At 42.5% G+C, this 72,089-nt stretch overlaps 1 protein-coding gene across 5 annotated transcripts; it reads right to left on the reverse strand.

Annotated features, from left to right (window-relative positions):
- Positions 1 to 2,168: 2,168 nt before the first annotated feature.
- On the reverse strand, positions 2,169 to 38,504 carry HTR1E (5-hydroxytryptamine receptor 1E). Of its 5 annotated transcripts, XM_069011196.1 has the most exons (6): positions 36,846 to 37,091; positions 28,806 to 28,855; positions 20,660 to 20,785; positions 20,487 to 20,564; positions 19,103 to 20,364; positions 2,169 to 6,629 (listed from the first exon to the last, which is right to left on the reverse strand). In XM_069011196.1, the coding sequence occupies exon 6, from the start codon at positions 6,465 to 6,467 to the stop codon at positions 5,373 to 5,375; it is 1,095 nt and encodes a 364-aa protein (XP_068867297.1). In that variant the 5' UTR covers positions 6,468 to 6,629; positions 19,103 to 20,364; positions 20,487 to 20,564; positions 20,660 to 20,785; positions 28,806 to 28,855; positions 36,846 to 37,091; the 3' UTR covers positions 2,169 to 5,372. The 5 variants fall into 5 exon arrangements, with proteins under 5 accessions (XP_068867297.1, XP_068867298.1, XP_068867299.1 ...); XM_069011197.1 differs by lacking the exons at positions 28,806 to 28,855; positions 36,846 to 37,091 and adding an exon at positions 37,559 to 38,504; XM_069011198.1 differs by lacking the exon at positions 28,806 to 28,855 and having other exon boundaries at positions 20,707 to 20,785.
- Positions 38,505 to 72,089: the final 33,585 nt, after the last annotated feature.

The following is a 72,089-nucleotide window of genomic DNA, read 5'->3' on the forward strand; positions in this document are numbered from 1 at the left end:
TCTTCTACTTACAGCAGCAACATAAAAAATTTATCTTTAAGCACTGATTCATAGAGGCATAGAAATTAGCTGAGTAGGAAGGAGTAATTTAATCATATAACATCATCTACAGGTGATCACATGCACGGGATTAATGAAGAAGTAAAGATCCCCCTTTAAAAGGAAGGGAGCAATGTTTGCAAAGGTACATTGAATAAAATAGAGAATGCTGAAGAATAATGTTACAGCTGATGAACCTGGAATTTATCCAAAGTCAGATAATTTTTAAAAAAAATTATTCTTTTTGGCCCCAAGTGAAAAACAGATGGCAATTAGAAAGGGTGACTATATATTGCATGAGACTCTTATGAAATACTACATGACCAATAAAAAATACCACAATATTTACTGTGTCTTCTTAAGCAATAAAACAATTTAAGATAATTCTTCATAGAAATCATCTGGGTGTGTAAAGGATGAACATAAACCAGCTTGTCTCACTGATATTTGCAATGGTTAAACAACACCCAGGCACAAGGACCATCTCTGCACTTAAGATGGAAGCTTGTATTTCCCCTCAACATTGTCATGCTCTTTACTTTTTGATAACTGGGATTCAAAACAGAGGGGTGGAAATAGAGACCTTAGAAAAGATTCCTTTATTCTTGTAATGTCTTGAATAAACCAAATTTTTTAGAGTTGTTTTTTCTTGTTTGGTTGGGGTTTTTTGTTGTTGTTTTTGTGTGGGGGTGTTTTTTTTTTGTTTGTTTGTTTGTTTGTTTTGTTTCTTCCTAGCACATGCAAAGGACAAAGAAATGAGAAGTGATAACTATAGACAGCTCAGGTGCATGGCAGTGAAGTCTGAGTAGTGACAGTCTTTTACATAAAGTTGGTGAGGCAGGGGCTTTGTTTTAAACGTTTTGGGAAGTTCAATCCTATCATCTATCTCCATTCAGGAAGATCAACAAAATTAATCTCATGCTGTGAACAGCTCGGTACATCATTGTGGTGAGGAACCCAGAACTTTAAAGGCCTGTGCATGAACCAAACCCAAGTGGCTCAGAACACAAGCAACTCTTAATGTGTTTTTGCTGTGTCTATGTAAGCTGTGCACTAGAGAGAGCTAGCTCACCTCAGAGGAGGATGTGACCTACACGGGAAAGGTGGAGAAAAAAAGACAGACAATACCCAGAGAATAATTCCTCCATTGCCCATGTTGACTGCTTTTCTTTCAGGAGTCTTACCGCATCACAAGTGGTTTTGAGAAGGAAAAACCCCATCAGCTGCAAGGAACAGGAGAGATGTGGAAAGTTCATGGAAGTGGTGAAGACAAAGCTTGCAGAGAAGAGAGTTGTGGTTGGCACAGGCGGAAGAGCGGGAGCTGAGTGAAACATGGGTAATCTGTGCAGGGACAAGTCCCAAAAAGTGAAGATACAGGTCCATAAAACAATAATTTGAGGGTCACTTTTAATGTGGAAGAAAGGGAACAAAAGGATAGGGTACAGAAAAAAGGCAACAAGTTAAAAAAGTAGGTAAATTAGCATTTGAAGAGCACGTCTTTTGGGGAGGGCAGCTTATTGATGGGTGCAAACTTTAGGGTGTATGAACTCACTTCAAAGCACTGGCTGCTTACACAGAGCAAAAATCCAGGATGTGGCCTGGATACTAGTAAGACAGAGTAAAATCTGACAGACTTGAACAGCCACAATCATGGGAATTCTGATCACCGCTGAGACACGGGGGGAGAACAGGGGCTTGCTCTAGTAGGACCACAATAAATGTAGGGTTTAGAGAGAGTCAGAAACCCAAAGGCAGGACAGGGAGTTGGGGCTGTAAAACAAGACAACTTTTCAAGGGCACCATTAAAGAAAATAAGGCTTTGAGGATGCAGAATGGTTTAGAAAGGTTAAGGAAGATGAATGTAGTCTGTAGGTCTTGAATGCATCGCTAAGAGCTTGTTGGGAAGACCTTGTATTGCAGACCATGGTGTGAGTGGGCCCAGTCCAGGACAGGTGTGAATGGGGAGTTGCCATGGACAGGTCAAGAAATGTCTCCAAACCCATGGTAAAAGCAGCAAAAACTTCACATAGAAAAAAAAAAAAAAGAAGTTGTCAAACAGTGGTGTCAGACTAGCAAAAGTTTTTATTTTCATAAGAAGACCAGTAATTTCTGATCAAGCTGAATTAAGTAGCCAATCCTTTATATTGTTTCTGACTTTGATTCTGAACATGGGGAAAACATATATCTTCATCAGTCTAGTGGCATTTGTTGGAAAACATTCTCTGTGTTTAGCTAATGACTTAATTAGAAAATCAGTAGTCAGCTGGCAGTGAATGGTGAGTCTTTATTTAACAGGGAAGCACGGAAATTAGCCATCCATCTGTTTTTTCCTGTTAATTACCTCTAGATATTAAAATTGAATACAGCCTTCAACCTGATTGGTAGTTTGAGTGGTAATAGTGGAGTTCACACACTGAAAGGAAGCCATTAGTAGAAATAAAGATGATGTGGCTCCTGTGTTTCACAGTTTTCGTACATGTTTCTGAAGCACTGCTACCTGCCTATGACAGCTGCTGTGGAGGTCACATTCAGCATTTCCAGCCCTTCAGCCACACTTACAGCTTTAAATGAGCATTAGTCTTGACAACAGAGTTAAATGAGCTGTTGTTTTTCCACAAGAAACATGACTGCACATGGCTTTTCAGAGCAGTGTTGAGCTTTGAGGTTTGTTGTTTGTAGGGGGCTTGGACTAGTTGGCCTCCAGAGATCCCTTCCAAACTAAATTACTCTCTGTACCATGTGCCCTTAGGAGCAGTAGTCAGAGATGGAAGCGTCTCTCATTTTGTTGGTTTTCCCCTCTGAAACACCTTTCACCAGCACTGTCACTCCCACCCATTCTCTTCTCATAGCAAAGACCCTGTGCAGCCCACCCCACAGCTGAGCCACAGCCCTACAGACAGCCCCAAAGAACCTGGCTGGGGTGCAGCTTCTGCCTCAGCTGAGTTCCTTGGGGTGGCTCAGACTGCCTGCTAGGGTAGTCTTGCACACTTACTCTTCCCTTTCTGATCATCACTGCAGCTGGGCACTCTGTGCACCCAAAGGATGCCAAAACCTACTCTCTTCTAGCCATAACTGCTTGGGTGTCCTGTCTTCCCTCCACAGAGTCAACATGTTTCAGGAAATTATGCCCACTCTTTATTCTTTAATAATAATTTCTATTGAGCTTGCTGAAAGAAAAAAAAAATACTGCTCTGCAGCACTTCTTATGAATACCACATTTTTATTTTAATTTCCAGGTTTATTTTTTTCTTAATAGTATATGTACTACGGGGAGCTGCTTTGGAAGTTTTATAGATAGACAGCATCAGGACACACTTCCCTGGTTTCAAACAACAGTTTCCACCTCCAACACGCTGCAAAGAGGAAAAACCATAATGGATGTCTTTGCTTCCCCACTAAAAGAAATTTTCAGTGGCTGAGATTAATTTTCCCCTCCTTTTAGGTATTAATGTTAGCTAGTAGGGAACCCAAAGGCATCTGGAGGAGGCAGCTGCAACAGTAGCTTCAGAAGGACAGCTGGAGATAAACATCCCAAACTCAGGCAGGGAGCCCTGAAAGAAGAATCCCACTGTATGTGGGTAAGCAGCTGATGCCTTAAGAGAACCTAAGGCATCACAGCAGGTCATGCTTTTGTCGCCTTCAGACTTGGTTTACGCTCAGCTTGTGGCACTGCATCTTTCCAACCAAATGCTTTCTCTCACCAGTAAGGATGTCATTTCTCAGTTCCATTTGCAGTTTATTACTCACAGATTACTTACACTTCCTTGACTCTTGATAAGAAAGATTATTGTCATCTTGTAAATTTTCAAAACATTTTTAAGAGATGGCTTCTAGTGCTGTTATAGCACTTTTGCTACCTCTAATGTTTGTTTTCATGGATTTGGAGCTGCCATACTGTAGTTTTCATTGTTACTGCATGTCAGGTTGACGTATGTGATACTTCCTCTATTGTGTATTGGTGTAATTCAAAAAGAATTTGTCCAGAAAAATGGACAGGGAAGAAAATTAGGGTGCAAGGCGAGTAATAAATATTTAAATGGTGCTCAGGAATTGCTAATGGACAATATCAAATTCTCAGCTTTGATTTTGCCTCTTCCCAGACTGACTTCCACAATATTTGAATCAGGACATTTTAACTTCCATAAGCACAAAAGACAGGATACAAAGGACTCTTTGTCTCTCAGGACAGATGAATTAAGTCTGTGAAAGACTACCAGAGCAAGAAATCCTACCAGACCATCTGACCATAGGTTAAGTGGGCAAGATTGCCATTGCAAATTGTGAGATGAAGACAAGGCATATGTGCAGACTGCTATTTAAAATATTTTCCTGGTTTTTTTTTCTGATGTTCAGAAATAATTTGGGTTTTAGCTGATGTTTTTGAATTTCTGTATATTGCTGGCCTGCTGAGAAGATATACAATTGTCTAAGTTGGTGGGGGTAAGATCCATAGATCTTTGGGGTTATGCACCACAAGATCCAGGTGAAGCATGGCACAGGTGAATAATACCACCTTGGAACTGACTAAGGCATGAGGCCTGAAGAAATAGGGTTAGTGGAATTGAAAGTGTGACCACTCAGATGTGCAGTTAGTTTCACAAGTATGACTCTTGCTAGCTGCGTCCTCTCAACTGCCAAACAAATTGCACGGGTGTCTGCCCAACACCTTGAATGCTAATCTGGAATATTACACAAAAAGAGCCACTTAAATAATTCCTTTGGGGTATGAAATGGGATAATTTCTAGATGCAATGAACTGAACTTTGCTTTCTGTTCTGGGAGTGTATTCCTGAAAAAAGAAATAGTTTATTCTGCCTCAGCCCCAGGTGGAAATGGTGGTAATTTTCCTCCTAAATGGCTGTTACAGCTTTTTCAGAATGCCACAGTAAAGAGGTGCTGTTTAACTGTCATGACCATGAAGTGTTTATTAATTTTTGAAGGTGTATTTATGGGGTTCAGTTTATACAGTGCATGATAATTTAGATGTATGATTCTTAAATGGAAGAAGTATAAAAGTGAATATCGTTATTTGCTTTTGAATCATTGATTACACAAAATGTCTTAGACAGGAGTACCTAATACTAATAATATTTTTGTTGTTGTTTCAGTTCTAAAAAATCTTTTCCTTTATAGAATAAATTTATTTCAAACCCTTTACCATGAATAACACTAGAGATTAAAAAAACGGCATAATGAATTACAGGCTGAAGAACAGTCAAGCAAATAGGCAAACACAAAAATCCCCTTCATCAAGGGAAATGGTGGCAGAGTCAAGTAATTTTGCTCATTTTTAAGGCCAGGAGTCATGTCAGTGCCATCATCTCTCAGTACTTTTAAGTATGTTCTCGACACCTGATGAGCTTTCTAAAGGCCAGCTTGAAATCCTCGTTAAAGCTCGTGTACAGCAAAGGGTTGATGAGTGAGTTGACATACCCAAGCCAGGTCAAGAAGTCTGCTACTTCTGGAGAGACAGTGCAAATGTGGAGGCCCACAAGCAGTTCCTTGATGAAAAAGGGCAACCAAGACAAAATGAAAGCACCCAGAATCAGCCCCAAAATGCGAGCAGCCTTTCGTTCTCGTGTTGTGGAGATCTGCTGCCGGTCGCCAGCCAGGTCCAAGTCATTCTCAAAAGGAGGGATCCTCACGGATGCGTTGATTTTATCAAACTCTGTGGTTGGGTCAGATGTGGAGAAGTCCGAGACGCAGAACGTCTGCGTGAGCTTGCAGCTGGCAAAAGAGTTCTGGCTGTCAGTGCTCCTGTTGCTGAGGTGGCGGCTCGAACCCCGCTTTTGGTAAAGGCTCTTTGCAGCATGGTAAATTCTGTAGTACAGGATCAGGATCAAAGTCAAGGGGATGTAAAATGCCCCAAATGTGGAATAAATCGTGTAGATGACATGGTCATGCTGAATGCGACACTCACTGGGAATATTAATGCTATGGTGATTTCTCCAAAACAAGGGGGGCATTGATATGAAAATGGAGATAGTCCACACGGTCACTATCATCAGCCCAGCCCTTTTTGCCGTTCTTTTCCTGGCGTATTCGATAGCGTCTGTGATGGCCCAGTACCTGTCCAGTGCAATGACACACAGATGAAGGATTGAACACGTGCAACAGGTCATGTCGACGCTAAGCCAGATCTCGCAGATGAAGTACCCCAAAGTCCATTTATCTATCATTATGTAAGTGATGCTCAAGGGCATGACGAGAACAGCAACAAGGAGATCTGTCACAGCCAGTGAACATATGAGATAATTTGCCGGCTGGTGGAGCTTCTTGGTTGTGGAGATTGCTGCAATTACAGCAGAATTCAGCAGCATAGTCAAGGTTGTGATTGTGGCCAAGGTCAGGGTAACGAGCATCTTTTCAGTTACTGTTTTTGGCTTTGCAGCCACACTGGCTTCAGTGGTGCAATTTGTGAAATTCATTTTCCCCTCCAGGATGCAAGAAGTTGGTAATGAAGAGTTCCAAGTTCAGAAGTTATCCATTTGAAAGAGATGCTCTCGGTGCAGTATTTTTTTTTTTTTTAATAATTCCATATTCAACAGAGCAGCAAAAAGCTTCCAGGTTTCATCCTGTTCATTGTTTTCCTAGAAGATAAAAACACATCAGTTAGTCAATCTAGGATAATCCCACCTTTTGGTAAAAAGTTTTCCATTTCTAATATTATTATCTCAGATAAAATGTTGGTCTGTTTTCCCTTCTCTTCTGCCTTTTCTCTCCCCCTTTCTCTGCATTCATTGTTCATTTTTTTCTTCTCTAAAGGACAATTTGGGCCAGATTCCTGCTGATGTGAAATGGTTATTCCTTCTTTGGTTTTGGAGATTTTGCTTAAAATCGGAGGCTGGACTAAGGGACCTCCAGAAGTCCCTTTGCACAAACATGCCTATGATCTTTGTGATACTGATACCTTTTCCTGATAGTCCTTTTTCTGCTTGTTAAAATACACCCCAGCAGATGAAGAGCCGAAGGAATTTGCCTTTTCATTTTAATTGCTACATGAATGGCATCAATTACTTCTATATATCACCTTTGGAAAAAAAGCAGCAGAGCAGCCTATCTTGGCAAAGGCATGCCAGCATTTCATAGCTTTCTATTCTGCTTTTTCATATCCATGTCTGTATTAATATATTGGAAACTGTACTCAAAAATTACTTGGGTTACCTTTATCATGCAGGTTTCCAACAATGTTTAAAAGCTTTATGGCAAATGCTTGGTTTTACACAGCACATCAGTGTTGGTAGGAGCTTATATAGTTTTGTCTAATTATTCCTGACATTTCACATATCCCACTGTGAGTGTCTTTAGAGGAGACAGACAAAAAGCTTCTGCTACTGCTTTGAGATTTCTATCTAATTGTGCTCCCTGTCAGGGAGTCCAGTGTGATGCAAGGTACAAACAATAGTTAAAAAAAAAAGTTTAATTTTGTTTCAGAAGTTTGTATGTCTTTTCCATATATCCCAAACACTAACTGAAGCCAGTTAACAGTCCATGAGATGCAGCTTGGGATAACTTCTGGGACCTTGCTTACTCATTTGTAATTTATCACGGTGTAAAGGATGTGGAAAACTGAAAGTCTGAATCCTTTTCCATCAAAATAAACAGGAAGCTGGCTTCCCCTGACTTCATTTATCAAAGAGTAAAGAGGCTTCTAGGTTAGTTGTACAGGCTTCCTCAGCAAGCAGGGGAATAAGATAGTGGCTGCTGGAAATACACTTCTTCCTTTTCGAGACAAGCCTTTAAGGAAGATGGTATGAATCATATCCTGGAAATGCTGATCTTTCTCTCTTTTGACTACAAGTGGCTCCTCCACAGTTGCATTTAGAATACATGCCTGATTTTTATATGGCTAAATTTGAGAGGTAAAACCCATTCTCACTGACACCAGTGGGACTTGGATTAGGCTCTGAGTTTGCACATGCAAGCTAATGAGGAATTAAGAAATTGAATGAGGAATTATGAATTTAAATCTAGTTGGCTGCTTAGCTCTGTGTATATATGCTCTTCTTCAAAAATTGGAGTGCCATCTTCAGAATGAGCTGAATGAGGGAAAATTAAAAATAGAAACTTTAGAAAAAACCTTCTATTTGTGGATAGGAACTAGGAAAGCAGATCCATACTGCCATAGTCTCTGGGCTAGCAAAATGTGAGTTTTAAATTCTGCCCAAGCAACTACAGAACCGCCTTCCCCCTAAAGCATACTCTACTCTTAAGAAACTACTTTAAACAGCTTTAAACTGTGAACAGCCTAGGAGGAAATATTAGGCCTGATTATTGAAAATTGACTGGAGAAGTCAGATGAAAATCCATCCATCAGTCTTCATGTCATTACTACCTCTGGGGGCTCGGCCAGGGCTCACATCCACCCTCCTGCGGTGCCTGTTCCTCAACCACTCTCTCACTGTCCATGCTTGTCCAACTGTCCTCACTCTACTTTTGTATTAGAAGACACAGATAGAGAGTACTTTGGGCCAGGAAAGAAATAATGTTTTAAACTGGGAAGTGATTTACAAGGAGATGCCAGTGATTGGCCTTGCTTATTAATACAGGGCAGGATTTAAATGCTACTTATCATTAATCTTTAAAAATGCAGGTGTGTTTGTGGCTGTAACATGAGTGTTAACAAGGAGAGTTTTACTATCTCTAGGCAATAATAGCTGGTTTCCAGCATCTCTATCACTTGCATACAATTGCTATATATAGTATTGCTATCACTATAGTAATTGATTGTGGTTTTCTAAGTGACATCTTGGAAGGGACATTAGTAACAGTTATTTAAAGTGCTCTCACTAAAAGCACTGCTGTGTTTATGTTTTGCAGCTGTAGTGCTTTAGGCTGTCAGTCATTTGCTACAGAGAGAATTTTACACACACAGACTAATTTCCCACATTTGGTGCAAGAAACTCAACTGGCTTCCTCCAAATGGGAATCAATCATGTTTCATATTAGCTGATTATTGGTAATGGCTTTGAGTGCTGTTTAGGAGGAAGAAAGGGGAAAGAGTTTGATTAATTGTTCCTTAAAAGGAACTGGACAATTTTAAGCTGTAAGGTGGCAATGTCCATGTCTGCTCTTGCCAAAAAAATATCTCCCCCTTCTCAGCAGAGGACCACAGTGTAGCAGAATACTCTGAATTTCTGCTGGACAGACTGACTCCCACTCCTTGGCCACTGAACTTTGCACCACTTCATAACAAATGGAACAACATCACTTGGAGCAAACAAGTGGAACTGGCATTGCACATGTGTATGTTTAAGGCAGCTTAGTTCCTTTACATCCATGGTTTTACATTTCCTCTAAGCAATTATGGCACTGTACAACTGCTACATCTTTGTGCCCTTGACAGCAATAAATCAGTTTGACTCTGTTAAACTCTGAATTGGTCTGAGTGTTTTTCACTTTCAATATTTCCATGACTTGAGCTGTGAAGGGCAAGAATCCATACCATGATTTGTGAGACAGTTTATGGAAAATATGACTTAGTACATTTATGATAATGGTAATATTTCAAACCATGAAAAGATGCTAAACTTTCAGTGCTCTTCCTCTTCCTTCAAAGAGGTTTTCTCTTCCAAGTTTATGTACAAAGCACTGAAATTCAGGCCTTTCACTCGCAACTTTCTAGATCATCCTGCTTTTGTAAAGTCAACAAATCTTGGACTTCATGGCTCCTTGGTAATCAAATAATAGAGCTGATTTTAACCAAGGATTATAGGTTTCTAAATACTAAGTATTGTGCTCTGTCATGCTGGTATTGCTTTGGGTTTCTGAGGATGTCAGTGCTGCAGAGGTCACGTTATGGATTTATATAGGCACTGATGCTGCTTGTAACATGTCGTATTTGGAAAAGCAGCATCCAAAAGCTGAGAAAGTGGAGATGGTCATAATCACACCAACCTGTGGCAAGATTGTCAGCAAAACAAAATCTTCTTGTCACCAGGCAGCTCCTATTCACACCCACAGCATGAGATTTAGATGCAGTTGTATTGTAGGCAAAATGAATGTAAACTATCAGAAGGTGCATCAGGGTTGCCTTACAGAAGCATAAATTGGGGTAGGACAATAAAGGAAATCACTATTTTTGTGTGAAACTCAAAATTTTACAAAACCTGTCTGAGGAATTCCTAGCTGCATTATGGGACCATAGATTTAGGGATGTGACCTTTTCCTACACAGACTGAATGAGGCCAGGAATGAAATTACTAGGAAATTTGCACAAATTGACCTATAAAATTGACCTTCAAGGTACAATTTACCCTGGGCACACCACTGAACCAAGCAGCATGATGGAAAGACAGGTTGGAAGGACTCAGCAGTAAGCAAGGTGTGCAGAGGCCTAGCTGTGTGTTTGCATCTGTGGGCATCTGACTAATGTTCATACATGTAGTGACCCTGTCATAAATAACCAATGCACAGTACGTTGTAATCAAGGATATAATGGCCAGCAGTCTGTTTTTGTGTAATGTAGGTTTCTAGGGATACAGGGATTTCTCTGCTCCAGCTTGGTCCTGGCCAGAAGATGGGCTGGGTGAACAGCCCTTCGGAAACTGCTGGGCACAACAGGAGAACATGCTGGACACGACAGGTGCCAGTGCAGGTGCCTGGCACAAGTCACAGGTGAAGCCCCAGGGGATGGCTGGGTTTTGCAGGTGGAGTTACATGAGACGTGGTTGAAATTCACAGGAGAGTGGAGGGGAGCACTGGGGACTTTTTGGGAGCACAGCCTTGTAAAACCCACAGTACCTCAGTATCTCCAACAGTAACTGCATTTAAAGCTGAGCTTGCCTACATCAATTCTATCAGAAACTAGATTTCACTAGTTGTTGCAAAACTGGGACCAGTGGGGAGGAGGTAATTTGGCTAGAGTTTTCCTTTTGGGAGGAGGCTGAGATGGAGAAAGGGAGTGTCAAGTCTGGTGAAAAGAAGGATGAGAAGTGGAAGAAGAGATAACAAGGGAAAAAGCGAGTATGCATTGCTCATCCACAGCCAAATCAGGGCAATAACCCAACTTGTTCAGACCAAAGCACATGAGTCAAACCTGACACCATTGTTGGGAGGCTGGGAGGACTGGGTTATTCCCCGCCAGCATGGGACCCAGGGGACAGAGGGATGCAGCACTCTGGTGCTGCTGTGTCAATGCCTACACCAGGCCTGATGGCTTTGGAAGCCATCACCTCCTCAGGGCAATGAGGTGAGTCCAGGTCCTCTTGTCCTGTTCCAAGAGCAAAACCAAGTGTTGGTGCAGGCCAGTTGTGGGTGTGTGCAGGAAACCTCACAGCTCTGCTTATTTTCCAATGAAAACTAAATTCTGTCTAGGAGGTTGCTAAAATGGCAAGCTGAGAAGCAGTGCTATGTCACTGCTATCACAGTTGTCACTGTATATTGTGATGTTAATCTCTGTCTCTTTCACTGAATGCCAGGGTGACCACGTTTTAACTCCCTCAGCATTAGAAAGGAGATCTCTGCTTTCTGCTTTCATATCAGGAAGACTTCACCTTCCTTCCCAGTGAACCTTGCCAGCCTGGAGGATTTCCTTCCCAAGTTAGAAGCCTGGGAGAAAACTGATGGGAGAGGGGAGGTGCTGCCTCCCAAAAAGCCCTGGTGACATCTGATCTGGAGTAAATGAGAGACCACAAGCCAGCAGTTTTGCAGGTTTTTTTTTAAATAAATCCCTCCAGCATTACACTATAGAGGTAAGCTTTTCTGGTGCAGATCTCGGCACATGCAAATGAGAAACAATAATTAGTGATGATCTTCAAACCATGCTCCCTCCCACAAGCAGTGGTATAATTATCATTCACAGATGATTACTCATTTTTATCTACTTTCAATATGAAAGTTAGTAAATCTTAGGCAGTGAAAGCTTGCAAGATGCTGCTGAGCTGCAATCTGATACAAACTAATGCACATTTAATCCTGGTTTTTGCAGACATAAATAAAATTCTCTGGGGGAGTTAAAACACAGATTTCTCATAAAAAACTAGAGTAGCACCCTACTCTAGTTGTAATATTTTGTAATAAGTAATCCTCTAAATTTATAGTAATTTGCTTTAAAGAACCTATCAAATGAAAAAATAACTTTAAAACTCATCTTCACATCCCTTTAGACCCTTAGCACCGTACATGGAAAGAGTCTCTTTTGTTTTACACTACACAAAATACCTACGTAAACTTCAGCTCATTCCTGGTAGCTCCTTTCACTTTACCCTTTTCGTGCTCTACCTTATAACCTGAGATGTTTAATGGATGGACACCAGAGGCTCTAATTTCCCATACCACGGAGCCAAGCGACACAGGTAGCTGGATCTTGCAAAATATTTTGGGGTAGAGTTTATAGTAATCAGCTGTGCAACCCGACACTGTCAAAACATGTAAGTGCTGCCTTTCCCGCCAAGTTGTGGCAGAAAGACGTTCTCCCTGTACCTGTTCTTCCTCCAGAGATGATTTATGGAGATAGAAACCTCCTTTCATGATAAATCTATGCCTGACAGAACAGAAAATAAAATGATGTTTGGAATTGTCTCCAGCTGTTTTGCAGACTACATTTGTGTAAGTGCTGAAATGAGCTAGCTTGGGTACAGAAATATCATGTTATATTAGCACGGAGTGCTGAATGGGTTAATTCACCCAGCCAAGAAACTGTAAATTCTCAGTCATGGAGTTCCTGATTCCCACAGCTAGACAGCCTTGTTACTGAGTTAATCTGATCAAAGTTAGCTGAAGTGCTCTCCCCTGGTATGTGGATGACATCTATATTAACAAAGGCAGCAAGCTTGTTTGATTGCCCCAGAGCAGCATTTAACTGCTCCAGAGCTGTGCTTGTCAGCTGATCTTGTCTCAGTGCAAAGGTGCTCTTGATATCCCTGGTGATACCTTAATTTAGTAGATAGCCAGACCCGGAAGACATGTAACCTACACACTTAACCTCTCATCTGAGAAGAAAAATAAAATCTGTATCTGTTACTGAGCCTTGCAACCTTCATGCTTAGCAGTCAACTCTCACAGAGACATTATTCTCTGATTCATTTTTTTAGAAAACTTGTGGTTAATACTGTCTTTCTTGAACTTCATATTTTTCACTAAAGAAGACTTTTCCTCTGTGTTTTAGGTTCTACCTCACTTTGTACATGCATCTTTACAAGATGTTCTGTTACTGAAATTCCCTCTCCTCCCTTTTAAGTAAATTTTTAAAGCTTTTAATTTTTATTTTTGGCCTATTTTGTTTTATAAAGCTGACCATGGCACTGATCCCTGCTATGGATGTTTTCATGCTACAGCAAAACATAAAACTTCAAAGACCTGGTGACAGACCCAAATCACTTGCTTTGGAACAGGCAGTTATCCCAAGGGAAGACATTTGCCCCCGGTTTTGTGCTGCTGCCAGTACTCACTGCTGCTTTTGGCTTGGCTGTTTTGCTCTCTGCTTCCCTTTTGTTCTACTGAATGGTTCAGCAAGGCACACACACACAAGCACAAAAGAAAAGAGCGTCAACACTAAGTATTGGTGAGTCGTGGGGCCCTTCATAATCCCTCCTCCTACTGCTCAACCTCCCATTCAGAATATTTATTCATTGACTGTATGACTAAGACCTGCAATCAGATGAAATACAGGTGGGAGGGCAGCTTGGATAATGAGATACCCTATCAGACATGGGCGGCTAAACTGTGCGAGATCGGAGATCTCGCCCTGTAACTCGTAGCAGGAGAGGACAGAGGAGTGTGCCATTACCAGCACTTACAGCCCTCCTTAGAAGAACATTTGGGATGGTGCTTCACTGATGAGTGGCTCAGGGACAGATGAAGCTGGTTAGTAAGGTTTAACTGTAAAGTGAAGGCACACAATGTATGAATGGTCCTGAGCGGGTGAGTCCATCCCCCAAATCTGCAATTCTTCCTGCAGCCACGACTCAGTCTGCCAGGCAGCAACCAAGATGAAGATCCATCCATAACAAATCCCAGGAACATTTTGCCAAAGCAAGGTAACCTACAGTCACATTCACCTTAAAAAACCCCAAACAAAACAAGAGTAATTCCAACTGTAGAGACCATGCTGTCACGGCACTGAAGACTGGTGCTGAAGTGATCCCCCATTTCTAAGCTGGGAATAGCAGAGACAGCATCTTGGTGTTTGAGGGAAATACAGAATCACATAAAAAGGTGTGGGAGGACTCAGAAAGAGAGAAGTTCACTCTATTTCTCCTGAAAAAAATCTTGCTTGAAAAATTGGAACCAGGGACAAAATATTTCAGTGTCCCCTCGGCCACTAACAGTGTAATCCCTTTAAGTAAGAAATCTTTGTTTCCCCTTTCGAATAGGCTGATGAAAAGAAAATCCAATATTCAGAACGCATTTTGATTAATGTTTACAATTAAAAAAAAAAAATCTTGGCTTCCCCAGGTTGCAATTATGTGGAGAATGGAAGAACTATCCATAGACCTCCAGGAATGGTAACTTTTAAAATAGTAGGAGCTATTAGGAGAATTTTAAGTTTAGCATCCTTTGAACTAATAATGTTCTGCTTGTTTTGTAACTAGAAACAAAACTGCTTTGTTTTGAGTCTCCCCTCATGGTCTTTTGGAACAGAAACCATGCAGAGCTTGTGAAGTTGTTGTAAACCAAGACTATTTTGCTGGAGCGATATTCCATGTGGGAAAACTATTTTTTAAAAAGGATCCTTCATTAGAAAGAAATATGTTTCATTTGCAAACTATTAAAGAACTTCACTGGAACATCTTAAAAAGTCCTCTGAAGAACAAGAGGACTACATCCAATATAACTAGAAAGAGTTGCTGTGGTAACAGGTTTTCTTACCTGCTGACAATCCTTATTTTTACTTCTTTGAGTTGAAGATCCCAACACAGTCTGCAAGTCTAATACTTCACATACTGTACACAGCCTGGTGGGAGGCACAGTCCAATTCCTCATTTACTAACACCTCCAGAGAGGGAAATGCAGTTTGTGAATGGGAGACCATGTAAAGACAATGCGATTGACTTGCTCTGCAGCTCCTGCTGCCTAAATGCTGAGTTGGTTCTAGAAGTTCAGCAGCACTGTAAGGTGCCCATGAACGGGGTTTATTATCTCTAGGCACATGCCTGAAATCCTATTTAATCTTCATTGTTTTATGGCTTAAAGCCTACCTTTAAGAAGGTAGAGGCCTTGTCAAGCCCCTAAAGGGGGGGAATGATGCCTTAGGTTTTAACTTTTGTAGTTTTGAAATCCTGTTCTGCCTAGTGTGTAACTCTGAAGTTTCTTGTAGCCTGTTAACTTCTGCTCTCTCATGCTAGGTAGACATAACAAAGCCTCTCCAGGCTTTGTCTCCAAGGACACCCAGACTGTCCTAGGCCCAAAAAGTATAAACCAAAAGCCTTTGAGAGGGGGGCAAGCTGAGGGGAATTACATCATTAAACTGAAGCTTTAATTGGAGAATTAGCCCTGATATGCAAATGAACCAAACCTATAAAAGTGTGAAGAACTTGTGACCTGTTGTCCATCTTGGGGTCCATCTTGGCAGCAGCCTCTGGCTCCCCAGGGGGTACCTTTGAAGGCCTTTCAAATAAATACCTACCTTTATTCCCTACTCCTGTCTAGTCTCTGTTTTTAGGTGGACTCTCAAGGCATCACCTAAATATGATTCTAAGAGTACAACTTTGTAAGGAAGACTTGCTCCCTATGGTGAACAGCTACTACCCAGACACCTTTCCTGTGTCACCTGTGGCTTTAAAGACCTGTACTGTTATGAGTTGGGCCCTCAATCTTCTTTTTCCTAACTGAAGAGCCTGAGCACTCATTCCTCATATTGATGAACTGTACTGTTGTTCCTCATACAGAGGGGAAAGCCTCTGCATGTACTTTATACAGGGGTTACATTATTAAAGATGCTTAGGTCACTTAAGTCCCTGAAACCCTGGTCTATAAAATCCCTAACTCTCATATAAAGATAGTGAAACATTAGCTCCCTGGGTGCATAAATCCTTTCTGAACATGGGTATTAGGCTCCTAAATTAATTAGCTGCTTTAGGGTTTCTTTCTGAGGAGTGTTCTCAGGCTTGGAGCCCTGCCATGTAGCACAGTATGAGTGGCAGAGTCAGGAAGCTACTGGCAGGAACTGAGTATGCTATGGTCCATTGTAGTTCTGATGCTTTGCACTTAAGTCACTAACTAGAAAGGGAAGCATCTGCTTTTCAAGGTCTCCCAAATGCATTGAGAGAAAAACTTTAAGAAAAATCTGTACTGAATTCTCACCTGCGAATGCATTTTCCATCTCAATTTCTCATCTTGCTGCTTAGAGACATGTCAAAGACACACAAATATTTACTGATGAATATAGTTTATTCAGCTCTGGGGAAATGGTGCTATTTGCATTTATATGGAGACTATCACTTTATACAAGCTAAATGTCACTGTACAAGCATTGTTTTTCTAGTCAATATTTGTTTCTTGCTGCTACTCTGTGTCAGGAGACTGATGTCAATGGAGTTTATTTAATCTCCACATGACTTGGTTCTGTACACAACTGCTCTACAATTCATAAAGGCCTCAAAAGAACAAATCCGACAGACTAAAACTTAGTAATTCTTGAATCTTGATCTGAGATCCTTTGAAATCAATGGAAATGTTTCCACTGTGAGCAAAAAGATTTCAGATTAAGCCTTAGTGAATATATACCCTATTTCTCGCTAATAAAATAAAGCAGATGACTCACACAATGGCTCTAGACTTGCTTTTAAAGGAAGATTTTTGTGTGACTGAACAAATAGTTTTATTGTAGCAGAAGGTGCTGTGGCTCCTTAATCATGTAGAAAAATGTCTTGTTGGTGAGAAGCACTGGGCTGATGGCATGAGCCTGCTGCCTGGGACTGTGAGCGTGGGATTTCCATCTGGGCAGTGTGCTTGCTGCAAGCACAGGAGAAATGAATTACTGACATGTGTTGTACAGCAACCTAAAGGTCAGGACTCCTTTTTAGTATGAGAAAACATTTCTTGTACAAGCCGTAGGTGCAAATCCTGCTGAGGCAGAGGCATTCAGATACTAGACTGGCTGAGCTCTGACTCCATGGTGGCCTGATGCACTCTCAGTTTGCCAGTTGGAAGAGGGTCCAAAGTTGCTGCAGTACATTTAAGGCAATGCAAGCTTGTATTTGAACTTAACTCATGTTACCATTGCATTCTTAAGGCAAATGCTCCAGGGGTTGGGTCCTGAGTCGCAATTTTAACAAAAATCCCCAGCTAAATGTGGTCAATAGCTCCTGAAAAATGCCATGAAAAAGAGTTTGTGCTTTTGTTTCCAGAAATTTGCTGTTGGTAATAGAAGCCATGAGCTGAGCTGACACCAAATACAAATAATTTTTTTTTGTTACCCAAATAAAATAGCCACTGTCATGATACTGCAGTTACATTATTATTCAGGGCCTTAGCAATACCTACGTCTAGCTCTAACTTTCATATGAAGACATAATTTTTCCCTGAAACCCTTACAATACACGCAACCAAGCTAAAATGTTCACTTTTTCCACTGCCTGGGATAACTAACCCACGTGTCTGCTTTTGGAGACTTTTAGTTTGACTAAACTCACATAACTGGCAGTGTAACTACTTGTCTGGAGCATCATGTAAATACAGAATAAGCAAAAAAACATTATGAAAACAATTCAATGTCAGCTATTTCAGACATGTCATTATATGAATTAGTGATAATTTGCCATCAAAAACCATTAAGCACAATAAAATTGACCCACAGATACAACACACATACAGAGTAATTACAAAATTTCAGTCACTACTAAGACTGAGTTGTCCTTTAGCAGGTGCAGTAAAATATGATGAATCAAGCTCTGTTGAAAATAGTATACATTAAAATAGTAGGCATTGGTGTGCGTGATGCAGAAAGAAAAAGGGTTTTTTTGTAGCCCTTGTTTTTCAGCCACAAACTGCATATACCAAATTTATACTTTCCCCTTATGTAGTAAATTGATTATACTGAATACAGAAGACTGTGGCTCATGCTCATAACATTCTTTGATGACTAGCATGTCACAGCCTTTTTAACGAGAAAAATGCTTATGTGACCATTTTTCCTACCCTTGGTTGGATTTTGCTGCAGCAGTTAATACTCATAACAATTAAGAGATATTAATATCATGCTAACAAGGAAAGGGTGCTGGGAAAAAAGAATTAACCAGAATTCCCCCACACGGCTCCCCCAGGTGCTTCTCTCAGTGGTAGAAGACTGATTTTAAGGGCGTAATACATTTCACACCTACTGTGTGAATTTCAAATATATTTTTCTCACTAAGGACAATAATAATTTATGGATTAAACCAAAGTACTTTAATCAGCAGCACAAGCAAAGCCTTGATTTACTGTACCTCATAAATGAAGAGGAAGATGAGGGGATAGAAGACGTTTGTCTCTTTTGCTTTACCAGAGATCTGCTTCAGGAAGCTTGGGTAGATACAGGCTTGGGTAGAACTTATTGTGGGATCAAAGGTGAATATAGCACAGTGTTTTAAAATTCATCAGTTCTATAACATTAAAACAGCATACATTCTCTAAGTCATACAGGAACTAAAAATCTGTGCATTGTGTACGTTTTGTACATACACAATTACTGTGAAATTGTACAAACCAGTATGTTATTACTCAAATACTTAATGAAAAGTCCATGAACCTGAAGATCCTCATGAGTTTGAAAATTTGAATTCTAATCATGAATGCCACAGCTGTGCTGACTCATCTGCCCCCGGTAACAAAAGGAAAGGAGCTGACATTGCAAGACCTCTGTTCACCCCAGAAAGGGCTGGAACAACACTTACATGACATTTGAGGCTTCCTCATCCCACGTAAGAAGAATAGCTGTCTCACTTCCTAGATTCTGTCAGCTTTGCAGCTGATACCCAGCCCAGCATTACATGCAGTGAGAGAAGCTGGGCAGCATCCACACAGACAACATTAATCCTTTCTGAACAGGCTGCCAGGCCCACCACCCCTCCTGCTTTGTTAAACGTGGACATAGCTCACGAGGCAACACTGTTCTCTGTCTCTAAAGCAAGCATATACTAACCTGTGTGACATTAACTGGACAGAGTTAGATTCTGAACAGGATGCTCCTGAAGACCCTACCAGACTGAAAAAAAATTTCTTCTCTCAAAACTTGTGCAAGGTAAATATTCTTCCTTCACATAGTGGAGTCTCTAGGACATTGTACCAATGAAGCAGAGCAGATTTTGGGTTAAGAAAAAAGAGCTGTTGTAATTCTGTGTCACCGCTATCTGCGTTTATTTCTGGGCTTATATGGCATCCTGTGGGCCGGGGGACACCAGTGAGTCACTGCTCTCTAGCTAACTATTATTACAGGGCATAGGCAGCAGGATAGGCTGCTGGGGTAGTACATACTATTCCTCACAAACCACAAAAGAGACAGAACTCTGGCTAAATTCCTGGTGAGATGCACCAACCTTCTGTGCAACCTGAGAAACCCCAAAGCTCATGCCCCAGAATAGGTTAATCTAGGGGTGGGCAAAGGCTGGATCTTCCCTCATGAGAGCCCACTCTTTGTGGGGATGACCAGGCCACAGGTCCCTTGTGGGTCTCCCAACAGTGGTGAGGGCTCTGATTCACTTGGGACCATAATGGAAAATGAGAAGCAGCCAAATGCTCTGGAAGCATTGCACTGCCCATTGATGCAGAGGTGCTGGTGACACAGAGGCTCTTCAGCTGGCACAGCATTTCTCAGAGCACCCGATGGTTGCAAAAGGGAGGCTGAAACCTGGACATCTGCAGGCTGTTACAGCAAATTAAATATGATGGAACATAGTAGACAGTTTTATATGCTCTATTAACTGTATTAGACCTCCATATTGGAATAATTTATTGCTGGATTCTACACAGCACAGATGAAGTTCCAAACATCCTCTGATTTTGGTACTTTGCAGAGGCCTTGGTGTCAAAGATATATCCAGTAAGGGCCAGTAGGAGCTGGAAGTTTATTCTGGAGGCTGTCCCAACAATGTCAAAGGAGCAGCTGTAGCCCTTACTACTAGTTGTCTTTTGTCATGCTGACACAGTTGGCACTCTTGGTAGGAAATGCCATTCCAAAAGAGTACTGAAGTTCTGTGGAGACTGTCCAGCAAGCTGTGTTCCTCTCAATGACCATGTGTGAAGTACTCCATTGTTTCAAACCTGTTTGACTTGCTTCTCGCCCAGCGATCTGCTGGAGCAGCGCTGGTTGTAGAGAAGATAACCTCCTGCATACTCATGCTGGTGGAGTAGCTGTCTGCTTCATCTGTTGCTGGAGGGTGGCAAACACACTGCAGGGCTGAGTGCCTGCAGGAGGAAAGCGAGGCAATTCAGAAGTTATTTGTTGGTGTCCCTCTGTAGTGGTTGCAAACAGGAATGCTTGTGCTGCTCCTCATGCTCCTCTGCACAGAGAAGGTGCAGGCACTCACCTTTAATGGGTGATTACTCTTGGATGAGTTTGCTAATGGCTCCAGTTATGTCACTCATGAAACTCATCTTCATGATTTCTGAAAGACCCCATTAACACTGCATTAGAACCCTGATGGCTTTCATTCACTGAATTATTTAATTACTTAAATTTTTTAAACATATATCAGAATACCTTCTAAGTCAAATGTGACCTTATGGTCTTCTTTGAGAGGAGCTGACCTTGAGCATGCTTCAGGGGGCTGTTGCAGTCTTGCTTCTGTCTTCACACATGCTCTCACTACAGCACTCAGCCTTGTACCTTCACAAAAAAGTGGTTTTGAGGGAAGCAGCATGTTAAGTGGTTTTCTTTTTTGTGATTTACCCAAGTGCCTGTTTGCTCCCACATGCTGTGAGTGGATAATAGCAGTTCTCAATCAAAGTTAAAATTACCAACGCTCTTGTCTGTGGAAAATTTAGTGCAGGAAAGAAAAAAAGGTTAATGATACTGCTATACTACCAGTCTTACTATGGTTTGTCTTATCTTCATCCCTGCATCTTTGTGAGCATTATTATATTGACAGGTTATTCCAGTTAATTTCTCTGCTGAAACCAGTGTAAGGCAACTATCTGATATTTTGCTAAGATGGTGAAACTAGTAGAAAAAAAGCCACGTAAACAGAAACAGAAAAACAATGGTTTTTTCAGACACTATGTACATCATCCAGTAAACACTCACAACTCAACAGTGTGCTGACAGAACAGTGATTAGCACAGAGAATTACTCCATCCTCCTCTTGAATATATGCTTACAGCAGTAAATTTTGCCTATGTATTTCCTTATAGCTGGAAGCTGTTGAAATTATTTGGCACAGGATGTTGGAGTAGCTTGGAAAAAAAATAGCAACAACAGCAGCCACTCTCACTTCAAGTTACTGACACTTCACTGTCCATCTGCAGTTCCATCATACAGAGGCAATGTACCATTATTTCTCTTTTTCTAATTGAGTTCACCCAAGGTTCTTCTGTGGCACAAGTTATGACTACCTTTTAATTGTAATCTTCTACAACCTTTTGCCAGTGTAAAAGGGCAGAGAGTTGATCTTTTCACTTATATATTGTCAGTCTTCTACTGAACACATTTAATTTATAGGAACTGGAAAATGGGACAGCATTAGGGTTTCATATATTCATGTACAAAAGTCACTTTTAGTTGAGATAGATGAACTCTGATGGATTACACAGTGTCAAATTATATGCTTCAAATTACATGGTGTCATGATGGAGTGGTTTGACCGAGTCATACTAGGCTCCTTATCTGAAAAGGTATCTGAAACCACTCTTGGGTACTTAATCAAAGCCAGTCTGGTTTGTAGGGGTCATCTGCATGCATGGACCACTGCCTAAATCACTGTCTGTATGGTGAGAGTATCTCGAATGACTGTTTGCTAGGTAGTCTGGGATCAAGCCACCCTCTTGCGTGCCTGGTCTCTGACACACTGAAGGCTCCAGCAGATGGATGAAGTTATCTTTCGGATGCCTCATGCCCAGCCAGAGCCACACTGAATACTGCATGTTCCCTGTGGTGCTTTAGAGAATAATTAGAAAATTTCAAAATTTACCCTTAACATATAGTTGTGTTCAAAGACTGTCCTCCCCTGCATCTTGGATGTCTTCAGTGTGCCCTTGTGTACTCTCCCCTCTGCTACATGGAAGCTTTCCTGTCATGTTGGCTCCGGTTCTGAGATGCAGACGTGCTCCTGATATCACTCCATGCCCTTCTTTCACAAGTCTAACACAAAACTCTTGGCAGATAGTGGAAAGATTTCAATTTTCACACTAATTTTGGAATAATCACTCCCAAATCTCCCAATCCCACTTTTCCCAAGACTCCGTGTTTGCTGGAGTCTTTCTGCAACACAAGCCTAAATTCAGAACGCCTTCAGCACAAACCTAACATGAAATGTGACAGTACTTCCAGAGGCAGTGGCTGGATCTGTTGCCATGCTGAAGATGAGACATGTATTTAGTTCCTAGCGAATCACCCTCCACGATTTCCTGCATAGAACCAGCACAGATGAAGGCTCAGGGGCAAGTAGGCAAGGTCCTGCCCTAAGCCCTGGGTCTTTCCCAGAGACCTTGCAGTTCTGAGTGTGTTTGCCTTAGGAGGCAAAAAGGGAGCTGACTTAATGCATGTGATCAGGCACCCGTAAGACACTTTTTGCCTTAATTATATTTACATAGGAATAACAACAAATACAAGGAAAACTGTTCTTATCAGCACAGCTTGACATTCCCAGTGCATTAACACATGAAATGATCTGATGACAGAGTAAACAAGACATAAATTACTTTTTAAAAGTTTTTACAACGAATTCTAAGATGTTTCCATCTCAAAGGTGACCTGTAATTGTTAATGATTTGCAAAAACAACCCCATCAATGAAAATGAGGGTTTCAATAGAATAATTATAAATGTTTCAAATAATCAAGTTAAAGTATTCAGCACAACTGGATTCAAATATGTCTTTTCATTTTCATCTAAGTCCCTATGACAACTGGACTGCCTCCATACTATAGCAGCCAGGTGCAAACATCTCTGCAGGAGCCCTCTGCTTTTCCAGAGGCAGAACCACTTCCCTGCTGAACCCAAAGGTTTCTGAGAGCCCTTAAAGAACACCCAACTTTGTAACCCTTCTGGAGGCCCCATGGGCTGAAGCTGGATGTTGTCCAGCTGTGGCAGTCATAGAATCACAGAATGGTTTAGGTGGAAAAGCCCTTTAAGCTCATCCATTTCAACCATCAACCCAGAACTGCCAAGTCCAACACTCAACCATGTCCCTAAGTGCCACATCTACATGGCTTTTAAGCACTTCAAGGGACAGCAATTCCACAATTTCCCTGGGCAGCCTATTCCAATGCTTGACAACGCTTTCAGGGAAGAAATTGTTCCCAGTATCCAATCTGAACCTCCCTTGATGAAATGTAAGGCATTTACCTCTTGTTCTCTAGCTTATTACTTGGGAGAAAAGACCAACATTCCCCTCCTTTCAGGCAATTGTAGAGAGTGATAAGGTCTCCCCTGAGCCTCCTTTTCTCCAGGCTAAACACTCCCAGCTCCCTCAAGTGCTCTTCATAAGACCCTTTTGCTCCAGACCCTTCACTGGTTTCATCATGCCCTCACTACTCTTTGTGTCACAACAGTGATTTAATTTTGTCCCACCACCTCCCAAGATGTCACTTGGGCAAGGAGCTGGCAATCTGCCCTGCAAATCTGAACAGCAAATCCAGGTAGGCAGAAATGGGCCACATCAGGGTACAGCACTCTGTGAGACAGCTACTGTGGCCAGGTGTGCTGACAGCAGCTCACACCAGTCCCACTGTGTTCTGGATTAAGACTTCAACATCTTGATGGGATATTATGTATTTTTTATTGCCAGCTTCATCTTCTATACCACCAAAGCCGGTATTTAATTTAGAACAGCTTTATTCAGAGATGTTTAACCACAGAGTTTCTCAATCTGGAGGTGTGGGAAAAGAGATCATTTAAAATTTCTTTAATTTTTTTTCTGGTTATTTTCAGCAATCCTCTATTCAAAATAACTTGGAGCTATGCATAAAGGCTGATTATAAAACCTATCTAGGGGATTGAGTCACACAGCTGTGCATTTAAATCTCCTTAAGCATGTTTCAAGAGTCTCAAACACATGATGCTAAATTGGAGATGGGATTTTTGGATTATAGATGGTGAAATGGTAGAGGGAACACGAGGGTTAGAAACTAAGTGTGACTTCTGCATAGGGCTGTGAGGTTTCATCAGGAATGCTGGCTTGGAGGAAGGATGTCCTTGGCCTGAGGAAACCAAACGGTACAAACTGCACCAGGCTCTGCCAAACTCCCCAAGATGCGTGCACTAGGGCAGCAACACCACTCTTAAAAAAGTGTATTTTGCACCTGAGGAATTCAGAGTTTGATAATTTAATACCTTTGGAAGAAGCTGCGGATGGCATGCTCTGTTTGGAAGAACTGCTGTGACCTGCAGGAACAGAGTTGAGACCCAGAGCTGACAGAGTTTCCTGATTAAGCTGAAACCAACACAGTAGCGCTGCCTTTTCACCCTGAGACCCAGACTCATAGCTTTGCCAGATTATTTTGACATATTTCCTCCACCCTGAGGATTTAAACATTACTTTCGACAATACCTTTTAGCTTGGAAACATTGTTGATTTTCTCTGCAGACTCTTGCCAGAAAAAAAACAGGGAGAAAAAAAAAAAAAAAAAAGAGTTCATTTCCAGACACTTGAGAGTATTGGAATTGTTAAGGTGCTGAAGTCAATGCAAGGCATCAGCTGATAAGTGGGAGGCTTAAATGTTAAAAATCTCGAGGTAGCAAGACAATGATTTGAAAAGGCCTTCTTTCTTCCGATTACTACTGAGAAAGGATGATATTACAGTGAACCTTGTTAAAATGGAATATTCCCAACAGAGAATAATTGATGTTAGTGCTACTGTCAAACTGAAGATCTGAAAGGCACTAATTACATTTTCTACTAGGAATAACTTTCTATTTTGTCACTGCTTCGGTACCTGAGCAGTCCCATTAATCTCAAACATCTGAATCCCAGATCCTCTGCCTAATTTCTGCTGGGAATTGAGGGAAATTGCAAAACCAGCACTACCTAAGCTACAGTGGCTGAATTTGATGCCCTTAAATCAGAAAAACATGTAAAAATTTTCTGGACAGTCTTTAATAATTCATTTTAAGGAACATGCAGCTAGAAGAAAGCAAGCATCCGTGAAGCAAGCTGTCTAATGGTGGTTGCTGGTTTAGCTATTCACTGCTGGGACAGGAAACAAGGGATCCTATCCCCACACTCCTGTGTGGGGCTGTGAGAACATGCACTGGGCTAAAAATGGGAGCTCAGAGGCTCTGCTTGTTAGCGGGAAATTTGTCTCCCCTCCTGTCTCACTGTCATTAGCTCATGACAGGGGCAACATGCTTTCCCTCCAGCTTCCATATGCCTTCTGTACAGGTTTCTGTTTGGTCCTGGCTCCTAGACTAAAGGAAAGCATTTGACTGCCTCACTTGAGTCTCTTAGCCTGTTAAGTCCAAGAGAGGTGGTATGCTCAGGCCGTTGGAGAGATCACATCAAGAGAAACATCTCCTTGTGCTTCAAGAGAAAGCATTGGCTAGAAATGAAGGGCATTAGCACATCATCTACACAACTACAGCAGCTCTGAACTGTTCCAGCAATATTCCCTTACTCAATGTTTACTCTGTTCCTGAGTGCTTCTTTGTGGTATCGTGCATATTCCCTGACTAGGTTGCAAAGAAAGAGAGAGAAACTGGATGAGCAGTTTTCAGACAACATGCTAGTTGTGTCTCCTCTTACCATGGCTGGGCTGTCAGGACTGGTTCTCTCCCCCTGGGGGGATGAGTGGTGCTGCTGCTTGCCTGCAAACAGTGACCAGGCATCATTGAACTAGGGGAAACTGAAAAACAACCAAAACGTTTAAGGAGTACTGGGGTGGTTGAAAGTCTCACCAAACTCAGAATTCGCGGAAAGCTGAAGAAAATCAGAACGGAGTTCCCTGCTGTCTATCTGAATGTCCTGGAAAAACGATGCATTGCAAAACCTCAAGAACAGAAGAACCAGAGGGTCCAGCTGAAGTTCACCAGCAGGATTTATCCTTCAACCAAAGCCAGGCCCTTTCCTTTGTGTAGTCCCAGAAGCAGTATACACAACAGCAATACTTTCTAGTAATTGGAGTAACAGCCATTAAAAAAAAAAAAAAAAGCTGATGTTAAATATATCTCACTTCTGGGGACCTTAACAGAGTTTGCAGGTACCATTAAGAGAACAGACCTCACATCTGATCCTCTATCAAACCATATGTCATGGTTTTCTCCTTAGCTAGGTTATGTTGGGAACACAAAATTCACAAGTTTTCCTTGAGTCATATGAAGCATTTTTCTTTGCCTGGATGATATTGATTTAGAAAAAGGGTCTACAGGTGAAGGTGTAGAGATCTCTACACAATCAGAGACATTCTGGTTCTTTCCAAAGGTGCTGGCTACATCCACGTGTGAATTCAGTGCAAAGGATAATGCAACCAGGGATAAACGCTGGCACAAAAACTGGAGGGTAACTGGAAGTAGGCAATGCATCAACACATCTGCCCAAATTGATGATGAAGGATCGAAAGTGTCCTGGAAAATGGCTTCAAGGGAAATTGATGCCTAAATAAGCTGACAAAAATCAGCAATTTGGGGCACTATTTTTTAGCACATCTGACAGGTTTGTAATAGAAATTGAATACAAATTTTGAGGTACTGACGGTATTAGGTAAAGAGACACCATTTTTGAGACCTATTAATAGTCAGTTATCCAGGGACATTTCTGAAGGCAATGGTGATTGCACAAGAGGCACTCACCACCTAGATCTCCCCAATGACTACCTAGATCTCTGTGCATTCACACTTCAGTGCAGGAATGCAAGGAACCATCAAGGAATTTTTGGTAATTCAACTCCATGATTTTAGGCATGGCTAGATTGCCAGCACGTAGCAATTATCAGTAGACATAACCTGTTGATGATTTTCTTGTCATCATCTGGCTGGTAATTGCTGCCCAAGGTCTACTTTTACATGCATTGTACACTTCAAGCTCCTTTCAGCCCTGTAACATCCTTTTATTCCTCCCCTCTCCCCCACCTCACTTTCTAGCTGCCGAAAACCAGTCTAGCATAAGTGAAAATTCAGACTGGTTGATTTTCAGAATGATTTCCATGATCACGCAGAATCACTCAGCCTTGTACTGCACACAGTTTGAACTACACATGCAGGATTTCATGCCTCATGGAACAGCTTAAAAGTACACTATCTAAAATGGCCCAAAATTAGATCAGTGTTGGTACTGCTGTACTGGATAGTGAAATTGTTTAAACATTGTTACATTAAAAGTATCATTAAGATATTTGTTGTTGAATTAAATTTTTAATGCCTAAAATACCGAAACAAACAAACAAACAAAAAACCCCATGCTTTCCTGCTGAATACAAGATTTTAAAAAACATTATTTTATAAGACAGTTCCAGAGAAAAAACATTTTTCTGAAAATAAACCATGGTATCATCAGTATCATGAATTAAATGCATAGAGAAGAGAGCTATTACATGCATCCAAAATATAATTTCTGAAAGAAAGATATCTTTTCCCCTCTACCTCTTGAATAATGCCCATTGTGTGCCTGGTTAGAAAGCAATAGCTTGGTTATGAAATAATGGAAATTTTATCCATGAAAATGCCGCTCACACATTAAAATCATCACACAGCTCACACAGTGCTGTCTGCAAGCTCCTGGGCTATAAATCTATCAGTAAATAAGGACTATTTTACTGTGGCTCTTAACTTTAGGTGAATTTCTTATTAAATGGCTGACTAGAATGTGCTATATGTGAAAAAGAGAAGATCAAATTAAGCTGTGCTGTAAAAGTTAAACCACAAGAGAAGACAAATGCTGGCCTCTGCATTTTAAATTTTCCATTCTAAGTTCAAGCTCCAAAGTCTGTGTGGTAACAGCTCTACTGCTTGCTTCTGGCAGTGGTGCATCTGGAGGTCCCAGGGCACAGCTGCACAGCAGGGAGAGCCATGAGCATTTTAAGGAACATGCCTGTTATGTATTAGGGAATGTTCCTGTATCGGGCTGATCAGTGACACAGGAGCTGGTCACACCTGGAGCACTCGTGAAGCATGGGAGATGGATGCAACTCAATGCCATTCACTTATGGGAAACTGCTTTAGTTAAGGCTGCAGACTCTCAGGGTTCTCCCCATCATTTGACTCTGGCTGCTCTGGAACCACCCTTTCAATCCCTTTTTCTTTCAGTCCTCCTCAGATGCCCAGGCAGAATCGCTGGCAAGGGACAGCCAGAGTGAATACAGAAAGGAGCAATGAGATACTTGTCCCCTGGTCACAAGCCTTACTGAATGGTGTTGAGTGTGGCCAGCAGATGGTGATGACTGCCAGCTCACTCTGTCCATGAGGAAAAGCTGCAGGATCATTTAAAGTGTGACAGCCTGGATCTCATATACAGGGAATGCAAAAGCTCTTTCGCACATGAGTAGCTTGGGGAAGACCCTGCACTTGGATCTAGTCACACCTTCTGAATTCCCCAAATTATAAAGGAGCCAGGATAATAGGATTTAACCTTAGAAAACTTTCTCAGCAGCCAAAGAGTAAAGAAAATGGGCTTAAGAAAAGTTAAATGTTTTAATACAGAGTGGAAGACATTTAAGTAATGTTTTCTTCCCTATCTGATTATATATTAAAAATTCACTTACATTCTCAGCAGTTCCCAGACCTCTACTGGCTCCAGTGAGCATCACAGTGCCTAAGGGATATGAACAAAACCCCAGAACATGTACAGTGGATTAGCAGGGACTCAAGAAAATTGGCAGGATTTTTTCTTCCAATATACTGCTGTGACTGGGCCAAGTCCTTACTTCTCTGCTGGCCCTGGTGTCTGGACCTGCCCATACTCTAGATTTAAGCTTTCCTGGTAATGCAAAGTTATGCCTCAGCATGAGCCTCAAGCTCATCTCCCTCCCTGAACTTGGATGTCCCTAGGGCTTGGCCAGGAAGTTCTCACTTGTTCTTCTGGCTACTCTTCATCAGCATTGGCAGAGTTCTCTGCTAGCAGTTATTAACAGGAACAGTTAACAGGAACTGCAGGATTGTAAGTTTCCAAACATCCACGCTGTGCTTTTTGACAGCAAGTGAAAACAGTTACAAGTACCTCCACCAGTAAATCCCAGTATATTTATCACCCACCCACACATCAAACTTGCCTCAAAGCAAGCTGTGCTTAAGTCTCTAGTGTATCTACTTTTCTCTATATGTTTTTTCCTTCTCTATGAAATAGGATAAATTTTCTCCTTTTTTCTTTTTGTGTGTTTTTTTTTTGTGAAGTGTTTGCAAACAGTTCTTCTATTATCAAATACTTGAGAAACAAAAATGCTTTACTTTTGTATGATATGTATTTATTTTTATAAGCTTAGGATATATGTTTAATCATAAATCAGAGCCTAAAACTGACAGTGACTGAGAACTGGTATTTTGACACTAAATACTGTAGCCTTTTCAAAGAGACAACTGGACTACACTAAGTCATTTAGAAGTGCCAATTTCCATTTAATATGAGAAGGTTCCAGAGCATATTTGACACAATTGCTGTTAATGCAAGATTTCTCCATTTTGTGTGTCTTTCACAGACACTTCTGCAGCTACTAGGGAGAAGAGAAACTGTGTTTGCTTCAAACTCTTCAGGACAGAGATCAACATAACTAAGAGGTTAAATGCAGAGCTTATTTCACTTATTTACTAATAATAAAAATTCTGTGTAGAAATTTCCCTGCTTTCTTGTTCCAAATGTCTCCACAAGAAGGAGCAACTAGGACTATAGTCCTTACGCCCAAAGAGCATTTTGGACCCCTCAGATCCCACTGAGGCTCAGCCAGGGAGCACAGTCCCATCATGGAAAGTCTTCCTCAAGCACAAGTTGTAAGGATCTTCGATAACTACTATTTCTCATACTATAATAAGAGTTTATTGCTATATTTTACTCACTTTGTTTGTTTGTTTTGTTCTCCTCTGTAAGAGGGGGATTTTCCTTCTGTGTCCATATGTTACCTGACAACTGGGAAATATTCAAAAGAGGAGACCAGAGACTCCTTAATAACAAAAGGCTCAAATAGCTAATGAGACCTCCCCCAGCCCTTCCTTGTCCAATAGGTGAGTTTTTTGAGGACCCATGGGAGGAATTCCAATGTGGACAAGATGACTGCTGTTTTTCAGAGGAACACTGTGTATTTTAATATCCCTGAAAGCTCTCCTAAGGCTCAGCAAACAGCTGCTGGGTGAAATGCAGCCCAGAGAAAGGCTCGTATACACACACAGCAGGAAAGTGCAATTGTAACTCAGGTGAGTGTTCTATTCATACCACACAGCCCCAAATGTATAATTTGTCCAATTATTCAGGAATTGCAGATCTTTTTTTCAGTCCAGTGAACAAAACTAGTGATCACCTGGGCTCTTAATTCAAGAAGTTAATGCACAGCATACTTTGGTTTTTAGCTGTCTCCACACTGTGAAGTTCACACTCACACCATGCAAAGCAGTTTTATCAAATATTTACAGCTCAGTGAGACCACTTGCCTGCTTTATGCTGGCCTATGAAATAGAAGAGCTAAAAAGGCATTAGTCTCACCAGGAAGAGAAAGGTGGATATTTGACTGTCTCTCAGGGGAACATGAATTGTATGGAAAACCACCTGAACAGTGACAGCTAGCACAGCAAGCTGCATCAGAGAGCTGGGTGCACACGTGTGCACTGGGCCACTTCACTCTGGTCAGTCTGTTCTGACCCTAACAAGCTTGGCAGAATCAGTTGGAAAATATCCAATAAAGAAAACATATGTGTGCCTGCTTGTAACCCATTCCAGACCTCACTCAATTTCCAAACTGGAGGTTAACTACTAACCTATTTCAGTAGTTTAAAAAGCACTTTGCTTTAACGTCCCTTAATGAAGTGCCATTGTAAATGGATCAAAATTAAGTTATCTGCTGTGTAAACACGTGAATCATGCCTGTGTATTATGATCACCAACACTCATGACAAGGTTTTGCTTGGCAGCCAACTTAGGTTTTGCATCTTTGGATATCTTGGGGTATGAAGCTAAGACGCCACATGGATACAGCTTTGCTAAGTTCCAAGTATTTCCCTTCATGCAGAGCTTCACATATAGGAGAAATGCTACTACTCAAAAGCATTACTGCAAGAACAGAGTGATGTTGATGGGAAGCTGTCCAGTTTAAAATTAAGATATTAATTTGACTAGCAGTCATTGTATATTTGCAAGTCAGGACAACGTGCTTACAGCTCAACAGTCTACAAAACTCTCTCTAGGAGAAAATTGAAAGATTTTCATCAACAAAACACTTGAAGCAAGGCACAGAACATTCAATTCTGTGAAACATGGAATAGTGGAATTATCCTGGCAATTTACATGTGAGCTCTGAGTCAGTGCTTTCAGGCAGGGAATAATTCCACATATGCATCCCTAATGAAACAGGATCATAAATCTTTCTGAATGGTACTTTTCAGTTTATATGCTTGGCTTCAAATTAATCTCTTTCAGGAAAGACACTGGAAGACAGAAACAGCACAGGGTCCAGCCCATGGGACACAGTTCAAGAGAGCATTTTCCAATGTAGGACCCCATTTGTATGCTCTTATCCTAGTTTGAAATGGGTATTTATATCAGTATTTGCAATGTAATGGTATTTAAAAATAAGAAAAAAAAAGGAGAAAAGAGCAGAACAGCAAGGCAGGTAGCAATTGCTCCCTGGGGTAGCAGGTAGCCTGGCCTACTTGATTATAAAAAAGAAACAATAAATGTAAACCTGAACCACTAATACCTTAATTGGAATATCTATCTAATTTAGCTTGTGGGGAGGAATAAGTTAATCTCAAAGTAAATAAATGTGTAGGTCTATAAATATCTCTCCTTTTTTTGCTGCTTATGCTATAAGTATAAACCAAAATCTTTCCAAATAGATTAAAAAAGGAGGTGGACCTGGAGCTAGATAGTGTATTTGGGCCTTGGACTGAAAGTCAAAAATGATGAGATGCTGCCACAGCACAGGCAGCTGCAAAAACACCCAGAGGTAAAAAGAGGGTGTCTCGAGGGACAGGAAACAGTCAAGGGCTCAGGGAGCCCACAGAGGGGCTGTCCATCCTGGAGAACTGGATATGTGTTACTCCCTTCCTCTGAAAGGCTCTGCCAAAGAGATGCCACTTCATCTGATATGTGGGCTCAGGAAAGGGATCTTTCCTGGCCTTCCATGACTTCTAGCTCTTAAAAGAGGATAAATTGGTAAATCAACCAGCAGCATAATTAGAAGCTGTCAGCATGATATTCATCCAGGATATCCAAACTTGGAAAATCTTGCAGGAAAAAAGGGATAATTCTGCAAGTGTGGTACTAAAGGTCTCAGTGCATCTGTTCCCTGCCAGGCTGAAGCCATGGCATTTGGCCAGAAGTGTAAAGGAGCAGGGTTTCCATTGGGAGTAACCAAGTGACAATGCTGGGGACGAGCAATACGCTGCCCTCATACATTTTAAATTGTGTTTGATGAGCTGCTGATTTGGTACCGCTGCGTATTTTTGATAGTACCGCAGAGACTGAGTGATGGTTTTGGTGCTACCAAAAACGCCTTCATTTTTAGGATCCCAGACAGACCCCTGGGAGAACATGGGTGACCCTTAAAGGCAACTTTGTTATGAGCTTCTGCAACAGACAAATACTTGATTTGCCTGCTCCCAAAAGAGATGTCCCCTTGCATCTTTCTGCAAGAATGGGGCTGAGCTGGCAAAGGCTGCACCCCACATCCCACAGGCCTTTTGGGAAGGGAAGTGCCCAGCAATGGGTGCTTATAAGTGATGGAGAAGGAACCTCTGGCAACATGGATTGTGTCCAGAGCAGAGGCAGGAATAGACATCTCCCCTGGCCCCAGCAGTCAGGTGGTGAGGCATTTCCCTGTGGGTCCAGGGAGAGCAGGCAGACTATTGTATTGCCAAGAAGCTGCCAGCTGGGCAAAAGGATCCAGCCAGCAAAGACAACAGAGGGAAATCTGGCATTTAGAAAGCCCCCGGCAGCAGCCACAGCCTTGGCAGCTGCCATGCGTAAGATTAAGCCTTGTCTTCAATAGGGTGGCCTTACTTTAAGCATTTTGGCTCCTTGTTCCCATTCTGGATTTGAGGAAACAGTAAGGAAAAGGGTAGTTCCACGTGAGCAGAGGAGTTAAATGTTGGGGCTGATGAGTTTGCTTATTGGGTTTCTAAATAATTTAGAGGCCCAAACTATTTTGCCTGAGATGACTTTGCTGTCCGTGGGACTAAAGAAAAATATCCCTTTGTCAGAGTAGCTCCCTGTTACAAAAGTGCGCTTGCCAAGTCCTACCCAAGCCCAGGATACCAAAGGATATACCCTGTGACTCAGGGTATTTCCTTGTCTGGACAGGAGTACAACTGCTGCTTCCCTATGGGAAGTTTCCCAGCAGTCCAACACCAAGGTTACAGGGTGGCTTGAGCCCATACTGGCTGCACAGGGAGCAGGTAGCTCCCTTCCTTTTGGAGCAGACTTGTAAATGTGGAGGCTACAAACATGTCCTGCTTCAGTTCACTCTTGAGGTTAAAGAGCCTGATTAATCTCCTTCATGACCACGTTTTTAAACCCCTCCCTGCACCCTCACCAGGAAGTTCACCCTGAACAGCTGTATCCCAAGTGGCAGACTCCTTCAGCCAAGACCCCATCAACGCTGAGCTGTGGGACCAAATCCCACCATGTTTTGTAGGGCGCAATCCTCTTTGTGCAGCCCTGTGAGATGTCTGGCTTTCTCTCAGCACTGCTTTGTTTCCTGTAAAAATGCTACCAGGCAAGCTGCTTCCCATAATACATTTGTGCAGTGGATTATTCCCAGCTCAGCATGATGCTCTCTACCTGGCCTTCCTGAACTCACTTCTACAGATCACTTCTCTACTTCAGCTCAGTTACATTCAAATTCTGACCTCATCTGCACCTGCTGAACTTCCCACCACAGTAACCTCCACAGACCCCACATTTGTTACTGCCACAACTGTCAGGAGCAAAAAATTATCTGTGTAAAAAGGTTTAGAAGGGCTAATCCACCAGGTGTTTGCAGAAGTAAAGTCTTGGGCAGGTGTTTAATTTTACACAGGCCAAATGCTATGGAATTTATGAGGGCTGCTCATAAACAGACATATTTACATACGTGACCACATGGAGAAATAGGTGCTTGCCTTTTGAATACACTAGTCACTTTATAAAGGAGAACCAGAGATATATTTTCAGTCAAGCTGTGCCAGGGATTAGTTTGACAGACTTAATGTAATTAGATGGAGATGAGTTTGGCCTGGTGACCTTTTTCTTTCTCCTGGTGTCCTCCCAGTATTTGACCAATGATTCTCCAAACAGCTTTCAACTGATTTAAGGCTTTTCTTGCTGTTTGCATTGAGATTTTTTTTCTCCCTTTTTAATATACAGGACTCCTCCCTATGTGTCCTGGAAGAGATCCTTATGTCTTAAACATATCATTCTTACAGGGAGGTTATGCTAAATCCAAACCCCTCACTCAGAAAAGGGGTTGCTGCCAGTTTCATCTTTACTTACTAATGCCATTGCCAGCAAGGGGCACCAGGATTTCAGCAGAAATACCACAATCAGGGAAACACGAATTTTAAAGCTGACATTCACTGTCTTAGGTGGCCACTTGGTGAAGCTGGTGAGTTTTACAGAAAAAGAAAACAAAATGAAACAATTCCAGAAACTGCCCCCAACAACAACAAAGGCACATCATCAACAGCAACAGTCTAAAGCTCAGAACTGTGAAACCAACACTGCTTCTGTCTGTGCACTCCTGGAGATGTTAAATAACAATACAAGCAAAAGTGCATCTTAACTTTATTAAAGCTCTTAAGACAGGCATGCTTATCTGCGTCCTGAAAAGAATGGGAAGATACTCAAGGATACAGATGATTTCAGCATGAACAGGACTTTGTCAACAGAGGAAAAACAGGGAACAGTTAAGTACAATTTTCTCTAATTTCACAGGAATCAAAGAATACCTTGCAGAAGAACCAAGCTATTTAGAAATAAATGCTACTCTTTGGACATCCTAATTATATAATGTCCTTTTTCATGCTGGCAAATGCTCCAGTTCCTGAAAATTACCTATGTATCTGGTGCCTGACGATATATACTTTTGGTGCTTATAAATGATTTGGAGATCATAGTTTTAACAAATAAGAGATTTTCTGTGTGCTTGTATTTTTTAAATTGGGCAGATCACGTGAAAGCTGCCCTCCCAAGTCCCAAAGTTTGAGAGATTACTGAAATGCAAAGTTAGGCTGAAGCCAACCCATGATCATGGAGGGCTAGTGGCCGTTATGAGGCTGTAATTCACATTTCAAGACAGAGTCAAGAACAGCTCACTCTATACTTAGAGACCTCCTAAAAAAAACCAGGAAAAATCCACAGGGCTGGTGATTACCTAGTTTTTGTGCAGACAGCCTGACGATGCTGTTCAGTCCATGCTTTCCCTGATTTGGTCTGCCTTGAACTTTTGAATGACTGTGATTCATGTGACTGAATGCTTCAGTGAACAGTACTTAAGCCCTGGTTTGGGGAAGCACAGAAGCACGTTTGCCTTCAGCCTTGCCTTTAGCTTCTGTGTAATTCCACTGAAGCTCATGGTACCTAAGCCCTCACTTGAATTTAACAAGCACTTTGCTGGGTTGTTGCTATTCTTACATGTTTCTCAATGAGAAAGTAGTGAATCCTTAGAGGTGCAGATTTGGTGGGGTTTTCTTTTTTAATTTTTTTAACTTAGAGCCCCAGTTTTTTTGAATGCATGATCACATGCCAATTCCAATCCTTTGAAACTGAACATTTCAGATTTTTTTCTCTAAGATTCCCAGCCACCAGGAAATAACTAAACATAGATTAAATGCCTTATGCTGTTAATAGCACGTTATTTAGTCATAGTGAACCCAAACTTGAAGTGTAAGGTTGGTTACGAACAATAAAATGAACTAGCCCTGTTCTCTGCTCTGTAGATACCTATACTGAACGACCCCAAAGCCTGTGGCCAAATGAAGGTCTTGATTCCACCTGATGCTCGTTTTGAGTCACAAGGATTATCAGGTAGATGGGCAGTCCAACACCTGCATTTCATGGCCCCGGAGGTCCATTCCTGAAGCAAGAAATACAGTCGTATTCATAATACCTTGTACAGTACTGAGAATAATTATTCTCACATCCTGTGCATCATTTCACCATTCAGCCCCAACTCAGATGTGAGAAAGCAAGGGCAGAGCACTGCCCTTTCTACCTACTCAGAGGTACTTTAGCGACGATCTCACAGCACCACTAACAGATACTGGGGATGCCCAGACAACCCCGGAGAGCACGCTGCTTGCCGGGACCACGGGAGCGCTGGGCGGGATACGCCCGCCGCTCACTCCCTCTCCGAGCTTCCTGCCGGCACCACAGCCCCCGGCAGAGCCCCGCAGCCCTTCGGGACCCCGCCTCAAGCTCGCGAAGGAAAACTTCACGGTTCACGGAGACATCATAAGGCAGCATCCTGCTGCCCGCCGCCGCTGCGCTAGCGGGGTTCCCCCTCGCAGCCGGTCCCTTCGAGGCAGCATCGGGGGATGTCAGACGAGGCGCCCGGCACACCGCGGCTCCCTGCGACCCCCGCACGGTCCCGTCCCTCCCGCCGCCGCCAGCCTCGGGCGCTCACCTGAGCTCCGGCTCCTGTTGGGGGTCGCCGCCGCGGGGAGGGGCCCGAGCTCCGCCGCCTCCCCGCAGCGCAGCAGCCGCCAAGTGCCGCGCTGCCCTCGGCACTGGGATTTATCGGCGGCAGCGGGCGGATGAGGGAACGCCATGAGGAGCCCCTTCGGGCCGCGCCTCGACCGCGGGCAGCGCCCGCTGCCTTCCCGCCCCTCTGGGCGGGGGCAGCCGGCGGGGTCGCGCCGCGGGGAGGGGGAGGAGGGGGAGGGTGAGGATGAAGATGAAGATGCGGCGGCTCCGCTCCGCTCAGCGGCGGCGGCAACACGGCACCACCCCCGCCTCGCCGGCCGGGGAGCACCTCCGCCTGCCGCCGGACACCGCTGGGCACGGCGGCTCCGGGCACCGGCGGCGTGCGGAGCGGGGAGACCCTGCCCCGGCCCCGGCTGCCGCCGCTCTGGCCAAGCCGCCGGCACTCCTCCTCCCCGGCGCGGCTGCTGCCGCTGCTCCGGCACGGCCGTGGCCGCTGCCCGCGGGCGCTGGGCCCGTGCCGGAGGCGCTGTCGCTGCCCTGTCGGGGCGTGGGGCGGCTCAGCCGCCCCCCTGCCTGGAGCCCAGCTGCGGGGCTGGATCAGCCCGCTCCCCGCTGGAGCTCAGCCCGCCCTGGTGCGGACAGGCGCACGGAGAGACGGGTGTCGGCGGATGGCGCGCTTCCGAGGGCTGGTACCTGATGCGGGGACTCTCTGGGAACCGGGAGAGCCTGCTTGGGGATTGCCTACTCTTCGCAGTCCGTCCCTGATCAGCCGGTGCTGACCGGTGCCGGAGATGCGCTCCTGGAGCAGGCGGGGCTGGAGTGAAAACCATGTGGTTTTGCGAGCGTGTTTTGGGATTGTAACGTTGCGTCCACGCTGTCTGAACACACGGGAGTGGAGTCGCTCTGTTTTGCGAAGCATACACTGTACAGAGTGATAGATACCCTATGGAAGTACCATAGAGAGAGTTTAGAGGCCATCAATGACTAAAAATCAAGTAGTTGTTCCCTCTGAGAATGACATAATTTCTACTAGCAATATTAATTTTGTCAAATGCAACTTTGATGCTATATTTTCTACCAAAATAGGTAGGATGGAAGCTTCCCCACATACCAAATAATTTGGATAAAAATGCCACAGGAGAGTCTTAAAAGGGTTCTGCTTTTCTAAGGAAGGATGTATGCATGGGATACAAGGAAAACAAGAAGTGAAGAATGGAAGTAAAAGAACCTCTGCTTTGTCTAATGAGGTTGTCACTAGTCAGAAATGGTATTATTATGCACAGCTTTAGAAACTTGTGTTTTAATGTGGAGTGTTGGTTTAAAATCCATTCACAAAGTCTCTGTTCTATCTCTCCCACTTTACCAAAGGAACAGTAAAACTAAAGAGATCTGTCCTGGTGCTTTCTGATGAAGTGTGTTCAAGACTGCTGGAGAGCTCCATGATCTAAAATGAGAGTGGAAGATGGCATAGAGAAAGAGCAAAAGTCTCTGGATCTCATTAATGATGTGCTAATATGCTCCTGAAATTTTGAACAGCAGAGGAATGAGATTCCCAGGCATTTTTTATGGTCATCAGTGTTGAATAAAATTTGTCTCGGACTTTACATAGAGTTTCTGACATCTCTTACTTCTGTTTGGGCATTAGAGGAGGATGGTAACACTGATATGTGTTCACACATCAGCCATAACAGGACCATAATCTTCAGCAGGGCCATCATCATGACTGGTATTTATCTAGATATGTGCGTGGTTGAGTAAAACAACTTGCTCTCTGACTCCATTCTGGTGTGTGTCCCAGGCAGTGACTCTGCATCTCACCCATCTTCCCCTAACATCCTGCAGCCCCAGGTAAAACAAACTTCCAGAAGCAGGCGGTGGCTGTATCAGTCCCACATGGAGAGCCCTTCATCCAGGGTACCAGACAATGAAAACATAGATTTGAAAAATAAAAATAATATTATGCAAAAATTAAGTATGGAAGGAAGGATTTTAACTGAGACAAAGTGTTCTCAATGAAAGGCACAAACATCAGTCACTCACAGCTGAATGATTTCAAGTTGATCGGAAGCTGGATGGAGTGACAGCCCAGAAAGTTTCACATTAAGTCAATTAAATTCCATTATTCTTTAGATTTTAAAAACTAATTAAATTAATTTCATGTGACTGTGAAATGAGCTGAAATGACTGCCAAAAACTGTTCTTGTGACAGGCTACAGAGGCAGCATTAGTCAGTAATTATGGCACCAGGCTGGTACTCAGGAGAGTTTTGTGTCTTATCTGCCCAGCTCTGCATGGTGATAAGAGGACTCTTCAATTTCCACAAAGTGGTACTGGGGACAAGTACTCAGTTTGCATGGTGGGGAGGAATCACCATAACTGGATCATCTCTTACTGCATCCCAGCAATACTCCTCAAACCTGATCAGTGGTTTCCTGGGCATATTTGTAGGTAGATGATGTAGAGCCTGCTGAGTTGCTTCCTTTCAGATATCATGAATGTCTTGCCATGGAAAGGAACATGCCTTTCAGACAAGATTTCATATGCATTCAGGTATGTCTGTTTGCATGTGTCTACCAAATTTCCATCATGGTAGAACCGTGGATGCAAGGAAAGGCAGTGTGAGATCATCTTGTGGGCTAACCACAGTCTTACTTCAGTTTTGGATCATTCAGATAGAACTGGTTGTGCTGAGCCGTGTTGTTTGGGGCAGGAAACACCCAGCAAGGAATTGTGGGCTGGTTGCTATCTGCATACATTTCTTTTTATCTTTATTTAATGTATTGCCCTTCTCCTTTCCTGACCTATTCTTTGCATTTAGGTTGCTATTTCTTTCCTAGGTAGTCACTGGACATGTCACCAGGTACATCTCTGCAGTGCTAGAAGAAGCCACTACAGTGGCTGTCGACTGTGCTCTGTAACCCCCTCCCTTCCGTCTGCAGGGCTGGCTGCTCAAATGCTGATGTGCTGTGCAAGGGATTCATCTGCCTTTAGCTTCTGACATTGTGAGTTAATCATCAGAGTGCAAGCACATCACCTCAGGCTCTCTGTATAGCTAATGGAGAGAAATAGACACCTCCAGAAGGCAACTCATCTCATTCATCTTAGGCATCCTCTACGGGAAGATGAAATGAGCTGCCTTTTGGAGGTGCTCATTTCTCTCCACCGAGTCAGAAGGGTGCCCAGGGTGACTCGCTTCGATAAAGATGATTAACGTTTAGATATGTACAGTGAAGTTAAATGAATCTCACTTCTTTTGTGTAATTCTGGTAGCAATGACCTAGTGGATGGAGATTGAGAACCTCTTGAGACTTTTCTGCATATCCTGTAAAATCCTAGCTGGGGGCAAATCTGAGCTGTTTTGCAGTTTTCTAGCAAATAAAAGCAGTGCTGCTCAGTCAGGTTAATCCCAGGGCAGCAGGATGATGCTAATTTAGGAGGGAATAGAAAAATGTTGTTCAAGCACGTTCCAGAAGTGGAATTTTGTATGGGTAGGTGGCTGTTCCCACCCACTTGTCCATCTCTACACGGTGGCAGGTTGCTCAGAAACAGGTGTCTACAGAACCACTCCTGCCTGTGCTAAAACAGATTCTTGTTCAGCACTAGAGTGACTGAAAACTCATTTTAAGGGCTCTTGCAGCTCTCTCTCTGAAGCACCTTGTACTGGCTATGATGAGATGCTGTAACAGAGACTCACCAGACACACCACAGTCCTTTTTAGTTCTTTTCTCAAAGCTGCCTCTTTCTGAGCTCTGCGTGACACCGTTACTTTCCTAAGGAGATAATTCCCTATGAAAAAGTGATGTTGTCCTGTCAGTACCCAGTAATGCACTGCATTGCAATTACTCCTCATAAGCAAACTAACAAAACAGCACCCTCATTTTGTTTGGATTAGCTTCTGTAGTTAACAGTTGACAGATGATACCAAAAATACTAGTGTAAATAATGTGTGTTTTTATGTTTGAGCTTCTTGGAAGTATTCTCAGGCTTATGTTTTTCATGGGTGGTCCCTGGACATTAGTAGTTCTAGGACCCTGATGTATAAACAAATACTACTTCTGCAGGGAAAAGCAGAGCTGCCCTTCTAAAAAATGCTGTCCTGATAAATCTACTGAAATTCAGAACTTGGCAGGATCATACTCCTCAGCAAGGAGTTGATTGGTCATTAGTTTGCTGTTGTTCTCTGGACCTTCTTTGTCTACATGTCAGTACTGCAACCTCAGACACCCTGGAGCTGTGATGTGCTGCTTGGTGCTGTCAGCACTGCCTTGCTTCAAACAGCAGCTGCAGTGTCAGCTGAGCAGCAAAGGCCCATCTGGGAGCACGTCCCAAAGGACAGACACCCAACCCACCCACATCCAGCAGACAAAGTGTTAATGTCTGTGGCATGCTACCGGCACAGCGCCTTCTGGCTCTGGCAAAGTCTGTTTGTGACTTGTTTATTTGTGCAGTGCTCAAAATAATCATCTATTATCTTATGTGTGTGCCTTACTTGGGGTGTGTTCTTTCCATCTCTCTCAGTGACACTGGTGTTTGGCAAATGTCCCCCTTACTCCGTCATTCTCCCTTGGTTATTTTGCAGGCATATTTAGGAGGATGCTGTCTTGTAGCACCTCCCCAACCTCATTCTTGCACAGGCAGTTCATTTACTGCTCACAGCTTGTATGGGATCTGCTTTGTTTGATGCTTTAGAGACGTCTCAATATAATATATCCCAACCCATGCTCCACCAAGGCTGACGTTTGTCACAGGCAGTTGACTCCATAAGAGCCAGTCTGTTGTGCTCTACTGCATACAAGCTTCAACTCCTCTGAATCTCACCTTCTGAGATGTGGGTCTGCCACACCCCTCCTCAGCCCAGCTTCCCTGGGGCAATGGTGCTGCAGTGCCTTTTTTGCCAGGCACTGTGCGGTGCCTGAGGACCCCTCTTCTTTCACAGGGCAGAGGGCTCAGATGACCCAAAGATGCTGTGAGAAGATGGTGCATGTTGACTGAAGAAGTTGTGTTCACTTCTGTTGGCTATTTTAGAGGGTTTCCTAGAAGAGATGGGATGTTAGTGAACCATAATATAAGTTTTCCTGGCATATATATTTGGAAGAAGATGTAAAAATAAAGTAAATGTGCTTAAGGGGCTTCAAAACTCCATAAAATGTACCTCTAGTTTTGATTTTCAATGGTATACTCACTATTGGTAAAGGAGGTGTTGTGGGGCTCCTGTCTGGACTTGATAAAAGACCCCAGTGTTGATTAAACTGTGATCAAACAGAAACCAGAGTACTCTTGACAGAGGACTAAGTACTTCTTGTTTAGATGGCACCTAAAATTAATTCTTGGTTAGTTTTTTTTACTCACAATAAGGTGAACAGAACAGGATGTCTCCTACAAACCCTTTGCCTTATGATGAGTATCCAGTCAATATTTAAACTCCAAGTTTGTTAAGAATTCATTCAAATTTCTTATCATAGTTATTTAATTGTTTTGTATGAATGGGAAGAGTCCAGTACAGCAGTCAGTATATCTGAGCACACTCAGGGTTTCTCTGCTGAAACAGGAGTGTACTGAAGTATGCAATTTAGTCCCTTCTTGTACAGTGATTGGATGATTTCCCCTGCTTTTATTTTTCTGTAATTTAGTGTTATTCTGACAAACCACAAAGAAATGCACATAAATCATTTTCATATTTCTAGATAAGAAATAACCAAAGCAGTATCTTAAAACTTGGAAGTCTGTATCTTCTCAGCTTAATAAAAAACATTTGTGGAGACATCAGGCAAATAATAGTGTTCTGATTTAAAACATGAACACATAGAAATTACACAGAAAAGAAAAAATGTGGTTGAAATTGTAAAAAGCAAAATCAGTTTCACACTGAGCATTCAAAGCAGCTCATGTTTAAAGTTGTTTGAAGGCAGTAGCCATTGTTGATAAAATCCTTATGAATAAAGACATTGTGTTACTCTTTTCCCAGAGAACTTCCCCAGACTTTGACTTATCCTACAGCAGTTCTTTAATGATATCTATCCCACTTCCTGGAGGTGTGCCTGTGATGCCTATAAATTTTATGACAGTGTGTTTTTGCGTTGCTGCTGTAACTTTAACTGTTAGCTGGGGATGTTGTGTGGTTCTTAGCCTGACTGTAATGGGGATGGACCACTGACTTGGGATGCAGCTTGAAAACACTGCCATTGCTCATATCAAAGGATTAACTGGTGATGTTGATGGGTGATACATAGAGGAAGGGATAATATGTTCTTTTAATAGGGATGTACCTCACTATGTGTTTAGGAGATGAAATGAAGGTGACACTCAATGGCTACAATTTTGTTTGAGTCTGACATTTGATACAGTTGCCTGTATTTGGTTAATTAAAAGTCTTTTCAAGCACTTTCATGGCAAGAGTTTTAGCTGCACCCAAAGCCTGCTGAAATTGATAAGAAAACTTGCTTAGTTTATGGGGTCATGGATCACATGCTTGGAACAAGTTATGCAGAGATCATTTCTGCTCAGACATCCTATGTTCCATTCCTGCCCTTTCTGTGACAAATGCTTAAATAACATTTCACATTACCTAAAACACAGCAAAGGTGGCAATGCCTAGTAAGAGGGTCACTAAATTGCAGGATTTTATCACCAACAATTGAAGATATATTAGGATCTAACAGTGCAGGAAAATTTATGGGTCAAGGAGGCATACAGAGTTTTTGAAAACATGTTCTAATGTTTTAGACCAGTGGCTGCAAGTAATCAAGCAATTAAATCCTTCCCATACGTCCAGCTGTGGCTGGTCGAATAAGTATTCCCACCGCCATCAGATAATGCAAGAAGTTACTTACACGCTGTGATTCTGCTGTTCCTCTTGATAGCACTGCCCCTCACCCCAAGCTGAGCTGACACTCTTCTCTATAAACTTTCTGGCGTGACAGACCCCAGCCTAGGTACGTCACTGTTAGGAATGGGGCTTTTCATGGATCGTGCGTTTCTCAAGCACGCGTGGAGCGTTTGCTTTGCACTGTGTTTGTTGCTGATGGTTGCCTGATTATCTGCATGGGCTACCAGGTGCATCCCAGCTGCTGAGGGTGGTTGCTCAGTCAAAATCCCTGACAAGTTGACAGCTTTGCTTCCTTCTCATGGCAGTCATGTGGTCAGTCTGTTTTACTCACAGCTATGGCTGGGGAATACAGGGAGTGTGTATGCAGGGCCATGCTAACTCTGGTGCTTTGCTTGTACACACAGAAATAGTGAATGGGCAATGGGTCAGCCCTGTTCAGTAAGGGGGCCATGGTCCTGGAGCTACAAAAGCATCTGAAGATGGTTCCCTCTGGAATCCCAGATTGCTCAGAAACAACTTTATATGCCACTGTCTATGCCATTTATACCTTTTAGATGCCCTTTCTAGGTCCTATTGTCCACCTGTGTGTGTGTGCACTTGTGAGTATTCAATACAGCACACAGGTAAGGGACACAGCCCAGGCATCCTTGTCACAAGGGACACTGTGGCATCAGAGAGGGAGAAGCAGAAGTTTGTTTTCTCTGTAACACCAGCACAGGCTCAAATCAAATGGGATGGGTAGAACATTTCTGCATGTAATTCTGGAGATATTTCACACTCCATCACTACCAAGCAGTGTTCTCTTTTCCTAGTCTGCATTCCTTTAGGCTCATCTCATTTAGCATGTGATTATTTAGAGGAAGCAGGTGGAGAATTCCCAGTGAGAGGAATAACATAGATGGAAATGAACTTGTCTGTACAATCAGGCTAGCCTGTTTTAAGAGAATTCAAGCATGGAAATTCCAGATACCTGACTCTTCATGCTCCTTGCATCTTCTACATAATTTAGTTGCTCCCTCCCCAACACTCCATCTATCTACAGTAATGACAGAATATTATTAATCGGTCTGGCAGTATAGTGAACAGTATTTAAAACTGACTGTACAGTGTCCATTACATTTTAATTTCCTACATTATTAGATCTGTTTATCCCAATTGCCTGGAATCTTACGCTAGTCTGCTCCTTCTAGAACCTAAAACCTCCTCTCATTTCATTTTAGTTCACACACTTCTGGTGGAAAAAAATAGCAGGGATTCTGTTTACTGACAGAAGCACTGTAAGAAAAGCAAGATTTGTTTGGCACCTCTTTCGCTAAAGTGTTGCCCTGTACATCCTTTGGGAGAAGCACTGCTCAGGCAAAGGTGAGCCATGGACAGGAACCCAGGTGCTATTTAAAACCATAGATGTCTTTCTCTGAATCTTTTCCCTCTGAAAGCCAAATGGAGGACTGACTCAGACTGCTATCGTCCTGCAGCACATTTCCATAATGGATCTAGATGCACAGTAGCACAACCTGACATTTCATTATTTTTAATAGTGCTGTTGCTGGAAGGAGCTGCTGATGTGAGTACACTCCAGCAGCAGACGGAGGTATTAATGGGGAATCACAGCAGCAAGTGCTGAAAGATGTGTGGCTGGGAGAAAAGGCAGTGCTCCTGACAGGATACAGTACACAGAGTAAGATTCAATTACACAATATTTATATGCCCATACTTTCTGTTTCAGTGGTGTGTAGCTACAAAGAAGGGAGAAAAAGCCTCCTGTATGAACAATGCTTGACCAAGAAGAGAAAGGACCAGCCCTGTGTGTTTGGTTGTGTGCTGCAGCCTGAAGTTGCTCCTGCTGTGCCAACTGCTGTTGTCAGCTTTTGCAAGTGAAGGGACCATGTCATTCATTTTACAGAGCAACTGTTTTCTGGATTTATATGATCTCTGTTCTCCTTCCCACTCTAAGCTTTGCTGCCCTGCCCCAGCTGGAAGGAGGAACAGCTCTGCCTCTCTCCCTGCAGTGGCTGCAGGCACCCATGGGGTTCCAGCTCAGTCTTGGCCAGAGAGAGGATGGGCTGAGTGAACAGCACTGGGAACACTGCTGGGTACAACAGGAGAACATGCTGGATGTGACAGGTACCAGTGCAGGCGCCTGGCACAAATCACAGATGAAGCCCCAAGGGATGGCTGGGTTTTGCAGGTGATTGAGATGGAGTTACCTGGGAAGTGATTGAAATTCACAGGTAAATGAAAGGGGAATTCTGGGGACTTTTTGGGAGCACAGCCTTGTAAGCCCTACAGCACCTCAGTCACACCATCAGTAAGTGCATCTAAAGCTGAGCTTGCCTACATCAACTCTATCAGAAATACTAGATTTGGGTATGAATGTTGCAATATGGGGACTCATGGGGAGGAGGAAATTCAGGCAGGGTTGTCCATCTAGGAGGAGATAGAAGTTTTCCCCAGTCCTGGAAAACAGAACTGATGCAGACATCTCCCAGAGAGGGTGAGATGTACCTGGCAGAGAGCTGGGAAACCCCTAGCAGTAGGAGCTTGTGATGACCTTATGATCAGCATATCCATGTCCCACTATGAGACATCACAGGTCAGGGAGGAATACTGAGACTTAGGAAGGGTTTTATTCCATCCAAACACAAAGGGGGGGATTTTCAGATCCCAGAAGCAGCACTGTAGAGCTACTCCTTACTGTAAAGTCTTCATCACTTCTTTTCTCTGAGGGTCCAAAAATGTATTCCCCAGCTGTACGTTGTTCCGTCACAGTGGTGTGAAGGAAAGGCATCTGGATGACAACCAACATGGCTCAGCTGAGTTCTCTGGGACCCACAGGAGAGTGTGGAGCACCAGAAAAAAACATGGAAAATAGAATATGTCCTCCCTTCTGAAAAATGTGTTCCTACATCAAAGCTTTGTCATTATTTGGTGAACAACAAAAATGTTGTTACCAACAAAGTGCCTTAAGCAGATGAAATTTTGCTATAGTTACCACATTTTCAGTGGTGACCAATTATAACAGGGAAAAATTATCCAGAAAAATCCTGACACCTCATTTCTGAAATATATTTTAAATACTTCCAATACATTTTAAATACTTCTAAATGCTTTGCATTTTCCTTTTACTGTCCTCTTTGAATGCAGTCAGGTAATCCCTCAGCAAACTCATAACTTGACCCTCTGCTAACACCACTTACTGATTCCAATATTGAGTTTTTATAGAAACATGAAAAGCAGTTGAGAAAATTTGGATAAATATTTAGGAGGATTTTTTTAAAACCCAACTCTTGCTAATGCCTTTCTCATATTTAGGTGCCACCTGAGATAGACAAGTAGAAATGTCAAAACCGCTGGAATGGATTACATTACAGAAAGTTCAGTGCACTGCAAGGAAATTAGGAATATTTAATGAGACTAAATTCCTCTGAGAAAGAACAAGATGGGTTGTATGAACAACCCAATCTGTTTGTCACAGGTAAGCAAGTCATGAATAACAAATGGACTCTAATTTAGGAATGTAAATAGGGAGATGCCTGATTTGAGGCACCTGGGTCTAAATATTTTAGGCATCATTATATGAAAAAAACAGGCAATTTTGTACGGTTGTCTGGGCTCATAATGGGCCCTGGCTAAATCTAGTTTCCAATAGCAAGGCTTCAGGGGAGGCTTAATGATGCTGCAAATAGCAGCGCACAAAGCACAGTAACCAGTTACTTCCTTTTAAGTTACAGCAGCATTGTAAACAACTGTCCCGCCCCCCCCCCTCCCCCCGCCTCAATCCCACACATACACACTTCTGCTCTTTGTTCAGGTTTTTGTTGTAGAAACACCAGTTTAGGTTATCTGACTGATCAGCTCAGACTTCCTGTGTCCTGGGTGTTTGTGTGGAGCCAAATGACCCTCACCATGTCCTCTGGATGCCGTGTCCTGCATGGAGAGCAACAAGACTGCCTTGCTGGGGTGCTGCCTCGTGGTGTCAAAGCTCAGGGGAATGGATGGCAGCATCTGGGGTACAAACCTGAAAACTGTTTGTAAAATAAAACAAGTCTCTCCTCATCTTCTCTGTTGCTGACAAAGGTATTGCAAACCCAAGTTTATCTTCTCTCCTTGCTCAGCCAGATAGGAACAATAGGGAGAACAGCTTTAGCCTTCTTTCTAGAAAAGTGGTGAACAAATTACTCCTTACATCGTGGGTAAAGGTGTTTCCCACTGTGGTGTGGTGCATCTTAAAGGCAAAGCTTGAAGTGGAGTAAGTCCTTGGGGGAGAGCAAAGCAGAACATTTCAGGGGCTGTTGCACAGCAGAGGAAGAAGTGAGTGTGACTTCGCCATTGTCTTTGGCCACTCTGACACTAATGCAGATGTGCTCAATCTTCAGATCCACCCATAGATGTTTCACATTGCATGCCTAAAAGGAGCTGTTGTCAGAGAAAAGCAACTCTCAAGAACAAATAACAGAGGGAAAACAGTGTTCTTGGCTGGTGTTTTCAGGCCAAGAAGCAGTCTAAAGGAGGTCTGTACATACACACCTATCACAGTCATCAAAAAAGTAGAAATAATCCCCTCACACCATGACTTCTTAGCTACTTGGAGTTCAGGTTTCATTTTCTTCCCTGAATATATTTTTTATTATTCCCAGTATTTGTTCATTTCATACATTGTGTAAACAAGCACAGCTGATGAATAAATAAGTTGGAGAGTTAGCATGGATAATTTTCTCTAGCATTACTGATGGAGTTCTGAATCTCTTTCACTTGCATGTGGGAACACGGTTGTAAATTATTTTCACCACATACATTTCAGCTCTGTTGTTGTGGCACAAAACATTCCTCAAGGAAACGGGAAACAAGTGAAAAACCCACTCAGCCAAATCAGCTTTTCCTTCTCCTTGCTTTAACATGATGATTTGGTTGGAAAGATTGGCAGAAGGTGAATCACAAGTAACTAAATTGCAGAGCAGTTTGGTGATCACAAGATACATGCAGAACAGTAATTAATTTAAAATTATATTTAGATGGATCAAAATGTAGAGATCATAGTAGAGCTCCTATGCTGCAAGGGAAAAAAAGGAGTTTAGAAACAGGTCATCATATCCATGGCAACATAGGAGGGAACTTTTCAACAAAGAAAGTAGCTGCTTGTCTAGCTGTTACTGCCTCATGAACAACAGGTACAGCTCTTCTGGGGCCGGGTGAGTAGTGGGTGAAGATGCTGTTTTGGGAGGACCTTGATCCCCCTGATGTGCTGAGTCAGTCCTTAGGAAGCAAAAAAGGAAGGGGAGCACCACAAATGATGAGCAGCACCCAAGCCCACCTTGCCTGGCTCCCCCCTGCACGCTAGGGCAGGTGAGGGTCTCCCATCCCATTTTCACAGAGGAAGTGGAGCTGACAAAGCTGGTGGGCAGGGAGTGTCCTCACTCAGGAGGAGCCCAAGCCATGGATCTTCACACTACACTGAACTTGGCACTGCCCATGGAGAAACAGCTCTGGGACTGTGTTTTCATGCTGGCAGAGCCATGTATATATAGAATACCTGTTTGAGTGCAGCATGAGCAAAATTGGAATCCACTTCTTTTTTATCCTCTGAGTAATTTCCTTTATTTTAGAATTGACTTTCAAAATTTACCCACAACCAACTCTTTTACCTAGCACAGTTAAGGACACAAATCTCTCTGTATTAACTGATGCACCTACCTACCTACCTACTAATAAGTAGTTGGAGATATAAACAGCCTTAGTAGCATCACTGTTAGGTGCCTAGCAGGAGAGTTTGCTTTAAAAGCAGTATTAGTGTTTTACCAATGTGTACATGATAGTCAGAAGAAAAACGTTTATTAGAATGTATGTAGTGATTAATACTTACTAGTGTCTCTATTTATTTATTTGTTTGTCTGTACTTAAGCAGGATCCTCACTTGCCTTTGCCTTAATGTGATTCTGCAAAGGTACTGTTGATAATTTAACAGTCAGTGTTGTAATGAAACAGACATCTTTCCTATAAATTTATTTCTAGATCTCACCCCTGAAATAAAGTGGTCAAGGCACAAGTCTGGAGGGATAGGAAGGAATTGTCACTCATGTGAACCATTTTTGGCTTTCTTCTTCATGCCACTCTGTCATCAACTCTGAAATTTCCATGTATGCTTTCAGCAGACTCTGGGTGGCTTCCAGGTGCTTGTTGCTTCTGCTTGTTTGCTCAGATACAATTTGCTGTTTGCTGGCTCTATCATGTTTACAGGACCTCAACAAGGTCCTCTCATTTTGTGTGTCTTCATGATCATTTTGTTCAGAAGACAGGTCCACCTAATAATGGAATTTCTTGCCTTCCATCCTTCATTTTACTTAAAAATCACTGTCAGTTGCCAGTGCAGCCATTTCAGCTCCATGCTGTGCATCAAGCTTTCCTCTGTAAAACCCAAGATGAGCTCCTTGAGATCAGGAACTTGGCCAGAACATGGCCTTCATCATTGATAAACGACATGAATATGACAAACTCCAGGACTTCACCTACTCAAGCAGCAATACCTAAATTCCAGCACTATTCTGCTCCCATTCACTCAGCTGTTTGCCCACAGGACAATGGGTGTCTTATCGAGCACTACATCCAGCTACAGGAAGGGAGTTGGAGGTTCAGCAAAGCCGCTACTTGAGGATCTGGTTATGCAGCCTTCTTTCCTGATGCTGTGCTGTCGGGGTGCACTTGGGTATGTGCATGAGTGGTTGACATTCTCAGCAAGTCGTAGCTCCCCAAAATTCTGCTGACTCAGCTGCCACCACAAGATCACACTGGTGTCTAGGGCTGACAAGTCTGGGAGTATGGTCAGGCAAAAATAGCTTAAGTACTTGAAGTCAGTGATAGAAGTTGTCCCACAACAATCTATTGGACACTTCCTAGGATAACCTGTGCAGTATTGCTTAGGGAATCCAAAATTTATCACAGTCATTTCCCAGTACCTAGTGCTGGAATACATAAGCATAGTATGGATGTGGATAATAAGTAAGGCTTGTTGTCTGACAGTCAGCATGGATAAGAGAAAGCTGCTTTGCATTGGCAGTGTTACAGCTGTATCTCTGGAGTGAGATAAATAACTCACAGCTTGTAGCAAGCTGGTAGAAGAAAGCCCAAACTTCAATTTATGTGTTTATCACTTAATAAATCTAGGTGTTTGCTATTTCTGTTTCTCAAAGACACTGATATTGATTGCTGGGAGAGATGCAATGCTATGTGAGCTTCCACCTCCTTCTGCTGGAATGCTGTCCAGGAACTACTCAAGTTTCCTCTTGCAGTGGAAAGGCTTAATCTTTGCAGCCATGTGGAAAAAATAGAAATGAAAAAAATCATAATGGGCTTATCTGAGTGGAGAAGTGTGTAATATAATAGTAATTTTGAGAGCTCAGAAGTACAGAATCAGCCTTCAATTATATTTCTTCTGCCTGAAAGAGATGCACACAGCTCAGTAGTCAAATTTTGTTTGCCTTTGGGTTTCTTTGCACACAGAACCTGTACTTAATCACCTTTTGTCTCACCTACAAGAAAAAGGGGAGGACCGGGATAAAACCTAAGTGGAATCTCAGGAACTGGTTCAGATCTTCAGTTGAGCATCCCTTTTGGGTCTGTGGGAGTTATTTCACTGCTACCTGCAAAGAAAAGAAACTGGCAGAGCCAAGCAAAATGTTTTCATTCACTCTATGGTGTCTGATGAAGGGAGAGCTTTTGCCATAATTCCAAAATTTTTCTTTTCCTAATAAATATGTAGAAAAAATCTCAAACAAGGTGTTCTTTAAATGAAAACTCAGAAGACATCGTTTGCCAAGGTGTGTGAAAGGAAGAAGAGGTATTTTTCCCTGACCGGCCTGTCCTTCTTCAGCCTTTCTCTGCTGCTTCTCCTTGAATTTCACCTTCCTCAGTTCAGAAATGTTTCTACACTGGGACAGTTGCAAGCTCTCTTCCTATCTTTCTGCACAAAGCTCAGCAAAGACATGGCACACATAGTTTTGCCCCATGGAAACCAGCTTCTACTCTCCACATGCAGCTGACAGCACCTGTGCAGCCAGTACCTTTGTGCAGCAGAAATGGAGTTGTCCATCATCAGGCTTACACAAAAAAATCAGTGTTTACTTCATAGGTGAAGCTGTGTAGCCTCTACTCACAAGCACACTGAAGGCTGGGACACTCCCCAGCAATCTGGCGTAACAGTGCTCAGAAATAGTTACAGCCTTTGTTAGTGCTTGTGAAAAGTAAAGGATGCCTAGATAGCATGTGTGAGTGGACAAAAAGGAGCAGAAGTGAGAGTGCCATAGGAAATTTTTATCCCTATGGAAGGTCACTTGAGGAGAGGTGCTTCCCCAAAAAGTGTACATGAATGAACACCTCCAGGAGGGTGCAGAGGACTGTTATGAGGAAGAGGGCTCCCTGGTGAAGAGACTGGACCACAGCTGGTGTAGCTGGACTACAGCTGGTGGCAAATGCCCATGGGCCAGGAAATGTCTCAGTTCACAGGCAAAAATTTGTGTGCAAATCTAGAGAAGAGACCCTAGGAGGGTTGTTATGAAAGTCATCAGGGGTAACACAGAGATGCACCAGTGCAAGAAGGTCTGAGGACTGAGCCCCAAATACCACAGTGAGCCATGGACTGTGAATGCAGAGAATCAGAGATACGTGTTTTGCCACCATCAAAAGATAGATATCAGATGTTGGCATTCCCAGCAAGTTTAAGGCAATGCTAATTTTTTGGCTGGTATTTGTCATTGTCAATAACTTTGGCAGGATCTCGTCTTCATCCTAATATAGAAAGTAGGAAAAAGCCTGAAAACTCAGAAAATATTTTTCAGGGCAGGAAACTCATTTGGTTAATGCTGAAAAGACTGTCTAATACAACACAGCTCTAGAGGAGGGACATTTAATTCCTCACAAAGCTGGGTTTAAATTTGTGCTTACACTGAAAATTTATCAAATTAGCATTTAAAAAACCCAACATTTTAAAAACGAGCTAATACACCCTATCAAGTTTTATCTCAGTGCAAATGCTTATTGAGATGTTACAATAAATGGCAGTCTACTTATACCAGAAATACCAGGAGACCTTTAACTATAGCAACGCAAATGATGCCACTCTAATTAAAATTGGTAAATGGTTATAGTCAGTTTTTAATGAAAATATTCTTCCATGCATTTTCAATCTTTAGCACCATTTCATTTTTTCTATGGTGGTCAAGGAAATAATTACTGGAGTCTAAATCTCCATGAATATACTGGTAATCAAAGATGACTTCTATTAGCACTTAGATGAGCTGTTCTGCTAAAAATGAACTGCACTAACTGTAAACTTGCTTTCACTTTGGGAATTAGGTGGAATGAATGTTAGCTAGTTATGAGCATTGGCCAGCTGGCCAGGACTGTTTGTGCTGCGCAGGGAATTAGCTACAACAGTGAGACGTGTCCAATGCATGTAATTCAGCAAAGTGACAAGGTCCATTTGGAAGTGTGATTAAGCAGTGTACATTTTCTTGTCTTTGCAGCCGGGAAATGACAGGTCACCTCAGGTCTTACTGAAGAGCAAATAAGAGGCTAGCTGAAGGAAAATGGGGGAAAAATATCAAATGAAAGAACTACAGTCAACCTGAGGCAAAGGCTTTCTCATCACTTCCCTGTCTGCTACCACTGCTGGGTTTGTTCTTGCCACCCTGATCCCCTTTCCTGTCAGTAGTGGGAAGGTATGGACTTCTTACGGACTTACCATGGGATACAAGTTACCATTGTCACTTGGTGGTTTCTGTGGTATTTCTGGATAAGCCCAACAGAACAGAAAAAGTCATGTCAGTCTTCATAGTCCTTTCTCTTACTATGTTTAATATACTAGCGATTTTTTTAGAATTTCCATTCCAGAAAAGTGCCATCCTTTCTCTACGGCTAATAGTGATCAAGTGCAAAGGTTGAGCATCACTTGCCACCTGGGCTGTGCAGCAGCTGGTGTTTCTAGGTGCTCCAGGAGGAAACCAGTCCCTCTTCATTACTGCTTGTTAAAGGGGGTGAAGGATTACAGAATTTTAAATTAATCAACAAATAAGTCCTTAAGATTTTAGCAGTGGACTACAGAAGATGGCATATGCTTCTTGTGCGAGCACATCACAGCAGTACCTCAATGCCAATAGCTGAGAGCTTTTGGTGCAGCTGCGCTGTCTGCTTTATTCTGGATCAAATGGATGACTGATTTCCACAGCCTCACAGGCATTGCAATCCTCCATCATACCAGTCCTGCATACTGCCAGGGTGGTACCTGCCATCATCTTGGGGGGAGATTACCCTGCATGGTGCTGGGTGGCTGAACAACAGCAAGGCTTAGGCAGCCCCAGCTCCTGGAGATCACTCCTGGACATCCTTCTCCAATGGCACATGGCCCAGTTGGCCTCCTGAAGCCCCATTTCCAGTGGTGATCCCCTTGTATCGGCCTGGAGCCAAGACCAAGGGGAGACACAGTTTTGCAGGTTGTGCTTCAGCCTGTCAGGAGCTGCAGTACCTCCAGGGTAAAACAAAGCCCATCCAGGAAAAGTGAAGTCAGACTTTCAAAGGCTTAATACAAAGTGGCCAAGGTTTGGCATCCCCTGTGGCCAAGAGGTTCTTATCCTCTGCAACAAAAAGTTTTGCTTGCCTACCTTGAAAAGTCTTGAGGAAAGATGTTTTGTCATTCCCTCTATCAAACAAGGCCTCCAAGCAAACCAGCACCCAGAAAATTGGAGGTTTTCCCTTCACAATCTCATAAGAAAATATCCAAATTCCAGACTTGGGCTCAGGTTTCAGCATACCTTCCACGGCTCCCTTTTTGACGGCACTCAGGCATCCTGATGGTATCCATGTACTAGGCACTCACTTTCTTCATGGTCTGGCTCAAAAGTTTCTCCCAGTCTCTATCTTTTTCTCCACAAATGGTGCTTGCACAGGAATCCAACTTTGCTGTGCCAAGTCCCTTTCTCGTAACACTCAGGACAAGAGGAAACTGGAGTAAAATAAACTGGCAGTCCAAAGAACCTCAAGTAATTGAGTTCTTATTTTTTTCTTTCTCACAGTATAATTTATCCCCTAAGAATCATCATTTTCCACTTGTTCTACCCCTGCATTTAGTAAAGTAAAAACAAAGCTACCCATTTTGGTCACGTTCTGCTGACTTCCTGGGTATGCTTTGTTTCCATAGGAAAACTGTTGCTCTCTCTCAATAGTTTCCTGAGTCTGAGGTGGTTTTTTTTCTGTGACTTATTGTCTGTTCTTTTAAAAAGTATATTAAGCCACTTTATTTAAGCCACAGTACTAATACCCTTTTTCTTTCCGGAAGTAAACATATGCTTGCTATTGACTCCAAAGTCTTAAAATATTAGATATATTTCATCCAGTTTTTCCTTTGATTTTCAGAAAGTTTGTTCTTACGAGTTTTTCAAAGTCGCTATCTGTCTGTTTACAGCTGCATCTTTAGCTGAAAAGTTTTAGCAAGTAACACAGCTAAAATAGCTATATTCTTTTTCTCTGACATGATGTTTTTGTAGCTAGCGTTCTGGTCTTGTCAGAAAGTACAGAGATAAATGCCACCTCCTGCTTTCAGCCTTAATAGGGACATGCTGATGTATTTTCACATGCCCATTGCAGTTAGTAGTAGATGAAGGCTCGGAGTCACTCACAGGTACACAGAAATACAAGAGCTGCAGAAAAAAGAAGTGTTTGGCACAAAGTTAAAAAAAATAAGATTTTTGTTCATTACAGGATCTTCATAATGTGTATATTTTGTAACAGACCAGAGAAAGATGTCAGGTTTGCAACAAACTCCTCTCATGGCAAGAAGGAGCTTCTTGCAAAAGAATTACCTTAGGAGATTTTATTAATGCCTTTTTTTGGAATAACACAATCAACAATATCAATTGTTGATTCAATTCAGTAGAAATTCAGTAATTCAGAAATTCAATTCAATTCAGTAAAAATATAAAGGTGAAAGAAAGCCTGATGACCTGCTGAGAAATGCAATTTCCTGGAGTCCAGTGACTTCACTGAAGGTAAATTGTCAGAGCCATGATCCAGGAGCAAACATGATACAATCTGAAGCTTTAAATACTTGCTTGAAGGAAATCTTCTTAAGAAATTAGTCAGAATTAAGTTATGTAAAAAGGCCCATTCAGAGGCAGCACTGAGCATTTACAGAAAAATGTTGACTGACTAAAGACTAAGATCTATTGGAAATTAAGCTCTAGAGAGCCATGCATTCAAAATGCAGAGATGACACCTGAGTGGGATGAAAAGATGCAGAATGACTGGAGAGGCAAAGGACCAGCATGGGGTTTACTGCTGCAACCGCCAGAACTGAGCTGAGGAAGGACAAGGGAGAAGAAAGGAGGTGATCCTACCTGAGGGAAGAAATGTCCCAGGAACAGGTGGAGGTTAAAAAAAAAAGATTCACAGCTTGAAAAAATGGATAATTGGGAGGGCTGGACATTTTAGGAGAGTAATAGAGGGGGCAAGGGAAAACCAAAATGCTTAGAGGTCTGAGTAGAGAGAGGACACCTTGGAACAAGGAAAGAAGGGGCAATGGAATTTAAGGTTGGTATCTGTGCATCAGAAAATGAAAAAATCCATGGAGGGCAGGAAGAGGGACAGAAATACAGCTCTAGCTGCAGCACTGTGGTCAGGCCATGGCAGGCAGAGGGAACAGGTAGTCCAAGAGCCTGGGTTAGAGGGACTTGCAGAAACTGCAGTAGGATTTGCCATTGCCAGTCAGATCCCTGCAGTTTAAAGTCACCAATATATTTTTTACGAGGATGGTGTGGAATCTGCTTGAAACAGTCCAGCCAGAGTGCAGGAAGAAACATCAGCTTGTGAATATTTATGGATTTGCAAGAATTGTCTGTCCAAGGAGGGAATAAAACAAGAGGCAAATCTCAATATGTCAGAGTGGCCTTCCCACCTTCAAAAGGGAATATCTCCACCTTTCTCCTTCCTCCCATGTTGTTCAGTTCTCATCCCCTTCCTGGAAGAAAGAGAGAAAAAAGGTATTCCCCTCAGGGCCAGCCACAAAACATTAATTCAAGGGAGAATCAAGTAAGGATAAATAAGAAAATGAAGCTATAGAATTTGCTGGGTGACTGGAAATGTGAAAGAAGAGTTAAAGATTGAATAGTGCCTGAGAGATAAAAAAATCCAATAATTTACCTGTGAAAATAAATTAAGGAAGCCAGCAAGATGTGTTCTGCTGCAGAGCATAACAAGGATGCCATTTCACCTTTCACTGATGGAGAAATTGAATGTATACTAAAAACACTGCAGCCTTGTAGAGCAAAAAAATCTAAAAATTGTGTTTGAGAAACTCCCAAAAGATCAGAGATGTGTAAGTTTACAGTTAGCCTGTCTGTTGCATGGCTGCCATGTGAAAATTGTCCTGTCCACACTGAGAGGCAGGCAGCATGCTGCTTTTTGGCACAAGGGGGTTGACATGGGTCAGCTTTTCCTGCCAATGGAGCTCTGTCAGGGTTAGCATGGAGCAGCTTTATTGGCACAGGGACAGCCTGGCTGGTGGGACTGGACCACAGCAGGATGCTAATAAATCCTCCAACACACTGAAATTGATGTCTGTGCGTAGTCCATTCTCTCAGACATGCCCACAGGGCTGGGTATTGCTGTTTCTGTGAGACATTGCACGGCACATTAGGTGACTCACTGGAGCTGTTACAGACCTTGACACCTACTGAAACTTGCCAGAGGTGCCATGGTTCAGGAAAGGGATCACTGCTTGTGGTGCAAGGGCCTCCTGGCAGTGATGCACAGCCCTGTTGTCAATTGTCTTCAGGTCAAAGCCACAGTATTTGTCAAAATTAGGTTAAAAAGAGCCCAGGTGTGTATTTGGCTACAGGGCAAAATCTCTTAGGTCTTCCTCACTGAAAATGCAGCCTGATGCTGCAGCTTTGGAAGCATGCATGTGGGTGGATACAGCATGACTGACTGGTACCATGGGCAAGCAAAACAGAGCTCCCTGAAGGTGGAGTGTGGATGGTTGCACTGAGGCAATGACACCAAGTGTGTCATGTGTGGTGTGTGTGTATTTATGATTAAATGTCCAGTTATTTGTAGGTGACAAAGAAACAGTCTTTTTTGTAACATTCCAATTCTGTGCATCTCTCCAACCAACCCAAAGGAAAACACTTGATGTATATGTCTCAGGGTATGATGGAAGATTAATGCAGGATGTAAAGGAAGTGTAAATACCTTCTTAGCTCCATGAAGTTTGCAGCCTGCGTATTTCTAGTTTTTCTCCACCAACATTCCTTCAGGTTACTGGTTATAGCAAAAATTAATTAAGCAAAGAGAGTACTTGACCTATTGAACAGTGTTCTATAGTTATAATCATATATAGAGCAATAAAACCATAAATCAATAACATTGGGTGTTTAGTGCTCATTGCAAGATTTGCTTAGGATCAGCTGAATAGTTTCAAGTGCATCTGAGTGAAAGGGGTAGGTCAAATATGTTATGCAGCATAAAATTAGCCTACCCTGACATTTTCACAATGGGTGAACTTGCAAGAGTGGAGTGGATGATGACAATTGCTTGTGTTTCTCGTGACTAAAAATTTTCTATGAAGATGGACCAGAGCACCTCTTTTTCCTAATATCCCTGTTTAACATATAGGGTATGAAATACTTAGCAAGTCAGGGGAAACACAGCAAAGAGTGTGAATGCTCTGATAAAGAATAAAGCCTGAATTATCTCTCAGCCTGATTGCTTTTTGCCATCCGTTCAGCATGTTGCTCACATGATGCTTGTGCAGTGGCAGTGACTTGCCGTGTGGCTTTAGCCTGCCAGGATCCCAAATGCCAGTCTGGCTCCAGTGGTGCCTTCAGAGCAGCCCTCACTGCTCCATTGGAGGAAGCATTTGAGCAGCGTGTTTCAGTCCTTGGCCCTCGTGCCTTTTCCCCTGTTTTACGTTAATGCCTGTGGGGCTTCCAGACTGCTCCTCAGCCCCAGGAATTCTGAGGCAAATTGTTTGATTCAGATCCCACCCACTGAAAAGCAGATACATCTTGCACACCGTGTAAGGACACATCCACCATGTGCAGCCCTGTGCCAGGCAGCCTGAGAACACATTTTTATTAAGCATGTGTGGTCAGGTACAAACCTAAAAGGATTGCAGTGATCATCTCTCCTATACTGCTGCTCTGCACAGGCTGGAGAGCAAACCTAGATTAATCACTGTTTGAAGCATTCAGCAGCACTGGGAAAGGGACTTAATTTCTTCTAAAAAATTCTGGTCCTGGAGCAGCTACCATTAACGCTAGTAAAATGTTATAGTGCTTAACTTCTCTTTGCAGTAAGGTTGTAAATATTTATTTTCTATTTGAATGCAATTAGGCTAAAAATATCTGCTTATTTTGAATGTCTCTTCTTCGTGTAGGTAAGATTAGCTTGTGACATAGTGCTTAACCTCTGTTTAATAACCTGGGAACTCCCAGGGTACCTCAACGTCTTCCAAACTGCTCATAATTCATTGTGAGCCTGGTCCAATTTTTCATCCTTCTCTTCCATCTGTAGATCCAAAGGTTGCATGTTTGGTTTTGCCTAGTCCTGAGACTTCACATCCGAGCAGTTGATTGCACCACCATCCACATGTCTTTGTCAAAAATCATGCTCATAGGAAATTTTCTGTGTAAATACAGCTTCCCCTATGCACACCATAATTGCCCTGGAGGCTATAGGATTGGTGGGAGAATGAGTTGAAATCCCACAAGAACCCAGGTTGCTGCAGTGGACCCATGAGTGAGTGTCATTTTTCACTGAAAGACCTTATCAAAATAGACTGATTTCTGCCCTCACTCATTCCTTTTATTTGCAGGTCTTAATTTAGTGAAAATACCAGAGTGGGAAGGTGACTGTTGAGAATGCTTCTTGTCCTAGCCTAGTGAAGAATGAAGGCTTTGGGGGATACATGGGGTTACTGCAGCACCTTGCTTCTGTCCTGCACAACTTTAATCTAAAATAGACATGCAATGAAAGAGCTTTCCCCCTTTATTTTCCTGGTGAAAATGCCAGAATATCAGCTGTTCACATTCTATCCTTAATTATGTTTCAAAGGAACACCCTGTTCCTACAATATTTTATATAATGGCCAGCCACCGGGATAAATTTATGCAGGAACAGGGGACAAAGCTGGGCAAAAAAGGAGAAGAACTGATGGAACAAAGAAAACCCATGCTGTGTACAACAGAAAAATGGGCAAATGAGAAAGGTGCCAGAAAATAGTAATAGTGAGTAGAAATACATCAAACTACTGGGAGGAGGAGAGTGATATAGTGGAAAGGAAGGAGGACTCCAGCACATGCAGATGGAAAACACAGGGAAGCACCCAGCTGTCTCCATCATCACATCTGTTCCTGTATCCTCTCCCTGCAAGAGTCAGTTCCTGGCCTTCCTGACAGTTTTCATCGTCTTTGTGTTTATGTCCTGGTGTACCCAGTGGTTCCATTATCTTCACCTCCTACCTTCTCAACTGGCTATCCACCCCATTGGCATATCCCCTATGCCCAAGATCTCATGTATAAGTCTCCATTAGTCCTGAGATTTTAAAAATAAAAGGCTTGAATTTTTTGCTGAAGTTCTTGTATCAAATACATGGAGAATCTGTACTCAGTCACGTGATCACTAGCGCTTCAGGTTTTTTGTTTTATCCTTCAGGTGATGGCTTCCAAGCTCTGATTTGTGTTGCATGAGTGAGGACAGGCAATAATCCTCAGGACCATTTGGACTGTTTTTTTCTCTTGCAGATTAAATAGTCTAAGTGCGGAGAGCTCTATGGGAAACTGTCCAGCTTGGCATCTGTGTGTGGGCCACAGTGTCTGGAAACTGCTGTCATTGACTCCTCCAGCTCTCTATTCAGAGGGTCCCCATCCCATAGGGAAAAATCTTTATGTTTGTTTTTCTTTTCTCTGGGAAGCAAGGGGGCAGAGAGGGCAGAAAAAAGACCCAACTCCTTTAGCAATGAAACAATGTTGACAAAATCACAGCAATGCTTCTACATTCTCATTAATAGGAGCTTTCTCTAAAAGCATGGAAACAGAGCTCTTGGTTTATTTGCCTCTGCCAAGCTGAACATTTGTCTCTGAAACTTCTTAACTTTTGATGATGAGTACAGCTCTCAGAGTAAAATAACAGTTGTGATTGCTGCAGTGAGTTCAGCATGGTATCAGTTTCACGGCAATGACAGAGGAAGAGATGTGACAGCAGAAACAGTGGGATGCAGCAAGAATGGAAATGTTCTGGGATCTGTGTTCTTCAGACCAAAGAAAGGAGTACATGCAAATCATCCCCCACGAGGGAGATTAGGGGCAGGGTAGGGCTGTGTGTTTTGGATGCACATGCCAGAGTCTTCCATTGTCTCCACTGCAGTATGCTATTTCTCCCCCTAGTTTGGATTATGAGATTTTGTCCTGCTGTCTCTGAACCACATTTAAATGCACCTTCACAGGTTTCTGAAGCAAATGAGCTTCCAGCCACCATGTCAAATGCAGTTTTCAGAATTACACAAAAATTCTTATGGCTATATTGAAGTAAGCAAGTTATTAAAAATGAGATCTAATTACTTATGGCTTATGAAGATGGTTTCTTCTCAGAGAAAACCCAGCAAAATATAGTTGGTTTTTTTTTATTCTGTTCTATTTTACACTGATAAAATGGTATTTCAGAAAAAGCTGAAACATGTGGGAACAGTCAGATGAATACCTAGTTAGTTTTCTGAGTCTATGTACCCTGTCAATTATTCAATTATTAAAATTGAATAATGCAGTTAAACTCACAAATGACAATATTCCTTTCCAGAGCTTTTTGCATTCAAAAATGAGAAAAGTGTTAATTAATTTATTCTATTTCCACTGTTAAAATGTTAATTAAATTTATCCCACTTCCACTGTTGCATATCAATATTATTGTAGTACACATATAGCAAAACCAAGTGACAGAAACTAAAGGATTCAGATTAGAGCTCTCAGTAGTTTTCTGTATTTCCAGTTACCAACATTTATGCTTGTTCTTTACATCAAACTAAAAAGCAGGAAAAAAGAGTTAACTGCCTGAAAAAAGCCAAGAGCTGGAACCTCAGTGTCATAAAGTACTCTGCCTCACACAGATCATTGCTAGTAAAAGATGAATATGAAAGAATTCTTACAATGTATTTATATGACTTCTCACTCCTAGCTAAAATAGGAAACAGGCAAGGGCCTTAGGTTAAGGAAAAAAAAAGCGGCAGTGCACTACTGCGCTTTACTTGATCCTGAGAAATAACATTTAACTCACTGTCCTGACATTCCCCTAGTTTCTAATCCATATCACTGCCCATGAAAAGCTGCAAAGGAAATTGTTACCATGAATGATGTGATAGAAGTCTGCCTATTTTGAGTGAGTACTCTTTGTCCAGTAGCAGTGTCTTGGAAGTTGTGATGAGCCATACAGCATGATCACTCTGTCTAAAAGGCTTCATGTTGTTGTCAAGGAGACCAGCTTTTTAGTCAGATACAGCTTTGAAAGTGAAGCAGTCATATGAAGGAAAGCTATGTGTATTTAAAAAGACCCACTTCTCAAACTCTAATTTGAATTATTTTCCTTGCTTACACCAAAGAAGCAATAATGGGTTTTTAGTAATTTCTCAGTGCCTTTGTATTGTGCTCTCAGTTCCAATAAAATCAACTGGCAAATCCAGAGTACCAGCCCCCAGGTGGATGACACTGACTTTTCTGCACTGAGACTATGGATGGTATAACCACCTATGGTTCTGCTTTGATCTTTGGAAAGCACCATTGTTTCATGCCCTTGTCCCACTCGTCAGCCTGCTCACAGGAGTGGTCTGGACAAGGTTTGGTCTGGCCTTTTGGCCAACAGATTTGTGAACAAGCAGATGTTCTGGCTTTTGTAGTGCTCCACTTTTGTGGCACCTTAGATTTGGGGGATCTTCAGGGCCTCTTGGTCCTTACTCTTGTCTCCACCCTGGTTCACCTGCATACATGCCAATCCCTGGAAATTCTTGTCCACCCTCCCCTTGGGTTCTTATTGGTATCTGAACTGTGTTTGGTGCCACAGTTCCCATCTTTCTTCAGTTCATTGCTCTAAATCTTTACAAACAGGATTTCTGGACCTCCTGCCATACTCGCTGGTATCTTCTCGGCTTTTTTCAAGTCACTCATGCCTTTTCTGGACTCAGGGTCCCACGCCAGGTCTGGTACATCAAATGGGACCATACCAGTGCCAAGCAAAACTTAAGACTATCTTAGGTGCTGAGCTTGGATCTGTGCATTCAGTGATGTTGCTGCCTTTTATGGTAACAAGAAGTCACAGAGGGCTTATGATTGATTGTCTGTCTGTTCCTTGTGTCCTGCCTGCCTCCCACCAGATCAGTAAATTCAGCAGTGGTAGAGGCAGAACAGTAGATTCCCAACCCTTCGTTTTGATGGTAAATTTTGGATAGCATGCCCTCTGGTTCAAGGTGTGCACCTAGTTTTGCATCCATCCCTTAACAATCTTAAACATATTTTCTTTAGATTCTTTATGAGAAAGCAATTGAAGCAACATGAGAAACTTTGATAAAAGCAAGTCATGACATCTTCTCCTTCACCCCTATTCACAAGGACTGGTACTGAGATGCAGGAGGTTATTTAGTTGATTTGAAACAGTTTGTTTTAATATATAAAACTTGGCCATGTGTCTGAATCAGAGGAAGTTGTTTGATGCTCTTCCGAGAACTTAATTACTCTAATATCCCATGTTGCAAAGAAAAATTCTAAAAAAACTCCCAAATCATAAAAAATTCAGGTTTCTAAAGTACATTTTGCTTTACAACTCTGTACATTGTGATTTTGTTTAGTACTGGTCTTATTTCATCAATATTCAGGATTCATAAAAATGAAAATGTGTTTTATTAGAGTACTGAGTATGTCTTTATACTGCATGAATTTACAGTCTGAACTGTCACTGCTGGACGTTCTGGGATTTCAGAAAATGTTTCCCTGCTGTGCTGAGCATTAGCAATTTTCCCACAATAGATTTTATCTATTGACACTCTTCAGTCATTTCAAGCTCATTAGGCTATAGCAGCTATGACATCTCCTAGTGAGGCTGCAACTGCACTTTACTGTATCATTATTTCATTTTATGAGGCATGGGAAGGACAGGAACTGCAATGGCAATTCACCCAACCCTGCTCTCCTTTGACCTTTTCCTCATGACTCTTTTAAAGCTGGCTACAAAGTCACAAGCTGATCTAAAGAAAAACATCATCAATTTTTATAAATGCATCTCTCTTTTATCTGTCCCATGTTTTCAGCTTTGCCACAGAAATGATAACCTGCAGGCATCGAGTGCAAGCATTTTCTTTTGTGTTATTCAAAGGTGACAGTTATGATGTGTCTTATTTACCTCCCACATTGTGAGTTCATGGGCCTGGGGTGCGGAGGCTGAGCTCCAACCTGAGCCTCCTCCAGCCACAGGGCAAGGATGATTTCTGTCCATGGGATCCCTGGGGCAAGGCAAGCAGCTGGCTGAGCAAGCAGGAAGAGCGTAGGAGGGGAAAAGAATGTCGACAGCAATGGAAAACTGTGCCTGTGGAGTGTGGAGAACATGCAGAGATCAGATCTTCCTTTGGAGGCTGCAAGCCAGTGAGGGCTGTTTAATGATGCCGCTATTCCCGATGGTCCTGCTGCCTGCCCATTAGCAACTGACAGTTTTCCTGGCAGCTCCTAAGGCGTGATGGGCTCTGGGAGAGGAACTGCTGGGCTGTGGACCAGTCTGAGGAATCAGTTGCAGCCCTGAAAAAACACAGGAAGGGGAACTTTACAGCTCCTTGCACTGGCAGCTGGACACTGGGGGTGAAGGTTAGTGGTGATGCTGGAACAGGAAGGGCAGGCCAGGAGAATGCAGGAGGAGGTCAGAAGTGAGGTTGAATGACCCAGTCAGTGAACTGAACTTCAGACAGCTCACTGAGGGTTTGCCTTCTTTTGACTTCCATGGTGTATTTTAGCAGCTGCACACACTGGGATAAATAAAAGTATATAACTCTTCCAGCTACGGCCCTGATGCTTCCAGCTATGTAAAATGCCTCCATCTTCTCTGGCTTCTCTCATTTTTGCTGCAGGGCTTTCCATTCCTCAGCAGAGGGAACTTCCTGGAGGGTAAATGGAAGATCCTTGTGACAAGGGGGACAGAAATTACAGCTCATTAAGGTGAGATAACTTTTGGAAACTGCAAAGAAAATGCCTCACAGAAAAAGTAGTTTCACACTGGTTATTCAGGGAAGGAAAAAATCCCCAAATCACTAAAAGACGGAAGACAAAGACATAAGGGAGGAGAAAAGGATGATTTCCAAACATTCTCTCCTGCCAGCATCTTACCTAGGCTATACTGGCTAGGGTATCTCTGGATCACATGTGCCTGGAAATGTCCTTAATCCATGCCCCTCATGGTGATGAGTGCAAAGTGATTAAGGGATGTCGATGCCTAAAGACAATTTCCAACCACCTGCAACACAGAGGTGCACAGTTACTTACCTACCTACCTACCAACCAACGTACCTGCCTGTAAACACCGTGCTCTACTCACACAGGCCAGTGGTTAAAAGACATTACAGCTGCAGAGGAAGTTTTGACTGTCCCCTTAAATGATATTTATACAGCCTTCTTCTTCCAGCAGAGAAAGGGGAGATGGCTCCTTCCCCTGCAGTTTCAGTACAGCTGTCATCACCACTCATCACCACTCATCACACACATCATCCTTGCACGTCATCCTTGCACTGGCAGGGAGGCATTTAGGACAGTCTTCAAAGGAGAAATCGTGATTTAGTACATCCATGGGACCTGTCACAAGTGGACATTGAAGAAAAACTGCAGAGCCCAAGACTACCAGTGACAGAAAGGCCAGGTTCCTTTCATGGACTAGAGCTGATCCCCACTGGGGAAAAGAACTTTTCAGCATTCCCAGCAAATTTTACACTACTTTCCCCCAGGGTTTTCAAGGGCCTTGCACAGTGGAATGTGAACATGATTTGGGTTTTACAAAACTTACAGGGGTACAAATGATTACTTTTCACAATAGAAGGGGAAAAAACACCCTATGCTTGGAAGCTGAAATTGCCTGAGCTAAAAAGCTGCTTAAATGTTGCTGCTGCGGGAAGGAAGATCCTGATGCAGCTCTTACAGGTGTTTCTGCTCCCAGTCTCCAAAATGGAGCTGCCTGTCAGATGCACTCCTTGAAAATGCCTGTTTCCCAGAGGGCAAATGTTTGACAAGATTAGACAGCTCTGATTACGTGCAAAGCATTACTAAAGCTCTGAATTTACGTAAAGTTCTCCTCAAGGCAGTAGAAATGTTCGCTGTTTTCAAGACATCAGTCTTACTTTTTGCACCAGGATGCACTGAATCAGCTCTTTACTTCTGTTGTGATGAGCAGTCCAAACTGGGTCCCTTTCTGAGTGTGCTGTATATGTGCGTCATGAAAAACACTGAGTGTGAATTTAGTCTTTTATTTTCTCTCATTCTCTCCTCCCATCCCTTAATCTTTCAAAAGATTACTCATTCTTTCCTCCAGGAAGTTTACTTGAGGTGAAGAATATCTCAAACATGGAGTTTCACAAGTGGCTGATTTCAGGTAAGTGCTCCTCACCCACAAAAAAACACAATCAGCCTCATCAGTCAGAAGAACAAATGCCTTGAATAAAACCATGTTCTCAAGGAAGGATCCTATTTTCCTGGAATGAAGGAAAAATGAGTAAAGAAAAAAAATTAATTAGTGTATAGTCTTTATGCTAAAAATATCTAGCTTTACATATCATTTTAGTTAAAAATAAAGGCAATACATATTCCAGAGAGAAATATATAATGCTCAGAGTTCCCTAGAGGAATGAGTTGTAACTCAGGGTAACATTCAGGGGACTTCAGCAAAAGCAGAGGCATTATTAATGTTCTTTTAAAATCTCTCCCCTTTTATAAATGTCTCTACAATTATTTAATAGAGCATAATTTTTAGAACCTGGAGTTGCCTTTCTACAAATGACATTATGAAGTGCCAGTTTATCCTGGAGGGACCCAGGAAGTAGAGAGTCCAGTTTTTTCATCACTGTTGAATTTGAGTAGCTTCTCCTTTCTATGTCACTGAATGTATCTCCACCACAAGATAGTGGGCAGGCATCCAGTGACCATGGTGGTCCCACCAGCAGCCCTTTACTGTCTACTTCACCTCTCTGCTGCCTCCTGGTATAAAACCCAACCCTGCAGCAAAGGCACAATGATGGCGAGGAAGGCTGGAGTTATCATGTGGAAATAGCAGAGGAGGGTAGTGGTGGGGAGTTGTGTAGGTCTTGTTTCTTCCTTCTCAGCTGCTACATCATTGTCATAGGTGAAATTCTATTTTGTTGTGTTTGTCTCTTCTTATGCCTAGTAATAATACCAAGAAATAACAAGTCAGGATGAGTTTTGGTTCCTCTTACCTACTTTCAATGGTACCAGGCAGCATCTCTACTTGGGCACAGATCAGTCCCTGTTTTTTGACTATCCTACTAATACACCCCCAAGCCCTACTTGCTGCTTCCCTGCCTCACAGGGAACCACAGCACTTTGTCTGTGGTTTAAAGAAGCTTCATCCCTGCAAAAGCTGTGTTTGTAGAAGCTCACAGTGTACACAGACCTCTACTACACATTGTTTGATTCAACTAATTTGCAGTGGTGACAGTGCTAATGGTGATTTTTAACTGACTCAGAATAACATGTGACATGCACATGAAGTGCTCTTGGTATCTGCCATTGCTATTACTGTACCTGCAGAGAAGGTTGAAGCCCTGGTACTGCAGAACAGAAACTCCAGGGACCTGTGCCTGTTCTGCCAGTCAAGGAAGGAGCAGGATCATCTGAAGGATCCTCAGGTAGAAAGAGAAAATGATTCCCTGTAAAGGTTTAAAACTTAATTTTATAAAATTGGCTAAAATCATATGCATCTAAAGTCACATCCCTAGAAGAAGGCTCAAGGCTGCTGGGTCTGCTGCACTGACAAAGCTCCAGACTAATATTTGCATACAATGACATCTTCATTGGAGTCTTAAGGGAGTCTAGGTATCATCTGATACTTGTTTCTGAAAAAAGAATAATGAGTTTGTCTTCCTTGGTCACTGCTGGCCTGCATTGATTGTTAATCCTGGGTTTATGTCAATCTCCCCATATATTCCTCTCAATAAGACAGCAATCTGAACTTCAATACATTTGAGGAGAATTATAATCAGTCACTAAAACCTTGTACAGTCAGAAATATTAACTCATTACATAGAATTCCTGAGCCCTTGCTCATTTTTAATTTAGTTTTGGGCAAGTGCTCACTCATGCAAACTACCATGAATCAATCTTCTTTTGCTGCAGCAATGGGGCAGCTATACTCCAGAATGGTGGTTCAATAGAAGAGTCCTTGACAGAGTCAAACTGGCTTTTCCACTAGGTAATTTCTTGAAAACTTAGTTTATGAGACTGTATGCATTCAACTAGTTCTGTTTGTCTTTGCACACTGCCAGCACTCTTTGAATCTGCTTTGATAATGGATGTGAGATAGATATGGCTGTAAAGTTTAAACCAATTACTGGTAATGTGCTATTCAAAAAATTATAATGGAACAATATGATAGCAGTTAAATAAGCAGTCATTTTTAAACACTTTAATGATAACAGAAGTCCCATTCTTTCCCTACATGTATTTCTGTTTAAAGAAAAAAAAGGCATTTAAGAAATTGGCACTCAACCTTCAATCTAGGAAAAACATACATCAGATATATATGTTGAAGGCAAGACCTACAGTTCCTTTTGAGACAATGATGTAAATGAATAATGCTGAAAACTCCAGTGAAACACAGTAATTGCCCAAGAATACATTCATTCCCAAGAGTAGAGAAGTTATTGCAACCTAAATTTTTTTTATTTGTTTATGTATTATTTTGCATTGCGCATGTGGCTTGCTAGGCACAGCCCAGACTGTTATAAAGGGTTTTTTAGCTCCAAGATAGACTATAATTGAAAGACAGGGGTTATGTTTTCTCTGCACCATAATTTACAGCCTTCGGTGAAAAACTTACTAACATACATGACAACACCATCTGAAATGAATGTTCTGAGTAACAGTTTAGGGCAATTTCTTATTTCTGCTTCCCTATAAAACACTGTTGATGAGTGCTGTCTCTGCAGATGAAGGGACTCTTATTATGGGAGCATACATGAAAGAAAGCACACAGAGTTGGAAGAGCATTTCAGCAGGTCTTCACTAAAGCCCCAGATAGGGGTCATTCAGGGGGATTTAGGCAATTACAGAAAATCTAACCACTTGGAAAACAAATTAATGCAATGTATTAAACCTAGTTGTTTTGCACTGGGGAAGAACTGGCACGTCTTCGGCGGAAAATACAATTACAAGGAAAATAATTACCATTGAGCTTAAGTAAGCTCTGGAAGGTGAATCCACGATTGGACAGGTAGGATGAAAATAAAGAATCTGTATGCCTTGGGAGGGAAGAAAGGAGGAGAGTGGTGAAGGGTGTTGATTCCTATGCAGCATGTCCAAGATGCAAGCCAGCAGGTAGCACCCAAAAGGGAGCCAGAAAGGGCTTTGTGCCACTCTCCATGGCAATGCCTAAAAGTCAGGAATCCAGCTGTGTGAGCAACATCCATGCTCAGGACAGGAGTGCTGACAGTATGCTGAACTGAGCCAACCTAGCAGGCTCCAGGGAGAAGTATATGGTACAAGTCTGGGATGGCTGGGAATGGAGACACTGCCCCAGGAAGGGGCAATAAGCAACTCTGTGCTGATAATTAATCTCTTATTAATGCCCACACAGTGTCTTGAGTTGAGGATTGGGGTGCCCACAACCCAATGAAAAGCCTTACATGAAATAGAAAGCTAGCCCAAGGCAGGGTGTTGGGCCGAGGTTTGACTTAGATAAACCTGACCATACAACACTGTCAGTGTACATGAGAAAACTTAGCATTTCAGTCAGAATTCTGTGCTAAAACACCACTTTCATAGCTCTGTTGAACATTATTTAAACTGAAAACCCCAGAAGAATATCAGATCATAATAATGGTAGAAAAATTCATATTATGCACGCTTTTCTGTGTCAGGCTGGGTCACCTTTCTGATGACTTGGTTTTGTAACACCATAGGGGAGACCCAGGTCAGCAAGAAGAGAGTGTCTTGGTGAAAGGAGTCACCAATTCTAGGAAAGCATCAGTTGCCAGAGGAAATTCTGGCATTGGGAGGGCCAGCATCTAAAATGTGGAAGCTCCAACCCCTGACAGAGAGGCTACAACCTCCTTCTGCAAGCAGGTGGCTCAGCCTTGGTGGAGGCACTGCAGCCACGGGGTCACTGTGCTCAGCTGGACCAGGGAAAATGTCCACAGGTACTTCTGGCTCACAGCAAGTGCAAAGTGCTGCATTCACCGTGGGAAAGGAGCACGGGCACAGGCTGTTTCTGTGACTTGGGTGCCATCCAGTAACTCGTTATTCCTTGGTAATTTGGTTACATGTCTCGCCTGAAGATGCATCTGTTACCACTCAATGCTTCTCATTTAAGATGAGTCGATTGACATGTCCCCTCAGGCAGACAATTGCCTGAAAGAGTAATGAATAATCATCTGGGACACAGTTTTGTCCCCCTGTTGGTGTAAGCAGTCCCACAGGTGGGTTTGCAGCAGGGAACAAACACTCAGCTTGAACTCGGATGTCAGAAGCTGCCTGTATGACCACCAGTTCTGATCATCCAAGTGCATCTTAGTTGAGAATTTCCTGATTCTTCCTTGCTTGAACACTGAAACTTTCCAACCAGATGGAGGTTTCTACATCATTTTTTGAGATTATTCAAATGCCAAGAAGGCAGAATGACCTCCAGCATTTTCAGAGCCTGATGTCATGCCATGAGGACGCTGGGACCAACATTTAGAACACAGCTTCTGCCTGCCTCACAGGACTAAATCATACATGCTCTGGAGAGCAGGGCAAGTGAGCTGGAGGCTTGAGAGAACCTCACCTTCACACTCTTCCATGCAGATTGCTGTCTTTGCTATTAGCTTTATTTGCACTTACTTGTTTGGTGTATGTCAGTACATACAAGGGTGCAAACACAGGAGCTAACACCCTATCTGCAGCAGGCAGGTGGAATGAGAAGTCTGGGAGGTTTCAAACTAGCATTGATAATAATCTCACTCAAAGGTACTGAAACAGGTGTTCAAGAGACTTGAAGGGAAAGACTCAGCAAATGGAAACATGAAAGGGGTCCCAGAGAGCCTGGGAGGACAGGATCTGGAGGGACAGTGGTGGCAGAGCACTGAGGCTCAGGCTGGAGCTGGTCTTCCATCAATATTCATGGCACAAAGCAGTGTGACAAGGCCCAAAGCATCATCCCCACAAGCTGACCCCAGCAGGAATTTTGGGGGGCCATGAAGGTTGGGCACACCCTGTCAAGTTGGTGGATTGCTGTGCTGGTACCACACATAGAAAACACCATGGCAAGGTGGGATGCTGACACACCTCTTCAGCTGGGAAGCAGCAGTGCAAGCCCATGCAAGGGACTAACAGTGTGACCAAATGTCCTCTCTAATACAAAAACTGTCCCCTTGTTTCTTTCACTTAATGTAGCAGAATTGTTCAGATCAGAACGGTTTCTTTGGAAATGCAGGAGGACTTACTGGCTCAGCAAACTAAATACCAGTAAAACTGGGATAATGAGCCATTATTTATGCAGTGGAGCCATTATGCTTTTATTTATTGCACTCACTGTAATTACAATTTCACCAGACCTGACAATAACACATCCTTTAATGATATACCCAAAGAAAGGATTTATTTGAAAAACAAAAATCTCACAAGTGTTAGTCATAAGTTAACTTTCTGCTGGAAATTTTTAGGAAGCGAGACAGAAAATATAAATAATGGATTTAGTAAGAAAATATGTTTGTTTGTTTTTTTAATCTTTGTTGTGTTTCCAACCTCCACATCATTATGAAAGGTCACACAGTGAAAGCTGCTGTTGTACTGCTTAGCCCTGACAGTGGTAGTTCTTGCTGTATAGCATGGGATCAAATAAGCTAGCACATACAGAGATGCTTGTGGAAAAGTAATTGATGGTAAGCAGAGAAGCCCCATCAGGCAACAAAACTTGCCTTGTGGCAGCTTCACCAAGTCTCACATGTTCAGCATCACCAGATCTCTCACATCTCTCAGATTTTCAGATGACTTGTCTTTCCTGAGTTCTGCTCTGTTATCGAAGTGTCACTCTCCTACTCAGTTGTTGTCTAATCCACTCTGCCTTCAAAAAAAAAAAAAAAAAAAAAGTGAGACATCACTTATAATTTGATGCAACCTGTTATTTGTTTGGCAT

The sequence above is a fragment of the Aphelocoma coerulescens genome, chromosome 3, assembly GCF_041296385.1.
Source record: "Aphelocoma coerulescens isolate FSJ_1873_10779 chromosome 3, UR_Acoe_1.0, whole genome shotgun sequence".
NCBI classification, from domain to species: domain Eukaryota; kingdom Metazoa; phylum Chordata; class Aves; order Passeriformes; family Corvidae; genus Aphelocoma; species Aphelocoma coerulescens.

Excerpts from the sequence above, each read along its gene's own strand:
- HTR1E (XM_069011197.1), bottom strand. The coding sequence starts at position 6,467 with ATGAATTTCACAAATTGCACCACTGAAGCCAGTGTGGCTGCAAAGCCA.